At 47.8% G+C, this 71,502-nt stretch overlaps 3 protein-coding genes across 3 annotated transcripts; 2 read left to right on the forward strand and 1 right to left on the reverse strand.

The window, feature by feature from the left end:
* Positions 1-6,743: 6,743 nt before the first annotated feature.
* Positions 6,744-10,116, reverse strand: LOC144129623 (uncharacterized). Its single transcript, XM_077663743.1, has 3 exons — positions 9,630-10,116; positions 7,597-9,279; positions 6,744-6,749 (listed from the first exon to the last, which is right to left on the reverse strand). The coding sequence occupies exons 1-3, from the start codon at positions 9,783-9,785 to the stop codon at positions 6,744-6,746; spliced, it is 1,845 nt and encodes a 614-aa protein (XP_077519869.1). The 5' UTR covers positions 9,786-10,116.
* Positions 10,117-26,816: 16,700 nt separating this feature from the next.
* On the forward strand, positions 26,817-34,540 carry LOC144129624 (uncharacterized). The gene is made up of 5 exons (XM_077663744.1): positions 26,817-27,145; positions 31,301-31,492; positions 31,553-31,678; positions 31,777-31,982; positions 34,413-34,540. Exons 1-5 carry the CDS (start codon positions 26,817-26,819, stop codon positions 34,538-34,540), a joined length of 981 nt encoding a protein of 326 aa, XP_077519870.1.
* A 21,567-nt stretch (positions 34,541-56,107) lies between these two features.
* LOC144129626 (uncharacterized) lies at positions 56,108-57,602 on the forward strand. Its single transcript, XM_077663745.1, has 2 exons — positions 56,108-56,454; positions 57,023-57,602. The coding sequence occupies exons 1-2, from the start codon at positions 56,108-56,110 to the stop codon at positions 57,600-57,602; spliced, it is 927 nt and encodes a 308-aa protein (XP_077519871.1).
* Positions 57,603-71,502: the final 13,900 nt, after the last annotated feature.

The raw sequence follows: 71,502 nt of genomic DNA on the forward strand, positions 1-71,502 counted from the left end.
AAATGTGTCTGAAAGCTGAAAGTAAAAATGAGTGAGTAAATAGAATGAAACACAAAAACATGCAATATACATTTGTACAATGTCTATTTACAAACATGCGGATAGATGTTTACTCCGCAGGAGTCATCCACATGCCATTCAGATGCCGAATAAGCACCTGACGTGGGCTGCCGACAATTATGGGCTCAAGCCCACAATTCTCGACGTCGCGCACCGGGGTGATGAAATTCCCGGCAGCGCCTACCCACAATGCTTCGCGTATGACGTCTTGGCACGGGCAGAAGCTGAAGACGTACAGTATGGAGCCCAGCGAGGTTGCAACCACCTGATGGACTAGACTGCTGTCTAGGTGGCGGTTGGCGTAGAAATCCATTAGCCGGACGAGAGCGCCCAGTCTTTTGATGAACACTTGCCACTTGGCAAGTGAAGTGGAATCCCACTTTCTGTAATCCGCCGAAGATAAATCTTCTGGTTGGATCACATAGTAATGGCCTGTGGCCATACCACTGTCGTTTCCGAGCACTTCAAACGCCTCAAGGATGGCCTGAGGCACTAGTAGCGGAGATGGTATCCGCGTTAGTGCGCATTTGTTGATGTCGCCGTTGTTGCTGGCGCTTCCCAGTGAGCATGCGCGTTGGTACGCGTGGCGCTGGATGCAGAGGACTAACTCTGCAAGGTCCATGTTGATAGTGTGGGGAGCATGGCGAGACACGACGTCATAGAGTGCGTCGCCGATGGTGGAGAACGCATCCATGTTGACGGTGCACGTCGCCACTTCGAAGGCGGCGTCGGTACGGCCGAAGATCATCGAGAGACCTGGCTTCTTTACGAGGTCATGATCACCGTCTAGGTTGCCCACACCTGACGGTGGTGGTAGGGCCGACGATGAAGCAATCTCACAAGCTGCCTTCTGGGCAGCCTTCTTAGCGGTGGCTGTTTCCTCCTCGGTTGGAGGGACGGCTGAGGAAGCTCTATAGGTCTTGGCTACTGTGAGGTGTCCGGTGATGTCGGACATTATCTTCGGGTTGTGAGGAATTAGAGAGGAGAGCCCGAGTTTAGAACTGACTCAAAGGTTCTTGGTCACAAGCGTGTGACGGCTTGCAAGAAACCTAATCATTGGCGTTATAATACTAACACTGCGAACGATAGGCCTCAACGACACATCAGTGTCAACTACCCCAAGGGGATTGCCAAACGTTCTTTCAACAGGTAGTCAGTCTAGACACCTAGGGTACTCGTTCCTGATATGTAATCAAGCGATGTTTAGAGAGAAGCAGAAAGAGCGAAATCTACAAAGCTGAAGCGAAGCGAGCCTAGGATTAAGAATATGGACCTTTAATCCAAGTTACTTAACTTTGGGTCGCACTGTGCGGATGATGACGAAGGCTTCTGCGTACCCTTTGATCGTGGCCTGGATGTCGTCGCTGCTGAGATTCGTTCCCAAATGCAGTATCACGCCGATCACACTTCGAGGCACAAAGTCGAATAGTTTCTTCAGGTTTTTGATCTTGGCACCAGGTTGGGTAATGAAGGCCGGGGAGCACGGACTCGAATCTTCGAATTGGTTGAAGAAGTGTCTAGTCTGCGAATATCTAATTACTGCCCACTTTGGCGGATGAAGAGGAAATTTCCAAAAAAAAACTTTTAGAAATGGTGCTAGCAGCCATCGAAGAAATGAAGTATAGAAAGGTAAACGTATTTCGTTGTTGCAGGTAAAATGGGTAGTTGAGAAACGCTTCAATTAAACAGATTTATTTGGAGTTGACGTTTCGGACAGAGCCTGTCCTTTCTCAAGACTGAAGTTACAGCGATCTTCCTCCTCTTCTTAAAGGGGCTATGCAATGAATTAAAAGTCGCTTGCAAATGATTTCAGTGCTTATAAATGATGCTAAGAAGCATCGACACTAAGTATGAGTGTTCAGAAGTGAGCAGGCAATTTATTATGAATTTATAAAAACAGTGTTTTTTTTTAAATTCGCGGGCAAATGATGTTTTCGTAGTGACCGGTTTTGAAAGTAAAATGTTGAGAATAGACGTCACTAGTTCCGTGACGTCGGCAGGCCACCACACGCTCTCATTCGCTGTGGCCACGGCAGCCACGACGTCACGCGCACACTTCCGGTAGCCGTGGAAGGCCCGTTTCACATGCATGCTATTTTCGTCTGCGACACTGCGACTTCCGGCGGTATGCGACTGGAGAGGGCCGTCGGTCTAATCGCAGACGGTTTGCGATCGAGTTCCGTCCGCTTGGAAATCAGTCGCAGCGTCGGTGTGTTCGCTCTGCGACTGACCTGTGGGGAGCATCTTAACTTGTGGTCACGTGCTTGCGCCGCCGCCGGAAGTACAGTACCGGAAGCGGCGAAGCGTCAAACGCAAACGCTGTTTTGGAGCGCTGCTCGGCCCCGCCGCTGTGGCTCAGTGGTTAGGGCGCTCGACTACTGATCCAGAGTTCCCGGGTTCGAACTCGACCGCGGCGGCTGCGTTTTTATGGAGGAAAAACGCTACGGCGCCCGTGGCTGTGCGATGTCAGTGCACGTTAAAGATCCCCAGGTGGTCGAAATTCCGGAGCCCTCCAATACGGCACCTCTTCCTTTCTTCTTTCACTCCCTCCTTTATCCCTCCCTTACGGCGCGGTTCAGGTGTCCAACGATATATGAGACAGATACTGCGCCGTTTCCTTTCCCATAAAACCAAGTATTATTATTATGAGCGCTACTCGCTCACGTGGCCGCACAGTCGGTGTTGTGGTTTTTCGAGCGCATGCAGGGGCTACTAGTCGATATGGCATTTGCGGTCCGCGCTGGTGAAGCGACTCGCGCTGCATTCAATGAACTGCTTATCGACGAAGTCGCCAAGGGACCGATTTTATGGAATGTATGCTCGAACGAATACCGGAAAAATTGCGACAAGAGCGGTATATGGGAGGAGATTCGAGATGTCCTCCGACACTTCGACCCCACAGGCACGTACCAGTTTTTTTTTGTGTACTGTTTCTTTTTTTTGCACACGGGTGTGGATTGCAGTGCCGAAGCTCTAACCGCGAGCTATTGTGATTTCCCTTTTATGACAGTATACGGCAGTACTTTCGGAAGGCAGACGCATGTGAACACGTGGATTCTCGGCGTTTTGCAGCCGCACGTTCTGCATCGCTCCCTTTTGCGAGGAAATAAACACATCACTAAAGCACTCGTTATTAAGAGAGAAAGCGCGTATGGGCGAAACGATTCCTTTTGACTGTGCGACTGACTCGCTCAGCAGCACGTGCTCTTTAAATACTGTGCTCGGCTTGAGGCGTGCAAACTTTTTTCCCTCCGTTGTTTATCCTCTGCGGCGCCCATGTGGGCTTCTGCTTCACTTGCATTCCGGGGGAAAAAAAGTAAATTTAAACTATCGTGAAGGCAAAACAAAAATCTGACCGCCTTTGATCACGTGCTGAAGAGGCTTGTTTTTTTCTTATTCATTTTTCTGCCTCAATCTATACTGTCTTTGTTCACGGCGGGGGGGGGGGGGGGGGGGGTCACGCCAGTACCCGTTTCGGTACGGCACAATCATGACTTATTTCACCGCTGAGTGCAAGATTAACGTTCCAGTCTGTGCCACAAATTCCGATGGTGGTGGGGCGGAAAAATATCGGCGTGCTGTGCAATGTCAATGCACACTAAAATAACTTAAATTATTATTATGGGTCGTTTTGAGCTGCTGATATTTCTCTGCTGTCAAATGTCGAAATGCACTATCTCGGCACCGATAACATTCGCGAACTGCTTAGTGCATGTTCACTCTTACTGGAGCTTGCAGTCCGGTCCATGCTTTGTTCCTCAGAGATAACTCTGTGAACATACTATACGTTCACGACGACCAACGGTCCGGGCGCCCGTCGACGACGGCTACGGTTGGTAATGCTGATTGTGTCGTCCTGAACGTTTTCACGGCCGCTTGCAAATGCTTTGTGCCGTTGGAACACTCACGATCTGGGCATTGTATCATTCCCACATGCTTTCTTGATCATGTCAAATGCATCGGTAGGCGACTTTCTCAATTTAATGCAAAGCTTCAGAGCGTTACGCTGTTCCAAATATCGCTCCATAATTTCCGCGGCGCACTGACGAAACAGGGGTACACGCTAAAACATCTCCAGTCGCTTTGCCTGATCGAAGCCAACTGAGCTCGTTGCACTGTGAATCCGAATGTTCCCCCTCCTTCCCCCAAAACTTGTTTCCCAATCCAGCGCATGCGCAAGCCGTGACTTGTCTGATTACTTTCAGGGCAGACCCTATAAATGCGGTATGAGTAAATAAAAGTAAGAATCCACAGTCATGCAGATAAAAGCAGTGTGCTAAGTTTTTTGTTTGACCTGTGAAGCACAATACATCAATAAGAAACATTAAATGCCAAAGGACTTGAAGACACCACAAGTGTGCTGTTTATGGGACCACATATTGTTGCGTGGCGACCAGCTGAAGAATGAGGCGAGATGAGCGATGGCAATGAGATGATTTAATGACAGCTGGCCAAGCGCGAGCGCTCCGTCCCGCGCCACGGCCAGCTTCGTTGTTTCTTCTTCGTCACACTTCCCGGGGCCACTGAGCTATCGTCCCGATCGGTGACAATAACACGCGCGAAATGGTGATGGGCTTCAGACTGAAGCATGGTGGGACAGGCGGGAGAAAGTGGTGAGGTGCTGGCCACCACGATGAAGGAGATGGCTGAATGATTCCTGGTTAGTGAAGCTACCGGGCGACAGGTCACCAGGAGCCGATGGCCGAGCCCCCAGGACGCACTGAACGGCATGGGCAGGGGAACGGTGTCGACACGTGTGGGCAGCGTCTCGGGTCGCGTCTCGGGCAGCGTCTGTCGGGTCCGTGCCGGATCCGCGGCCTCGAGCGGGGGAGAAATGCGAGAGCTTTTTTTTCTGGCGGCGGCCCACGGACTTTTTGGAGGGTTTACTGTCACTTCCTCTGGCAACAACACAACGCTGGTCAATTTCTGAAGTCATATCGCTATCGTCGTCATCCAAAGCTCACTGCAGCGCGCCGACGACTTGTTTTTCTGCCGTGTTGCTGCGATCAGCATGGCATCGTGGTCGGACGACGCCACATTTTACTTTTTGGCGTTGGTGCAGCAGTTTCCAACTTTGTGGGACAGCAGCCGTGATGACTTCTTGATGTGTCCCAAAAAAGAACATTTGTGGCACAGCATCTGCAAGCAGATGTCATCCGAGCATCCGGCACACGGACCATACAGCGTGGGTAAGAATTTCTTTGGTACCTCTTTGTGTGCGGTTCGGCTTCTTTTGGTATAATAGTGCTACGTAGAGTGAAAAGAGCTCATGTTCTGTTTCGTGCCGTTTTCATACCCTATTCGATTTGCAATTTTGTAGAAGTAAAATTGCACGACCACGTTTCATCTACCGTGTTTAATATGCCGTATTCATGTACAATTCTATGCAACGAGTGGTATTGTATTTCGTTTTCGTTACAGAGGGACTGAAAAATGTGTTCGCTAATAAGCGGCGGACGTACAGGAAGGAGAAGATTGACGAAAGAAAAAGTGGCCAAACACGAGACGACCGCTATGTGGTTAAGTGGAAATTTTTCCGCTGTTTAAAATTCTTGGACGCTGTGCCACGCCCACGACATCGCTATGCCACAGAAGCATTTGAAGAAGAGGCAGTAGTGGCAAGTATATTGCACAATATACCACCGACACTTGATTATGCACAAAAACGTGGTCAGATTCGTATGTGCTGCAGATGTCTTGCCATGACTTACTTCACATTTATTGCAAAAAGGGTGCTCGGAATTTTTCCTGCAGCCTACCAGCTTTTTAGTCGTAAGAGCTGGAAATCATATTTAATTGCCACATTTGGTTACAACTGCTTTTTGTTAGCAGCTGTGTATTCTCTACAAAGCTATAGCTCTAAACATCATGCATAAGGACATATTGACACCGCCCATTCATCGTCGTCGTTCTACTAGAACCACGAGAGCGCGGAATGCGCGCGCGAGCTGGCCTTAGCAAAAGAAGCCGAAGTGTCTGGCTGCGAATGCTCCGCTTTTGGGACTGCTACTGACGTCCGCTGCAGTCACCTACTTTGACGTATCCAACCGAGCTGTACCAAAGCCACCTAGACTAGGGAGAAGGCCTCCCCACTCGCCCCGTGACGTCACCACACCAGGCCCTGCTCAACTCCGCCGCTGACCCGCGAGCATACGCGGGTCGCTTGCACTTGAAGCAAGTTGTGTGACAATTAGAGGTGCTGATTACAGCTTTCCAATGATGGGCAATTAATAAACCACTGATACTAAGGGGTGAAAATGCATGGAAGTGGAAGTTTTTCTGGCTGCTTACAAATCAGTAGAAATACAGCACAGAAATACACAATTATGACATGAAAAGACAGTTGGTGGTGTTAAATGACAGGTTTATTTCCATGGTCACTCGCAATGAGGCACATCTAATGAGCAAACAACTTGACATTTTATTACAAACATGCGCAACATATAACGATGTGCAAGCCATATGCTTTACTTTTGTATTCTGCCCCATGCAAACATAACCCAACATACAACCAATGTGAAAGCCAGTTGCCTAGCATTACAGGGGTTGTTTTGAAATTCATTTGAGGGTCATCAGTTTTCTCTGTTTAGCATGCACCTGCTTTCTGGTGAGGACATCATTTCTAGCAGCTGCATAGTTTTTTAGCAATGTGTTGATGGCAGGCTTCACTATATTGTGACGAACTAGATCTGGACAGTGACCATTTGCACAAACATCAACATCTTCCCTATCAGCCAGCAGAAACTTCATGATGCTTAGTAGAACCAGCCTCTGGTTACTTTCAGCATGAAATAAATGCTCGCACTCCTTGGCTGTCACTTGCTCCAAAACAATCTTTGTACATAATACCGTATACACAACAAATGGCTGAGGAAATTTCAGACCCCCTCTGCTCATATCATCGATTAGAACATGGTCACTTGGCTGAAGTTCTCTCTCTCTGATTGTGAGCTGCAGTAAACAGTCATCACAAGGCTGACGCCGTAGCGCAGCATGTGCACAGAAACCTGCTATATATACTATAGCTGGCATGTCCTTTCGCGGTTTCTTTATTTCAGCGTCAGATAAACAAACCTTGTATTTTTTAATTAGAGCTTCAGGGCATGGCTCTGGCTCGTTCTCTTCCTTAGATGAATCAGTAAAATCTTTCAACAGTAGTGTGTTTTGGATGCGTATCTTTGTTTCCGCTTCAAACACTTCAGTTATTGAGACATTGTAATGCGAACCACACAATCGTCTGTACTTTCCAAACCTTGCCTCAAGTGCATCAGTTTGAAACTTCCCCAAAAGAACATATTTAAAACCAAGTTCATCCAGGCAGTATCGTGCTACTTCTATTAATGCGTACGTTGACTGTCTCAGAGCGGAATGGGTCTCATTGGTAAGCGTGCCTGTCTGCATGCCTCTCGATTTCCAGTTGTCAAGCCAAGTAGCAAATTTATCTAAGAATTCGATCTGCTTGCAACTCATTGCACTTATTGGTTCTTGCCAAGGATCGCGCAGTCTCCATCCCTTTTGGGGAGTTTTTACGTTTACTATGTTCCACCACCTTAAAACAAGGTCGATAAATTCAGCCGTTTCATCGGGGAGAATTAGCTTCAGCTCAGTTCCTCTAAGCCGTAAAGCTGACGAGACGAAGCTGCTAAAGATTTTCATAGCGAGCTTCACGTTCTGTCGCTCAAGGTTCGTGGGGTTCAGTGATTTATAAGTGAGGCCATACGCAACCTTAACAACACTGTCTTGTTCAGCTTCGTAGAGCTTCTTTAGCGAAGTGAATGAAGCCCCTTGCATTTTTACACCCTGTTCTTGTTCACTTTCAAAAGGTGGAAAATACAGGCACTTGTCACAGGTCTTTTGGTTTAACCAGTTATTGCGAATGCACTTGAGCAAATGAACTGTGTCAATTATATGAAATAAAGGCAGCTGCTGTTGTGCTGGATGGGGGTATACAATTAGTGGCTTATGATTTCGACCAAACAATGACATTACCTTCCTGTTAATAGAGTTGTTGTCGGTAATGACGGCAACTACATGAAGACCAGCATCTTCCAAGTTCATAATTACTCCTCGCAGAACACGATGAAGTTCCTCTGCAGTTATCCTAGACACAGGAAGTATGTGTGCAACATCTTTGTATGATGACAGTAATGACTGTACCATAAAGACGTGAGCTGTTTTTGCTGGCTCGGCACAGTTAGCAGCAGCTCCTGTAAAACGACCCCCTTTATATTCGAAAAACTGCTGGAGGTGTATTTCGTCCATCATCAGTACAATGTTCCTTTCATGAGGATTAAGCAAACCAGCTCGTCTTTTCATGTACCTCAAGAAGCCTTCTTCAGTTTGCTCTTTTGATGGACTCACATCTTGAGCTGCACAAACTCTCTTAATAGTTGTAGCGTGAGGCAACACCACTTTACCACTGCTTCGAAGAAAGTTATACGCATGGGGTGAAATTGTGTGGAACACAGCAGACAAAACTAATAGTTCAGCTGAATACCTGCAACCATTGTTTTTCTTCCCCATGAGTTCAAACTGCTCTTTCAGGAAAAATAATGCGTCTGCCCTTTCATGCTTTGTTATCTCGTCATCAGAAATATCATCAAGGAGAGCAACAATCAGTTTGAGCGCAGCACTCACTCTGTCCTGTTTTTGATGGCTTCGATCAGTGCAGTATCCCTGCACATTGTCTAGAAGTCTCTCCAAGACACGAAAATCGAGAACTTGACCAGGGATTTCAAGCTCTTCATTTGATGCCAGCTGCACATGTTTCCAAAACACGCGAACACACATATCGGCTGACACTGTCACTGATGCCAGGAGCTCTGGCGCTTGTGTTGTTGGCTCAAGGTGAGCAAATATTATGCACTTATCACAACACACATTCGTCCAATAATCTTTTTGATGCAGACGTTGGAGACGTGCAGAAATGTCTTCCAAGCTCTGTATCTTATTCATTGCTTCTTCCATCTCGAAAGCTGCTGCTGATTGTTGAATGGCTTCTTGGAGTTGTGCATTTTCGTTCCGTCTGCGCTTCACCTCAGGTTCTTCTCGTGACTGTCTTGTAGCGGACAGGTAACTTGGGCAGTCAGGAAAGAGAGTCGGAACTGCGTCAGACGTTATCCGAGTTATCTTCATAGGCACTTCTATAGTTCGTTCGTCGACATCCGTGTAAGTTGAAGTTGTGCGCAGGTGCTCAGGCTTGAAATGCCGTTCACAAACCTGTACATATGACAGCAGAAAAGCGCTGTTAGCAAATAATGCATAATAATATGCATGCATGCCAATATCGGCCTGGCATGACCGCTAGTTTTGTAGATTTTGTCTGTAAAACATGACCCTAGTGCTCATTGAGGTGTCCGTACGTACGCAAACTCTACTCGCTCTTAGTGCCGATTCCAAAGTGTGATCACCCCAAACAAAGCAAAGACGGGCATGAGAAAAGTTACCGCAGCAAACATTTAACTCATCGTGCAGTGTAACGCTTGAGTGGCTTCTCGCATATGTCCACACCACTCTTCTGTAAAGAACAGCTCAGCATGAATGAGAATAGAAGAAAAGTCGCTGCTTGCCTTAGGATCCTTCAGGGTCGACACGTCGACATCATCTCTCCGCACGGCACGCTGCCAAAGCGATTTTCGTGTGGGGTCACTCGGAAAAGAAAACAGCCGCACCTTGGGCCCATTATCGTATCCGCCTCTGCAATTTGGCACGCAACAGCGACCCATATTTGCACATGCACGCCAAACGCACGTGGCGCGGAAGACGGACGACTGATGCCTCGCTTGCTCACACAACAACAAAAAAAAAACTCTTTCAGCGCCACCTATCGATAAACGAAAAAACTTCCGGCAAAGCGATGAAACGCGCTGCGCAGAGAATGTGGCGAGGTCGGCTAGGTGGCGCTCGCTTCGCCCGAGTGGCCCTCACTGAGCCGTCCGAGGGAGCAGCGCCTCCGCTGGCTCGAGGGATTTTTGCGCCGGCCAGGTCAGGGCAAGGTGGGGTGACGTCAGAGGGTTTGCCGGAGAGAGTGAACAGGCCTGCTAGTAGTCTAGGTGGCTTTGGCTGTACCACCCGTGACATCTGGTGGAGGGCGCTGGGTAACGCATTCCATGCCTCGGACTCCCCCAGCAAGCAGGGATTCAAGTCCTCGACGGTCATCTGCCATCGAGGTGACGCCTGTACACCACGGCAGCCGCAGGCTCCAAGGCCTTCAACCCGAGTTTGGGCTTCTGGAGTCTCGCTCAACCCAAGCGGTTCGTTCAGCGCCATCGTCGACGACCGTCCAGCCCGAAATAGGCATGCAGACGACGATTAGTTCACCTTCTGTTGTGCTGCAGCAGCCTCGGGAGCCACCGATCTTCCAAGGTTCTCCAGGCGAAGACCCGGAAGACTGGCTGGAGAAATTTGAACGCGTGGCCCGGTACAACAGATGGGCGGAAGACTCCAAGCTTCAACACGTGTTCTTTTCGCTGGAGGGCGCAGCTCGTACGTGGTTCGAAAACCGGGAGTCGTCCTTAACGACGTGGAACGTATTTAAAGACCAGTTCCTGAAGGATTTCACCACGGTGATTCGAAGAGAACGGGCCGATCTGCTCCTTCAGTCACGAACCCAGCTACCAAATAAAAGCATACTGGTATACTTCGAAGAGATGGCAAAGTTATTTCGTCGAGCTGACCCGGACATGACAGAGCAGAAGAAACTCCGGTACCTTATGCGAGGTGTCAAGGAGCAAATCTTTGCCGGACTGGTTCGCAATCCACCGAGCACGGTCGCAGAGTTTCTGTCGGAGGCAACCACCATGGTAAAGACACTCGATATGCGGTTGCGGCAATACGAGCGTCAACCTTTGGCCATGACTGCGGCAACCACGGACATCAGTAACACCCACATGCTTCGCGAAACCGTACGAGCTATCGTTCGCGAGGAGCTCCAGAAGCTGTTCCCGGCTACGCCGCCTGCGCCACCGGTTACTGCTCTATCCGAGGTTATTCGGGAAGAGGTGCAACAGGCGCTTACAACACCGGCTCCCTTTCAGCCGTCCCCAGCCCCACCGCAAATGACATACGCCGCTGTTGCTCGTCGCGCACAACCGCCGCCGACTCGTCTTCAGGAAACCCCGGCCTCTTTTCGGCCGCCACCACCTGCTCGTCCTGCTCCATCGTATCCCCGTAAAAGTGACATCTGGCGCACTCCCAACTACCGTCCTCTCTGCTATCACTGCGGTGAGCCGGGCCACCTGTACCGCAACTGCAGGTATCGTCAGATGGGCCTGCCGGGGTTCCCTGCAGATGCACCACGTCCGCAGCCTAAGCAGCGACCCAGAGAAATCAACGATTATCTGGCCGAATGTGCCGGTGGGACCCGCAGGTCGCCATCCCCACGTCGTCGGTCTTACGGTGACTTTCCTCGGGGAAGGTCGCCAAGCCCCCGCCAGGAAAACTAAAAGCAGCAACCTTTGAGGGGGAGGTTGCTCACCGACGAAATGTAACAGACCCTCCTACGCCGCAACTAGGTGGCCACCCGATGCCACGACCGAATGCCGTCCAACACCGTGAAACGCCGACTCGACGGGAATGCCACCTGACGTATCGAAATGAACACCGCAGCCGTGACCGAACATTGCGCCGTACCGCTCACACGCCGTCTACGACAGCAAACCTGAGCATTTCCCTCGACGGAACAGACGTCACTGCACTCGTCGACACAGGGGCGGATTACTCTATCCTCAGTGGAAATTTCGCCGCCACTCTGAAAAAGGTCACCACTCCGTGGATGGGCCCACAGATTCGTACAGCCGGGGGTCACTTAGTTACACCGACCGGGACTTGCACATCAAGAGTAGCAGTTCAAGGCGCAGCCTACCTGGCAACGTTCGTTATACTCGAACATTGTTCACGTGACGTCATTCTCGGGATGGATTTCTTGACCGAGAATGGAGCGGTCATCGACCTCCAGTCAAAGGCCGTGTGTTTCTCCACAGAGAACGCAATACACAGAGATCCAGACCATCCGACCGCACTTTGCATCCTGGATGACCACGTCACCATCCCACCTCATTCTAGTATTATGGTTTCTGTCGGCGCCAAGACTGTGCGGAATTTCGAAGGCGTCGCGGAAGGCAACCAGATCTTGCTTTTTGCCAGGAGCCTTGCTGTCGCCAGAGGAGTCGTTAATCTCGTCGACGCAGAAACAGAAGTGCTGATAACCAATTTCGGTGGTGCACACCAACATCTGAACGTGGGAACCGTTGTGGCTCACGTTGATGCCATCGCCCATGTCAGCAGCACACCCAGTATTTCCACAATGTCGTTGTCGCAAGAGCAGAGCCCAGTCACTGGTTTCACGTTCGACGTCAATCCAGCACTCTCCCCGACGCAGCAACAACAAGTTAAAGATCTTCTTCTGCGCTACGGCGACATCTTCTCGGTATCATCGTGTGTTGGACGAACTCACCTAGCGAAGCATCGCATTATTACGGACGATAACGTGCACCCTCTCCGACAGTCCCCCTACCGAGTGTCTCCCGCTGAACGCGACGCTATTGGCCGCCAAGTCAAGGGAATGCTCCGCGACGACGTAATTCGTCCTTCCCGGAGTCCCTGGGCAGCGCCAGTCGTCCTTGTGAAGAAGAAAGACGGAACATTGCGGTTCTGTGTAGACTACCGTCGCTTAAACAAAATCACCAAAAAGGATGTCTATCCTCTCCCCCGGATCGACGACGCTCTGGATCGCCCTTGTAGCGCTAAATACTTTTCTTCGATGGACCTCCAGTCAGGTTACTGGCAAATTGAGGTCGATGAGCGGGACCGTTAAAAAACAGCTTTTATTACTCCAGATGGCCTGTATGAATTTACGGCCATGCCCTTTGGACTGTGCTCTGCACCGGCAACTTTCCAACGCCTCATGGATACCGTCCTTGCCGATTTAAAATGGCAGACGTGTCTCGTCTATCTTGACGGTGTTGTCGTCTTCGCCCCGACTTTCCAGGAGCATCTTCACCGCCTCGAATTGGTCCTACAAGCAATAAGGTCTTCTGGACTCGCGCTCAAAACTGAGAAATGCCACTTTGCATATACAGAGCTGAAGTTCTTAGGGCACGTTGTGAATCAAGCCGGTGTTCAGCATGATCCTGAAAAAACAACAGCTATTGCCCATTTTCCGCCGCCGCAAGACCTGAAAGCTGTCCGCCGTTTTCTTGGATTGTGCGCGTATTACCGTCGCTTCGTGAAAGATTTTGCTCGCATTGCCGAGCCGCTGACGCGCCTAACAAGGTCGGACACACCTTTCACATGGGAAGCAGCGCAAGAAAATGCATTCCGCAGCCTTCAAAGCCTCCTGCAGGCGCCTCCCGTTCTGGCTCACTTCGACGTAAACGCCGACACGGAGCTCCATACTGATGCCAGCAACATCGGCTTAGGTGCTGTCCTGGTCCAGATCCAAGCAGGTCAAGAACGGGTCATCGCTTACGCAAGTCGATGTTTGTCACCAGCCGAATCAAACTATTCCGCTACCGAGAAAGAATGCCTTGCCATTGTATGGGCCACTTCGAAATTCCGACCGTACCTTTACGGCAAAAATTTTAAGGTGGTGACCGATCATCATGCCTTATGCTGGCTCGCAAGCCTTAAAGACCCGTCCGCTCGCCTCGTCCGATGGAGTCTGCGGCTCCAGGAATACGACATGACTGTCGTGTACAAATCCGGGCGCAAGCACTCTGACGCCGATTGTCTGTCCCGCGCCCCAGTAGATCCTTCTACCGACGCCTCTAATGATGACGACATCTTACTGACTGCTCTCAGCGCCTCCTGCCTCGCTGACCAACAATGCGCCGACCTCGAACTTCGAGACGTAATGGAATTTCTCAACGGCAGCAACACGACCGCCCCACGCGCGCGTGTTGCCATCTTTATGCATCCGCAATGGTCTTCTGGTCAAGAAAAATTTCGCTCCAAACAATACGCAATACCTAATCGTCGTACCGCCTAGCCTGCGCAATGAAATCCTCCAAGCCTCCCATGACGAACCCACTTCTGGACATTTGGGCATAGCCGTACGCTAGCCCGAATCCAAGAGAATTACTACTGGCCTCGACTCCGTGCTGATGTCACTCACTACGTCAGAACGTGCCGAGCCTGTCAGCGTCGCAAGGTACCGTCAACCAAACAAGCTGGGTTCTTGATTCCCATTAGACCACCCACAAGGCCCTTCCAACGAATAGGAATGGACATGCTGGGTCCGTTCCCACGTTCGAACTCTGGCAACAAATGGATAATTGTCGCGACGGACTACCTTACCCGCTATGCAGAAACGTCAGCTCTACCCAGCGGCACCGCTTTAGAAGTCGCTAAGTTCTTCGTGGATCACATCGTACTCCGCCATGGGGCACCTGAAGTGCTGATCACTGACAGAGGCCCTGCGTTCATGGCTGAGCTGCTGCAGGAGATCTTGGTTTACAGTCATACCGACCACCGCCGAACAACGTCGTACCACCCTCAAACGAACGGGTTGACTGAAAGACTGAACCGAACCCTTTCTGACATGATTTCCATGTATGTCGATATTGAACACAAAACGTGGGACGATGTGCTTCCTTATGTCACCTTCGCCTACAATACGGCCATGCAAGAAACAACGCAGATGTCCCCATTCCAACTCGTCTACGGCCGTGCAGTGACGACGATGCTCGACGCAATGTTACCACATCTGGACGACTCTAGCCTTCACACTGGTACCTACACGTTCCTGGAACGCGCCGAAGCTGCTCGCCAACTGGCCAAAGTTCGAATTCCGGACCAACAACTTCGAGATGCAGATCGCTACAATCGGCGCCGTCACGACGTCCATTATGCGCCTGGCGACCGTGTGTGGGTGTGGTTCCCCATTCGGCGACGAGGACTGAGCGAAAAACTCCTCCATCGCTACTTCGGACCATACCGCGTGGTCAGGTCATTGGGCGACCTCAACTACGAGGTCATTCCCGATGGCTTTCAGAAGTCCCGACGGTCCCCGTGCCCTGAAGTGGTTCACGTGGTCCGCCTGAAGCCTTATCATGATCGGTAGCCTCGCCCACTAACCCCGTTCAGTCCTTCCGACCTCTCCACTCACTCCCAGCATCGGGACGATGCTTCTTTTTGCCGAGGAGTAATGACACCGCCCATTCATCGTCGTCGTTCTACTAGAACCACGAGAGCGCGGAATGCGCTCGCGAGCTGGCCTTAGAAAAAGAAGCCGAAGTGTCTGGCTGCGAATGCTCCGCTTTTGGGACTGCTACTGACGTCCGCTGCGGTCACCTACTTTGACGTATCCAACCGAGCTGTACCACCCGTGACAATATTGTCAATGGCCCCAGTATTGATGCATTCATTGCGAATTTCAGGAAAATGCGTTCATGATGTTCTTGTACTCCTGTGTCTGATTTCATTTGTTTAACTTCATGCCCTGATGTGAAGAAGTTAATGCTTATTGTGTGGTGTGGTGTAACTTTTATTGATGTAATTTTTTGTGCTCACTCCTGCTTGGAGGCATACGACTCTGCAATATTGTTAATAATTAAAAAATAATAATAAGGGTTCTTCTTTGACATGAAACTGATACTTTTGTTTATTCAACATGTGTGCCACTACACAGGTGCAAAAAGGGGAATGGGAGAAAAGAGGAGGCGAGTTTCACTCAGACTGCCATGAGGTTTGTCAATATACAAATAGTCTGTTGTCCAATTTTTGCATTCCCAGTTATTCGATATGTAACCTTGATGCTATTTGCTTGTATTACAGCCTGAGCAATATGTTCTCGAAACATCCAGCCCTACGAGACGCTGTACGCCAGATGCAGCAGGCGCAGAAAATCACGGAAAACTTTCTCAATTGGGAACAGCTGCAAGCAGTGCAAGTGCACATGTGCCCGAGAACAGTGGGCATAGCGCACTAACTCCACCTTCAAAGCGAATGAGGCAATGGAGGTCAAGTAGTACGGCTAATTCAATTCTCAATAAGAGACAAACAGCTCTGGAGACCCTGGCCAATGCTGTACAAAGGCCCCCTGCAGCTGATGATGCAGCTGCACATTTCGAAACTACGCTGCCGCACTGATGAGGTACATGAACCCTGCAAGGCAAATAAAATGCCAGAAAGAAATTGTGGACGTGATCGAAAAGCGCCTTGATATAATTGAATAAAAAATGATCACATCCGGCTGGATGCTTTTTTGTTTAGCACACCCTGTGCGCAAGGTGGTTGACGACAGACGACAGAATGTCACGGCACTGCACTTGTTCTTGACGTGACTGAGAAGCACCTTAACACGTTCATTGCATGTCACCAGTTGGTGACGTCCTTTATTAGTGCTGTGCATCCTCTAAAAATGTGTCTCAGGATGAAGCCGTGGTACAGAGTTTATTGTGAGCTCCTCATTAGACCTCACTTTGAAATCTGACCATTGGCTTCATCATGTGGCCCAGTATTTATGGCCACACAGCATAAATAAAGGACGTCACCAACTGGGGACCGACGATGCAGTGAACGTGTTAGCAATGTTTAATAAAAAAAGAGGACATCAGGAGGAATGTTCTTTCTTCAAGGCACTCTATCTGTTGAGGTGGCTGTTGAGATAAGCAGCGTCTTGCTGCCATGGCACTGCACCTCTGTCCTTGAAGTATCAGGATGTCCGTTCACGCACAGCAGCACCAAATGCACTAGGGCGTCCACGTGATGCCTGTTGCAAGCCAGAAAATGTATGCCCATCAGTGTCCTCCACAGGCTGTTCTGGAGAGACATGCTTGTCGTTGCTCTGGAAATTGTGCAGAGCACATGCAGCGAAGACTACGGGCACAACTCTGTCTGGCCTTGCTTCAATTACGGTGTACAAACACCTAAAACGGTTTGCAAGGATGCCAAAGGCATTCTCGGCAACCCTCCGAGCTCTGGACAACCTGCACAAGGAGAATTGTATAAAGCAGAATGAGGGGATTGAAAGTTTCAAAACTGCAGGTTATCTGGTCAGAACTGTAATAATTTGGAGTGGCTTCGGCAGGCAAACTCCTCTCAGTTCTTAATTTGCAGATTAAACTGCACCCGGTATATATGCCAGTATGCATATGCAGAACGGCAAAGAACAATCCTATCTTCTGTACCTAACACAGAGCATGAGGATGCCAAAATGTGCTTCGTATTAACTTGCCAATGACAACACTTTTTACGTAAATAATCAAGCTTTGTAAAAGAAAAAAATCACACATTTTGTGTAGTTGGCAGTTATGAAAATGAGCATAGAGCACTACAAATGCACACTGCAGCTGATTAGCGATTTCTGATGCACCATTTTCTATGGGCGCAAGAAATACTTTCACTATTCCACCACTGGCTTCATAAAGTATTTAGATGGTCATCTGTACAGTAGTATGTTTACTTCAGTAACGCATGTACTGACTGAATAATGTGTACTGTTGTGGTCCATCATTGCTGTTTGGCATATGTACCAACACCTGCTGTGGCAACACAACGGAGCAGCTAGGACCACAGAGGTACTCACAAATTCTGAGGGCTTACCTGTAGTTTAAGACCCTCTGGTCGGATGACAGCGCAGTGCCTCCGTATGCCTTCATCAGGTTCTCCCCTATTGGGAAGGCATCATCGCCTACGAACGCAGGTGGCAGAATATCTGGCGAACATGCCACCTTTACCACCTGGGGTAAATTGGTCCTGTTATTTTTCAATGCAATTTGCAAAGGCGTCGTCTGCCACACTCCGGCATCCCCTTCTGATCCCGGTGCTCCGACATCGAGGTAAATAAACCTATATGCTGCATCTACTACAGCAAAAAGAATTATGCTGTAAGACTTTTTATAATTGTAGTATATAGACCCAGATTTGGGGGGCTTTTGGATCACGACATGTTTACCGTCCATGGCACCCACACAATTAGTATACTGCCAGTGATCACTAAACCCCTTTATGACTTATCGCCAATCTTGCTCTGTTTTTGGGGTCTTGAGGTAGTTGCCTTTCAGTTCTTCGTAGATTGCATTGCACGTTTCTGGTATGAGGTCATTCACAGTGGAATGACCAAGCCGGAACTGGCGACTCAACGAGTGGTGGCTCTCTCCTAGAAAATGAAAACAAATATATTAGAAAATGCAGCACTGCTATTTAGAACTATGTATGCTAATATACACAACTCTGATCTGCATGAGGGGCCCTACGTGTCGTTACGTCGCGCTTACTATGTAATGAAGCGCATAGCTCAGCTGTCGATGCACGTCAAGCACTTACAGGTTCTAACAGCTAAGAGGTTCGTATTTTGCGTTAGAAAGACTACAGCTGCATGCAGTTTGTGCGCGAGCTAATACAAGCGGGTGAAATTGACGGCGTGGCTTGCGCATAATCTGTTGTCGCTGCAGCTAATGTGAGTGCAAAAAAGGCTGCAGATTCGTTTTTCACTATAAAATCAACGGCATGCAATTTGCTATAACACTTCGTGTGTGACCCTGCACACACGAAAGCGTGGAGAATCGCAGTGTTGATGCTGCACAAGGATAAGTGAGGCCAACAAAGTTACTAACCGGAAGCAAGGTAGCGAAGAGTGATTTGCAGCTTTGTTGTCGGCGGTATGGGCGCGCGCATAACAGTCTGCTGTCGCGAAATTCTTGGTCCGACGCAGGACAGCAGCTGCGAAAATTGCTCCGGGGTGACACGAAGCAGTCGCCGGTACTCCCCCGGGTCAGAGAACAGTAACTCCTGGTAAAGCTGATTTTGTTGTCCTAGATCTTTCTGGTACACCCATTCCTTTTGCCAACATCGCCTTTTTGGAAGACACAAATCTTCTTCATCGTCAATACATATCGCCAAGGCGAATGCAGCAAGCCTTCGCTTCCTGTCGACCTCCATTTTGGAACGTACCCTCAAACCAGAGCGCAGCGAGCAAGCCACTGCGCCAGTGGCGCTATGGGGTTGAGAGTAGCCCTCTTTGTCGTCTGCTGTTTTAGACCGCCGTGTGGATGCTCTCGCGGGCCGGGCCACGCGCGGTCGACCCCACGTGACCGGTCCTCGGGCCAGTCCGAGGCCCGCCGTCTGGATACACCTTTAAGGCTTGGCAGGCTGGGGCACGGCCGGACGGCGCGGATCAGTAACTCACTGCCGACGACCACGGTTGACGGAGGACGCCGAAGCTCCAGAAATAGGATGGGGATGATACTCCGCACCTCACACCAAATGTTACGTGGCGACCAGCTAAAGAATGAGGCGAGATGAGCGATCGCAATGAGATGATTTAATGACAGCTGGCCTAGCTCGAGCGCTCCGTCCCGTGCCACTGCCAGCTTCGTTGTTTCATCTTCGTCGCTGTATAAGTTTTATTCAAACCGTGCCTTACGGCCGCAACCCAGCACTCGCTCGTTGCCATAGCACAGCACCTTGAGGGCTAGAAAAGTATTCACAAATAATGTCTCTGGCTTCCGCTGCAGCTCTTGAGAAGTGGCCCGCAGGAGGTTGGAGTTCAATCATTGCAGAGCCTCCGTCGGCTTCAAGGTTGGCACGACACTGGCCCTTCACAACATTGCCGAAGTTATGTTCCTGATCCACGTACTGTGAATCCACATCAAAAAGTTGTGCAGCACGCACGTGGCAAGTGCCACATAGTCAACATTTTCCGGCTTTAAATTGATAATCCTCCGGAAAATCCTAAATCTTGACGCCATTAGGCCAAATGCGCTTTCCACGCACCTCCAGCAAATCAATGAGTAATACATGTTCTCAGGGAAGCACTTTTTGGTTAGATTACCGTGCTCGGCTTAGGCGGTAATTGAGGATCCTCTTCTATTCGGCCTGACATCTCTTCCCAAGTACGGCCGCAGGAAGTCGGGCCGAAGCTGGAAGGCTTCGTCCCCCTCCAAAAAACGTGGGGTGCGATGGTCCCAGAACCAGGTAGCTCCCTGGGGGATGGCAGACCTACAAGTCCTCTTTAGAGGCACCTGCTAATCCTTGAAGCACTCAAGGTCCCTCCATCGCTCTGCTGTCCATAGCAGCCGACGTCAACCATAACAAACCTCAGGTTGCTGTCGGCGAGAGCCATCAGCACGATAGAGTACGTGCCCTGCAAGTAACCAGCGCCATAGGAATTCCTGCTAAAATTGACAAATCACAATTAGTACCTTATGGTTGTAGCACAGGCTCCCAGAGCGTGATGGGGCCTGTATGTGCACATGTTTCCCATCAACTGCACCCATGCAGTGGGAAAAATTCCGCTTGTGGTGGAAACCTGCCGCCAACTCTAGCCACTTTTCGGTGGTTGGCATCTTAAAAAGAAATTGGCCATGGCATCAGGCGCGCAGTAATACGGGCCATAGTGATGTGCACGCCATTTTCAGTATTAAGTGAAGCAGCTAAGCATAGCAGATATAGCTAGACAAATAGCTAAGATACATGTATGACTAAGAAAGTAAGCACGGCCCTTAAAGGGAACTACAATGCCGCATACCTTTAAGCAGACAGGCTGCAGCACCTTCCATAGCAGTCTGCACGTAGAGTAGATAATCCCTGCCACAGTTGAAATGCCCACCCTAAAATAAAGGGCGATATATTGCATCTGCATGCCTGATGAAAAGTATCTGAAAACAGAAACGGAACAGACTGTTAGTGCAAATGGAACATTTGTGGCTGTGCGCAAAACGAAAAGAAAACTTGTGTACCTCCCATTAAAACTATTGTGGCCTATTCACGTGATTGTCGCGTAAGCGGTTATCTAATACATCCTGACAGCAGTTTCCCCGGATAAAAAAAAAATTATTGAGAAGCAGGCACACAAGAATCCTGCAACCAGCCTACTGACCTCAGAGTGATGGCCAGCCTCATCCGAGAAGGGAGCGGCTCACGAACGCAGTGCTCCTTCGTAAGCACTTCCTCAAGCGGCGCATGTAGCTCCTCAAACCGTTCCTGTGTCATTGTGTAATACTTCCGGAAATAATCCCGGTCTCCGGACATCAGATGTGGCATCTGCAGAGAGCAACGTGTGCTTAGAAGCACATACGTTGAAAGCACGCTGTGCAAAATATAAACGTTATGCCAAATATATATTTCAACTCACGGCAGTATAAGACTCCATCTCCGAATTTCGGTTCTCCCAGAGGGGGCGAACCCATCAACGCCTCGGGCTCCGCAGGTGCTCTAGAAGTTTTTTCTTCTCGAGCAGGAAGTACTCCTCTAGTAGCATCAGCCGCCGATGGTCGGAGTCGAGCGGATAAGTGATCGCTAGGGTGTGGACGTCGTCGTCATTGACGCTGCCTTGCTGAAGAAGTAGCTGCTTCTCCAACAAGTAATACTCTTGCAGAAGAAGCCGAACGCTACCGGGCCAGAGTGTTGAGGTTGAGGTACTTGCGGAGTTGAGTTATCACTTGAGTGCACGCTCCAAGCTCCGCCAGTGGAAAGAGAAAGAGGGAGCAGGCGCGGACTGAGCGTAATATCGACGCTCTGTTGGCCGGCCTTATTTTCACGTCCCTGCAGTTTCAAGCAGCGTTGCAACGTAATTTTTTGATTAATACAAAATCATTTATTCTATTGAAAACATGTGAAATATTTGGTCATAACTAAAAACACGCATAACAATAACAACGTCCACACACACCCTGCTGTGTTAATATTGCAATTAAACAACGGTTGCCTATGCATGAATCCGCCTTTTTCACGACGCGACTGCGCATGCGCCCATCCCCTGGCGGCGGTGTCGCGAAACATATTGGAAGGGTCGCGCGCTCCACTCGAGACCGGCCGTGGAAGTGTTAACAAACCGGCTTCCATCGCAGGGTGCGTTGCTGGAGCCGTCGGGCGTTCAGCGCCACGCATTTCGCGATACCTAAGAAATGTGTTGCATACGGCTGCAATGCCCAATATGTAAAGGGAAGCAAACTCGGATTTTTTCGCTTTCCGAGCGCTTCTCGGGACAGCCTTCGACGCAAAGCGTTGACAAAAGCAGTTCGCCGGCTGGACGATCGTGGCCGCCCTTGGGCACCGTCAAGCACGTCAAGACTGTGCGGGAATCACTTTGTGACAGGTACGGACGAGGTACTGCGGTTAAATGCGTGTGCAGTCTATCACAAAAGGTTTTATTCATGGCCAGGAAGGCTTCGAATGTCACCGCGGCATTTAGACTTCGTTCCGACGCTTTTTGCTTTCTCAAGCAAGAAGGCCGAATGGGCAAGTGCTGTGAGCCGCTTTCAACGCGCGATGGAGCGGGCAACGAAAAAGTAGCTACGAGAGCATTCACGCATGGTGCTAAAATTTTGTCATAATCTGCTACGGAAATTTCCTCGTTTATGCCACTACACCCTGGCTAATCCCCCCGTGTGGGTATGTGCCATGTATTAAGAGGCAGAAGAAGGTGCCTTATGCGTGTGTTCGAATCATATCCATGATGAAGTCCTCTGCGTGGTATCGCCGGAATGGATCAATGTGCGCCTCTCGCGCTCGTCTTTATGGACGCGCATGCTTGTTTAATCTATGCAGCGGTGTGCTGTGGGAAAATACAGTGAAATGCTAGCAGAGCTGCTTTGTTGCGAGTACGCTTATGCTTTTATAGCTCCTGTAGCTATTCTGCAGCGCTTGACACAACGATTGATTGTGAAAACTGTTGTCCTCAGTCGTTTTCTGTACTACGGCGTGCGTGATGTAGTATCCACCTTTCATGAATGGCAGGCATATACAGCGGAAAACGCCAACCTTGCTGATCGGGGATATTTCATTGAACATTATGTTCCGAATGTAGCCTTCATCTCTCAAACGGCGGCCCTTGCTCAGCTGGTGTTCGCATCGCATGCCGGATGATCGGAGATACTGAAGAGTTTGCTCTTCGGTGGGCACTGCAGCCTGCCTCGGACTTCGCACCCAGCCATCAATCAATCCTAGAAGTCCTCCAGGTACCAGGTGCTGCCCAGGACACGCCATCGTCGACAGATTCCAACAAAACGTGCTCCGGAGCGGCACTCAGTCCGGCCGGGCTGGGCGCGCAGTACCCTACCAGTGAGCTTCCATCGTTGTACGTGAGGTGGCAGCACAGGAAAATGAAAAAGGCGGATTAAGCAACCCTGCGTGTCGCTCCAACCGAATTCGCTGTGTCGGTGTTGCATGTGAAAGCAGTGACCGAAAATCGCACTGCGGCGTCACCGACAACACCGAATAAAGTGTGTAGGGCAGTCACACAGTCTGTCCCCCTTGAACACCCTGAGTGAGAAAAGAAAAAAAGGAACACAAACGCAAAGGAGGCACCCCGAGAAGCTGGGCGTGAGGGGAGAACGCACAAAGTGGACAATGCGCGAAGCTTAGCGGCGTCTCTCTCCCAAACCAGAGAAGGAGAATGTAAGAGAATGAGGAGGAGCTCAACTTCATGCGGCGCCTGGTGGCGGTTTTGTGAACTAGCGGCGCATGAACCAGAATCTTGGCCATGTAGCTAGCCAGACGAGCGCTGAAGCCATCATCGACAGAACTAGAAGAAAAAAGAGCAAGAACAATCCTGGTCCGCTGCAATGCCCGCGGATGAATAAGGCGCTCGCCTTTTCTATCCGGTCCACGGTCCCGGCCCGGAAAAGACCGCGCCGCCTGCTCAAGGTCGCTGAGAGCTATGACGTTCACGTCACGTGGCACGCGGACAGCGCTGACGCACTCGGACGGACCATCCGCGATGCTGTCCGCTCGTCTGAACCCATCTTTAAGAATAACGCCAAATAGTTCAAACCAGAGTCTTGTAGATGTACCAATTGAATGAAGAGTATTAAAAACAATCCAGTCGGTACTTAAGGTGGATGGTGGTGAGGAATGTCGCTAGAGGAGACCTCGCCGGAGACTACGGAGCGCAGCCGAAGGGGCGTTTCGACGGTCCGGATCGTTGCCGGGATGTGTCGGCCTAGGAGGGCAGCCTCAGCGCATGTTTCCTACAGCGGCGTCAAAACTCGAGGCCCTTTGTCTCCCCTCGGAAGGGACTGTCAGGATATTGTCGGCGGCTTGATGGTGGGTTGGCGCCGAAGTTATAATTAATCGGGCCAACCTGCCCACCACTGCACTCCCCGTAATTTCGGAGGGGGAGGAGCGACAATCTTTTCCACCCCGCGTGCAAAAGAAGAGATTCAACTGCCGACCGGCGATAGGGGCCACGCTTGATTAGCGGTTGACCGTAGGCACGAAGCTTAGACAAGTTGCGTAACGAAACCCTTTACTTGGGAAAGAACAACAAAATGTTACACAACCGAGCTCAACAAGTTAGCGTCTCTATACAGAGGCGCGACGCAGAGAACGAGCACAAAATTAGCACGCTGGCACAACAATTACCACAAAGAAGGAAACACGGCGATTACTATACAATGCTGCGCGAGAAAGAAATACAATACAAAAGAGGACGAGAAACAGCAGACAACAAGACAAAAAGAAAAGATTTCAAATGAGTAGGAAAACGACGGCGCCGCTGCTGAGTGGCAAGGTCCGGTCGCAGGGAGCGTCAAGCTGCGGTTGCCCGTCGCGGAAGTTCATTGTGGTGTGGGAGTATGTGTAAGTAAGTAAAAAATATGTTGGGGTAGACGACGTTGAAGTGTTCAATAAAATTTATGAGTTCTTGCTCTGTGTCAGTCCGAAGTAAAAGATGTCATCCAAGTAGCGTTTGTATAGGGTGGGCTTAATAGTTCAATCTTGCAAAAATTTAGATTCAATACTGTGCATGACGATGGTGGCGTAGCTGGCGGCCATCCTTGTACCCCTGGCTGGGCCGTTAATTTGTAAATAGTGTTGATTGTTGAACTCGAAGTTGTTATATTCGAGTATGATTTCCGCCAGTATTTCTAGAACACGTGGAGCAGGGGATTCCTCCTTCCTATTTTGTTCATACGCTTCGATCAGAGATTTGATGCCATTGGAATGAGGAATGTTTGCGTAGAGAGAGACTACATATAATTTTGCCAGGAAGGATCCTTCCGAAAGTTTGAGACCTGCTATTTCGCGAAGGATATGGTTTGTGTCACGTATGCAGGATGGGTGTGTTGTTGGAATATGTCTAATTAATGTGTCAATGTAACTGGAAACTGGTTCCGTAATCGTGCCGATGCCGGATACTATAGGGCGGCCAGGATTATTCTTTATAGAGGATTTTTGGTAGCATGTAGAATCGGCCTGGCGACGGGTGTGGTGCGGTGAGGGCTTTAGATAACCGTAGGGATATGTCCCCATTCTTCGCAAGTTCATCCAGAGTATCTGCTACAAATTGTTGGTATTGCGGAGTTAGGTCTGCTTCAAGACGTTGATAGAAACAAATGTTACAGAGTTGTCTCAAGCTTTCTTCAATGTATTTTTCGCTGTCCATGACCAGTTTACCACCTCCGTTATCCTTATGCGATACAGCGCGAACAGAACCAAGGACGAAGAAAGACAAGACACCACAGCGCTGACTTCAACTGGTTTTTATTGCAGAAAGGGGCGCTATTTATACGTAAAGTGGCCGGGAAAGTATAGTGACGCCACTGCTGAAATTGCTACGCGTGATAAGATAACAATGACGAGTAGAAAAGTCTGCACCGGCGCACAAAGGAAACTGATAGGAGCAGAACAACAAGGCAATACAGGGCGGAGGATGAAACATGGGAACGATAAGACAGAGCACCAGCAATTTGCAACAAAACTAACAAAGCAAAAAGGGCGTTAAAACTCAGTACATGGCAATGGATGAAACATAGAAACGATAAGACAAAGCATAGGCATTTTGCAATGAGGATACCACGGCCAAAAAGGGAATTAAAAGATCTAAAATAGTGCGAGGGAGAATTAAAAAGACAGGGCCAAAAGGGGCGAAAAAGAGGCTGCTCATAACATGGCGGCAAACAGACCTGAAAACTATTACGAGACTAGAGGTTCTAAAATCACTAAAGGTGAAAACAGAATGGACAAATTATTCAGATGACATCTGGTCCAAATAATCTAGTTCTCGTTTCGTCAGGGCGATCGAGGGAGCGCTGACATAATCTTCTTCTAGCTTCAATATGGGCACTGCCTCCATAATTTCGCGGGTAGTTTGATGGGCATTTTTATCTAGAACCTATCTCTGTTATCCGCTGGCTTTATGATTATATCTGTCCTTCTGCTAAGAACCTCCATACATCCCGTTCGTTTTTAGACAAGTTCTGACTCCCTGGAGTCTGGGTTTTTAGGCGTAAATTATGTCCTTCTGGACGGCGTTAATATACATGTCCAAATGTTTGTCCTTTCATATACTAGGACTCCAGTGGTGGCTAGTAACGTAGCATTCTATGCTATCCGCGGTAACCGGTGCCCGATCAGAAAAGTACTCCCTGAGTCGCAACATTCGTTCAAAGTTGTCCAAATCTTTTAACACCGACAATTCGTCGTATTTAACGGTGGTATGATAAAATGTAACGCCTCGAGAGAGTGGTAAAGAGGCAGATAGTAGTATACGATTCCAATTGTCCTCCTCTTCACACGGGTCACCCATTGATGCTGTTCGCGAGAGTTGTAAACCGTTTAGTACGATTTTTGATTGAAGATAGGCCTTTAGGATATGAATATGGAGTTCATGAATAATTTGTTTATCCACAATTTTGCTTAATATTGAAACTTTAGAGTTGTTTGAGGGAGGCTGTCGGTAGGATGAGCGAGAGAGAGTCGGCGTACTCGCGCGGCTTAAATGTCATTGTTGACGAACCTGTTGTACCGAACCGCAGCGCTTAAGGAGATCGTAGCGTGACACACAGGTGCTGGGAAGTTCTTTCCGGTTGGATATGGTATCAACATTGTCCTCCACCGTGGAAGGCAGCGGACGCTGCGCTGCACTAGAAGCGCCTGATGCTCTTCCGGGGCTTGCTGGTGTGCTGGTGCTGCTCACTCCAGATTTCGGTGTTGTGCTGGGAGTGGTGGAGGTATACACATGGTTGGCCTTAGATGGAGGTTGCTGCCGGTGGGTTCCAGCGGATAAGCCTGTTGTTGAAGTGGGTAGCTCGGCGGTGCTCTCTCGTGTGGCGTCCCTGGGCGACTTCGGGGTTGCGGGGACAACTGCTCTGCGCTGGGTCACGGGTGATCTTGCACTTGCCATCTCGGACAAGTGCCCTGGGTATTCTCGCGATTTTTTAGTACGGCACCCTTGTAGCAACAGTGTTCTACCCTCCTCAACCTGTCGTTGCGTCTCCGCGATGGTCAGGAACTCTGGGTCTCCGGCTTGTTTGTCTTTTTCATGGTGGTCCATGAGAACTTCAGAGTAGGTGCGAGCTACTCGAGTGTTTTACTGCATGGGGGACCGGGTGTAATACTCTCTTGTCGGCAGGTGGTCTTGCCATTCTGTCAGGATATGTCGCTGGTAGTCGAGGAGGAAGTTATAAATGTGCTATGACAAGATTGAAACTCAACCAAAACTTGGATGAACTCCATCTGATGCGAGGACATTGGATGGCGGAAAGTTCTGCGAATGGTTGAGGAAAAACACATTGGGTTTTCATCGACAAAGTTCGACAAGTTGACAATTGAACCTCTCAGCCCGGCGATTGAATTTATCAACGGATCGCCAGTTACTAGAGCGTCGCCGGCGGTATAGGGCGCGGGGTAGTACCAGCGTTGCATAAGTTACTTGAACTTTGTGTCGCACTGTGCCGATGATGTTGAAGACTTCTGCGCACCTTTAGATCGTGGTCCGGATGTCGTCGCTACTGAGACCATTCGTTCCCAAATGCAGTATCACACCGGTCACACTTGGATTCACAAAGTCCAATAGTTCTTCAGGTCGTTGATCTTGGTACCAGATTGGGTAATGAAGGCCGGGGAGCACCGACTCGAAGCGTCGAAGTGGTTTAAGAAGTGTTTAGTCTACGAATCTCCAATTAGTGCCGACTTTGGCGGAAGAGGAAATTTTCAAAATGTTTTAGAAACGTTGCTAGCAGCCATCGAAGAAATTAAGTATAGAAAGATAAACGTATTTGGTTGCTGCAGGTAAAATGCGAAGTTGAGAAACGCTTCATTTAGACAGAGATTTATTTTGAGTCGACGTTTCGGACAGAGCGTGTCCTTCCTCAAGACTGAAGTTACGGCGATCTTCCTCCTCTTCATAAAGGGACTATGCAATGAATTAAACGTCGCTTGCAAATGTTTTCAATGCTTATAAATGATGCTAAGAAGCATCCACACTAAGTATGAGTGTTCGGAAGAATTAAGAATTTTCAAAAACAGTGTTTTTTTATTTTGCCGGCCGATTGATGTTTTCGTAGTGACCGGTTTTGAAAGTAAAATGTTGAGAATAGACGTCACTAGTTCCGTGACGTCGGCAGCCCACCACACGCTGTCATTCGCTGTGGCCACGGCAGCCACGACGTCATGCGCACACTTCCGGTAGCCGTGAAATTCGTCTGCTCGTACCGCCGCGCGAGCCCTTCGGGCAGTCTTCTTAGGGCCACATTCTCACAGCCGGCCTCCTCTACGGCGCGGCGGCGACGGAGCCGAAAACCGCGGCAGCAACGGAGCGGCGCGGTGTTCTGATCGAAATAGGCGCCGAACAGCGGCAAACCAGTTAGGGCGGGTGCTCGCTCCTCCCACGTTTCTCCCGCGTGGAAAAAAATGGCGCTGGCGGAGTCCGAAGGAGATCCCGAAGGTGCAGTGAAAGTCGTCTGTCGTCTGCTTGAGCGTTGTTCTGCTTGACAATTATCGCAGAACAAACATGCGATCTCGCAAGCGCAATTCCACATTTTTACAGCGAAACACGTACCACGCGTAAAGCACCAAAACATATTTATACGAATATAGCAAACTACTATTAAGGCGCTGCGCGCACTGCAGTCACATTATTCTGGCCAATGGGAACGAAATCGAACATATGTAGGGGATAATAAACTCTGTTTTCAATACAGGAATGGTTTGTCAGGGCTTGCTAGAGATTGTTCTTTATACTAACGTTTGAGAATTAGGCTAGCAAAACAGTTTGGAGAATATTTTACCAGTATCGGCTAATTGAAGCAATGAGGCCCTAAAAGCTAGCAACAAGTAAACGCGGTTTCAACGCAGCTTTCATCGCAGGAAGCGGCTAAAAGCCGTCAGCTCGGCGGGTTGTTGGCGGCCTTCGACATAGCGCTTGTGTCGTCGTGTTTGTTCCGTCCTCGTGTTTTTGCGCGCTGTTTTACCATGGATAGTAGTAACCAACTCGCGTAGCTTTCCGTACTTCTTCCAATGTTATTCCTATGATACACTTTTTTATTACTCCGTTGTTTTCATCTCGCATTTCTTGATCCTCTTTACTGTCTTTGCTTTGTTTTTATTTGAGTTTTTCTGCTCTTTATCTTATCTGCCCCATCACCTCTATCCTCCTTTTTGTCTTCTCCACCTGAATGGTTGTTCTTTTGATCAGCCATCCCCTTCTCTTCGGTTTAAACCTGGTAAAAGGCTTTCCGTCCCCCACCTCGTTACCGTCCCGAACTCCCTATGTTCGCCATAGTCCACGGGCCGTGTTTTTTTTTTAAGGTTTTGTCTAAGTTAAGCTTCGTTCTTCGGGCTCCACAACAGGTGCCCCATCGTCCGAGGCGGTATAACAGACGAGATCAGGCAACACTTGACTGAAGGAAGGGAAACTGAATATTTATACAGGAATTCACATATTTACAACAGAATAAACGGCGAGCGATTACGTGGAGCTGGTTGAGGGAAAATCTTCCCTCCTTGGCATCGCCGAAGATGCAAGGGATCTAAATCTAGCTCAGAACAATTTTCCAGGCTCCGGAGCCCGGTATTGAAACCTGGGAGCCTGTCCCACATTTAGCACCACACAATCACAACAAACTAACACATGATTTGTATACAAACTGCATGGCATGTCTTCCAAGTTTCGCAAGGTTCAAACCCCTCTCCCTAAAATACTCAGCACGATAAGAACATCAAAATTGCTTTTAAAAAATGGCATTCCGGGAACGAGCCCTCGAAATGATTGGCCGACTAGGTTTACGTGCCACGCCCCATACTTTCACAGTATTACTAAAACTCTTACGAAGTAAAAAGAGAAACGCACGAAAATACATCAAAGACACTCTCACGGGTCGCCGGATTCCTGAGAACCCGTGACCTGGCGGCTCCCAGCATTACGGCAATCATCGATCTCAACCGAGCCGCTACAGCCGCAAGTAACAAACTACTCGTCTTCGTGCCGACTGTTGACAGGCGTCCCCCCAAAATGTGGAAAGCGGCGCCAGCGTGTCGTTGCTGCCTCTGAACGTGCGTCAGCATCCCTTTTGTAAGTACACCTACGTTTTGTTAACCCGGCCCTCTTCTCGAGAGCCGTTGGTATGCTCCGCCCTCGGGCTTCGGCGCCGCCGCAGCTCAGCCGCGGCGTCTGCTCGCCGCGCCCGCACCTGACCGTACGCTATGCTTATTTGTTCTCAGCATCGCGCGAGCGTCCAGACCCGTCTCGCCCGGCGGTGAGGACCCCTCATGCCTAGGTGGGGACCTCTGTGGGGCTCCGGGAAAAACGTCCCCCCTCCTTCCCTCCAGCTCTGTCTCTGTCTTGGCCGGTCAACGCTCGCCTGCGCGTTGACCGGTAGCGCGAGAAATCCAAATACACAACAGTGGTGCTACTTGAGCGCAACACATGAAAATTCGCTTATCGCATATCCCGCGCCCAATGCAAACACTAAACTCATCGGAGACTCGTTTACCTGGAACGCCTCCTATATTGCCAAATGAAATAAAACCGTCATCCGCTCTCTGTTCCTTGGCAGCGGGCCGGTCAATGCCCGCTTGCCTCGCCCTGCACTGTCAGTTCTTGCTGACTCGCCGACGGGAATTAATCGCCGCTTCTCGGCACAGGGCCGTTAACCAAAAGACGGATGGTTCTAACAAAGCCGCGTGCATCCACAGATCACTTACAATCTACCTTATGGCTTTTCTCTGAATTTTGAGCCTCATGATGACTGCTTCAACTTCGCAGGGAGCTGTTCCTGGTTTGGAGCGCCTGAGGCTTGCGAGCTTCTTGTAGCATGCAAGCTGAGTACTGCAGTGAGTGCTGTTTGTGAACAAGAACGCTTTCCCGGGCTAAATGTGAAAGAGGGCGTTGACACGAGTTACCTTTTCCTTTCCGGAGGAGTAAACCTCAGTTGTTAGCCACATCTCGTGTTGTGCTATTCACTCTGCCTATTCCGCGCCTTTCTCCCAGTGCGATATCGCACCAGATAGGTCAGCTCTAAACAGTCGTGCGGTGTGCTTATTTCTCTTCATGTGACAATGCCAAGTCACCGAATAGCGGTTCGCCGTTTGTGCTGCTGGGTGGGTTTCTTCCGTTTTATCTCCTTCGGAAGCGCAGACAACAAAATGCAAGACGTACTCGACGGTCGAGAAGTGTGTGGATGCGCAGCATGTGCAGGCATCGGAACTTCGGCCACTCCGGGCTGCTCATCCCGTTGTTGCGACAATCGGACCTGCCATATTTCTTATAGTAAGTGAAGTTTCGGCGCTTGCACTGAGTTAAAGTAATGTATGTTTCACTGTATCTCAGTTACATTAGGATGCTTCCGGGAACTTTCGAGAAAATTTTGGCATTGGTTGGACTCTTAATCGAGCGGCAAGACACGAGCTGGAGGCAGGAAATATCCGCAAGAACCCGCTTGGAAATCACGCTTCGGTACAGTTATCTTTCTTTGAAGCCGCGCTTTCTTCAGTTCATATTGTTGTGGCCACAGAATGAGCGTGCTGTGTTTGCATATTTTGTCTCTTTTTCAGATTTCTTGCCAGCGGTGACAGTCAGCGCAGCCTATCATTTGCATACATGATGGTGAGGTCCACTGTTTGCACCGTAATATCAGAGACCTCGCAAGCAATCTGGGACGCACTGAAACATCAATATGTCAGGTGTCCCTTAACGCCCGAAGAATGGCTCGATGTAGCTCAAGAGTTCATGCAGGGGTGGAACGTTCCAAACTGCATTGGTAAGTCATACTGTAAAATATTTATCTTGGTATCATGCCGCTCACTTCAAACTGCTCCAATCCATGAAGCAATGGTAGAGAGAGAGAGAACAACTTTATTGAAAATGCCTGCAGAATGCAGAATCGGTTAGGCTCCCTCCACTCAGGGAGGACAAGCTTTTACCGCTACGCGGCCACTACCTCAGTCTCGAGCATATGGTAGTGTTCACAGTTGTCATAGCTTAAAAACCTGCTAGTTACAGATTCAAAACTCTTTAGTGAAATGCGGTTCTGCTATCATACATGTTGCAGTGCCATGGGAAAATGCCATTGAAAATCTCTGGGTGTTGAGGAGTGATGTAAGCATGTGCTCACTTATTAAGATGTGACTAATATAATGTGATGAGATTTCGGCAATACAGTTGTTGTCAAGAATCCGAGAAGAAAAGGCTCACTATTGCTTTTTAGATACAGTGGGCAAAGAATAATTAATCTCCATTATTCTTTACAGGTAGCATTGACGGGAAGCTCGTTACCGTGGAGGCTCCCAGTAAAGCCAGGTCAGAATACTTCAATTACAAGGGGACCTTCAGCAAGATTCTTCTAGCAATGTGCGATTCCGCATATAGATTTCTGTACGGTGATGTTGGCTGGTGTGGAGGAAAGAGCGACGGTGGTGTATTTGGGAGGTCACAGCTATCCCGCGCCCTTGAATCCGGGCTCCTGGGTGTTCCCGAGCCTGCCGCGCTTCCGGAGGGGTAGCATTACACCATACGTTATTCTTGGGGACGAGGCGTTCCCTTTGAAGCCTTATCTAATGTAGCCTTATGCAAAACGGTGTTTGAAAACGGACGACGAAAGAATATTTTACTACCGGCTTTCACGAGGAAGACGTGTCATTGAAAATGCTTTTGGCATTCTTACAAGCCGATGGCGCATCTTTCGGAGGAGGTTTAAAGCTAGTGATGAAAATGTGAACAGATACATCCTTGCGAGCATTGTATTACACAATTTTCTAATCGGCCGATAGGAGGATCAGCAGTACTACTGCCCACCAACTCTAGTGGACGCGGAAACTTGGAACGGAAACGTAGTTGAAGGGGACTGGCGCAACAAAGGTAGCGATGTGCCAGCGTTTGCTGAGGCCACAAGGCTGGGTTCCAGCAGGTCCTTCCGTGATGCTGAACGTATCCGCCAAATTTTAAAAACTTATTTCGTGGGAGCAGGGCAAGCAGACTGGCAACTGGACTATATACACAGAGATGCTCCCAAGTGAAACCGCTCTACACATAAGCAGGAATAGAGCTGTTTTGACTGATTTATGTAAACGCCAGCTAATATGACAACACAGAGCTTTCTGTAGGTTGACTGTGTTCTTTACCGAGACATTAGAAATTCGTCACATCAGTTAATTGTGAATGATACTATCTGAGAATTCACTGCCTGGTGTGACGCCTGGCAGGTGCATATCTGATAATTTCTAAAAAAATGGTTTTCGTGCAAATATCACCGAAGAGATAACGCCTTACACTGCGTTATTCGTCTGAAAATGAGGCTCTCTCAAAGGTTTCAAACTAAGGCATTTATTGGACCGAACACACTGATCACGCGAAATAGTGCATTAAAAATCTTCATTCCCCTTGTTTGCATTCCTCGGTAGTCTATTAGTAAACGGTATCATCAAACGGGAGAAAATTAGCCATGATCTTCATATTGCTCCAGAATTGTAAAACAAGTTATCAGTTTTTTTTGCCGTGGTGCTGTTATTATTTCTTCTGAACGTTAGTAACTGTGACCGTTGACACCCCGGCCAGTAACGACTGAGCCGCACTAATTAAAGCCAAACTGCGCGTAAGACTCGTTCGGGAGCCTCACAAAAACGAAGCTCTCTTGGTGGCTTTCACTTTCACGCTGACTTTATTTACACTGGTCGAAGTTTGACACAAAACACATGAATACAAAACACATGAATGCAGTGGTTGGCCTCTGGCAGTCGACAGAAAGAGAGATAGAGAGAGCCACTTGTGACCTTGGTCAGACCCGGTGCGAGGGCGGGTGTCGCGTTGCCCCACGTTGAGCGTCTTCCTCCGTTCCGTCCCTTCGGGGCCGTCTCCTATTTTCCACATCCTCCCCCGCAATTAGTTATTTCGGCTCATTGTGCACTTGAAGTTCTAGAGGGAAAAGGGCTTGCACTGGTCGACGGATCTCCCCTCTGTTTTGGAGCACAATCTTGCAAGCGCGCACATTACCGTCCCTCCCTTGGAAGGTCTCCTTGACTCTCGCCATCTTTCGCATCTGGCGGGGGCGTCCGTTCGTCGCCGAGCAGCACAATAGCGCCTTTCTGTATGCTTCGCTGCTGTGTAGGCTTGGTGAAATGAGTGGACCTCAGTTGGACCACCGTTTCCAAAATAAATCCACAAGTGCGACGTGGTACTTCCATTTTCTTTGCAGCGTTCCACACGTCGACTTCGCAGAAGTGGCCGCAGTCGTGGATGGCAAAGCTGTTAGCCGTCGTCCAACAAGGAAATGAGCGGGTGTTAGAGGAGCTGGCTCCCCCGCATCCGAGTGGACATATGTGAAGGGACGGGAATTTACGACCGCCTCGACCTCTGTGAGAACTGTGTGGAGGCTGTCGAAATCCAGGCTGCTTCTGCCGAGTGTTTTGCGAAGGCACGTTTTCACGGTCCGAACCATTCTGTCCCAGAAGCCGCCCCGCTAGGCCGCTCTTTGCACAATGAGTCTCCAGGACATTCGATGTTCGCTGAGATATGCCTCGACCTCTGTTTCCCTCGATGCCCGAAACATCACTGCAATGTCTGTCTTTTGACGCTCTTTGAAAGGTCAGAGTGTTATCAGAATAGATCAATTTGCACGTCCCGCGTCTAGAAGCAAACCTTCTGAGAGCCTTCAGGAAAGACTTGGATGTGAGCGGAGGTGAGTTGGAAGCGAAAATGAACACTTACCAACTCGCCCAAATTTCCGCCTTGCTGAAAGTTGGATGTGAGGTCTCTCACGAGCACGAAATGGACTGTTCTGGTTGTCGCGCATGTAAAGAGAGCGATGTATGCCTTGCGAGTCACTCGCCATTCTCACCGCAGAATAGCGGCCCCGCAAACTCGACATATGCGATCTGGAAGGGGTCAGCCTTGGTGACGCGTTCAGGTGAAAGAGGGGCTACGGGTTCAGCTGCGAGACGGCAACTTTGTCTCTGGCATGGAACGCAACGCCTAATCACCGACTTTATTGCTTGTCTTCCTCTCAGCACCAAGTAGCGCTCACGGGGGTGGCATAGGGTGTCTCGCACTCCAGCATGCAGCAAATGCATGTGCTCGCGAGCGATGAGCAATAATGCGAACCGGTGTGCGCAAGAAATTACTACTGGATATTTTGTTTCTTCCTCTTCGGCGCTATATTGGAGTCTACCGCCAACCCTGAGTAAACCATCAGCATCGAGGTAGGGGTTGAGAGCTAGGATGGGCGATCTCTTGTCGAGTGGAGTTGACGACTGAAGTGCGCCTATTTCCTTCGAAAAGCTTGTCATTTGCGACAGTCTAAGCCAGTAGTTCTCTGCCTCCGCCAGTTCTGGTGATGTTAACTCTCCTCGTTGCAGTGAAGGGTTCCGAGAGTTATGCAGAAAGCGCTGAATCCAAGCTGTTACGCGAAGGACTCTGGTCAAGGAGCTGCTGTTTTCAATGTCAAGCAAAGGCTCCGATGCACTGCAGCTCACTGTATTGAGCACTTGCACGACTCTTTCCTCCTCTGCGCAAATACTGCTGTCGATCTGTGGCAGAACAGTGGGGTACACTGTTGAAGTCTTCAGCCAATCAGGTCAGGTCCACCAGGTTTTACTGTCAATCAAGCTGGATGGCATTATGCCCCTTGACAACAAGTCCGCGGGGTTTTCCTTTTCAGGGCAATGCCTCCAGACTAAAGGATCCGTCAGAGATTGAATCTCTTGCACTCGGTTGGCAATGAAAGGTTTCCACCTCATAGCAGAGCTGTTTATACAGCTCAGAGCAACAGTCGAGTCACTCCAGCAATGGACTAAAAGAGCTGTCACATTTATCTGCTGAATAAGCGTTTTGGCCAACCGAGCTCCAATTAGAGCCCCCATTTGCTCCAAACGCGACAATGCCAAGCGCTTTAACGGAGCCACCCTTGACTTTGCCATCAAAAGGGACGCAGTGAAGCTCCCGTCTTCATTTTTTGTCTTCACGTAAGCTACGGCACTGTAAGCTTTCGGGCTGGCATAACAGAAAACATGTACCTCCGGCTTGGCATGCTCTCCCCCCAAGGCGATTTTTCGAGGTACCGAAATGCAGCGAAGATCAGTAAGCTGCTGGCACCAACTGTTCCATTTCTCTAATACGTCTGTTGGCAGCTTCTCATCCCAGTCTGTACCGCGCTCCCAAAGGGTTTGAAACAAAATCTTCGCTGTAGTGGAGATCGGGGCGGGAAAACCGAAAGGGTCGAAAATACGCGCTGACGCTTGTAGCAAAGATCTCTTCGTGTCCTGCCGCGTTATCAAGAAGTCTATTAGGGTGTTCATCTCAAGCACTAAGTCGTCAGCATGAGGCCTCCATTCGACGCCGAGGATCTTTGTCGTCGTGAGCTCCGGCAAGCTGCCTCGTGCGTTATCACTTTCGAATACCATCGTTGCAAGCTCTGCCGCATTCGATTGCCACTTGCGCAGATGCATGCCGGCCTTGTTCATAATGCACTGCGATTCTTCACAGATGCGCTCCGCCTCCTCTATGGTGTCAGCGCCCGTCACGATATCGTCCACATACAGGTCATTTCTGAGTACAATCGCAGTGCTCGGATAACTGTCCAGCATGGACCTTATATGGTGTATGAGAGTTGCCGCAAGCAAAAAGGGACTCGATGTTGCTCCGAACGGCACTCTCGTCATACGGTACTCTTTGACAGGGGGCATAGGTTCCGACTGCTTGGGCGCTCGTTCATACCACAGAAAACGCAGGGCGTCGCAGTCACTTTCGGCGAGCTGCACCTGGAGGAATGCCTTTTCTATGTCTGCCATGATAGCGATGCTGTGGGTTCGGAAGCTGATTAGGATGTCTGAGAGATTTGTATTCAAACTTGGTCCCACAAAGCGAACATTCAGCGAGAGCTGACCTTGTGCGCTCGCGGACGCCTGGTTGTCTCGCTTGTCGGTCTGACAACGCCTCGATGCGGGAGGTAATAAATAGGTCCCTTTGGGGACTCACCATTTCTGTTGACCTCCTCAGCGTGTCCGGCAACCAGGTATTCTCGCAGCGCTTGGTCGTAAGCTTGCATGATGTCGTCACTTCTCATCAGTTTGGCTGTTAATGACCGAAGCCTCTGTGCAGCTACCCCTATATTGTCAGCTAAATTTGAAGCATTGTTTCCAGGGCAGGGCCACCTGATAACGACCATCTCTGTAAGTGACAGTTTCTTGGAAGTCTTTAGGAACTTCGTCTTCCTTGTTTGTGGCTTCTCTGTCGACTATCCCAAGGTGTTTCAGCTCCCAAAATGATTTCAGCTGTCTGGATAGGACGTCGTTGTCCTGTTGGGTGGTCACCAAGACGCGCATGACTCCGGTGGTTGTCGTCAAATACGTCATCGCCGTTATTTTCGAAACTATACCTCGTAATGTCCACCCAAAGATGGTCTCCACGGCAACGAGCTTGTCGCCGACACGCTTGACTTTTCTGGTCGTGACGTCCCAGCATCGGTCAGCGCCAATCAAGATACAGACGCCGGTGTTATGTCGATGGTCGCCAGAAGCCAGATCAGCGAGCTGGAGCCCTTGGTCTGCAACCAGGCTGGTAGCGGAGGCGTCCGGTGGTTGTAGAATGTCCCCGGGAATCTCAGGAACCTTGAGGGCCTCGACTCGAATTATGTTGTCGTTATGCCGGCTTCGTAGCCATAACTCGACTCTGTTGCACGGTTTGATGCTTGGCTTCGTGGTCCCAAAGGTGTGAATGGTGAGACGTTCTTAGCCCACCACTCGAAGCTTAAGACGCCGGGAAACTTCTTTTACGAAAGTTCGTTGGCTGCCACCGTCGAGCAGTATTCTAACCAAGGCGCGATTCTGTTTGGCTTCTGCCCAGGCTTGTGCTGTCTGCAGGAGCACGCTCGGAGTGGAGTTAGTCTGCGCCATCTGTAACGATGACTGCACGGTAGTCTCAAGAGGTGCAGGGACGTTTCTTGCTTGAGATGGTGTCGGCCTGTTTAACTCGCAGACGCCTGTAGCGTGCCGGGCGGAGCATTTCGCGCACTTAAGCCACTTGGCTGATCGGCATTCGGTTGCCTGATTGTTCCTTTTCGCGCATATGAAGCACCTCCTCTCTTTGGCCATGATTTCCTTCTTCATTTCTAGCGGAACGCAGACCACACAGTCCTGCGGAAGGTGATCCTCTGCACCACAGAATGAGCAGTGCGACTCTCTGCCTTCTACAGCGAAGACTGCTACGGAAGGCGTCTTTCCCTTTAGGCTTGAATCCCTCGGTTTCAGAACAGTGCTCTGCGACTGGCGGCTGCGGCACTGTGCTCGTTCTCTGCTCTCCACTTCCATTCTTAAGAAATCTAGGAAATCTTGCAGTTCGTCTTGGGGACAGGCTTTAGCGGTAGCTTTCTTCCGGTAGTATTCAGGGCACAGCTGATCAGGAATGCTTTTCCTTAAGACAGTCAGCAACAGCACGCCATACGTACTCGATGTCACTCCCAGTGCCTCGAGGCTTCGGACTCCCGACTGGATTTCATCATAAAGGGTCCTAAGCCTTTCCGTGTCGTGGAGGTTGTGTACCGGGCGAACACCGAGCAACCGTGGCATGTGTTCTTCGATTATGACGTCTTCTCTCCCGAATCTTTCCGTCAGAGTCTTGATCGCTACTGCGTAGTTTTCATTGCTTAGGGATAGCCCTTCGATAGCCGCGGCCGCCTTTCCTGTGAGGTAACTCGTCAAGCACTGGAATTTAGTGATTGCTGAAAGAACTTCATTCTTGTGAATTGTTGATTCGAACTGATTTCAAAATATCTGCCATGATCGCACGTCTCCGCTGAACTTAGCGATTTCCAGCTTCGGAAGTTTGGTAGTTGCTGACGGTAGCTGGCTCGTGGTGATGCCGGTGTTCACTGAAGACTGCCAGTTAGGCTCGGGAAGAGCGCCCGTTACTGACGGAGGTGTCGATCTATCTTCGCTCGAGGTTTGGTTACGTAGGGCTCTTTTGATGAGTCTTTTCGCGACGCTGATTTTCTCACTGAAGACAGATACGGCTGTCAATTCGGCGTCGAGTTCCTGCAGGTCTACCCTCTTCTCGATGCTCTCATTAACTGCTTTAAGCTCTTCTGATGGCTCGACAATGAGGTCAAATTGTTCTTCCAGCTGACCGCTCTGGACTGCAGGCTCTTGTAGGAGTGTGGTGGCTACTGTGATGATCCTGTCGATTGCTTGTCGTAGTGCCGCTTGCTTCTGGAGTCGTTCCATGGTGTTCTCGATCACTGTTAACTAAGTTTCCCGTGTTTCGGCACCAAAAATGTTATTTCTTCTGGACGTTAGTAACTGTGACCGTTGACACCCCGGCAAGTAACGACTGAGCCGCACTAATTAAAGCCAAACTGCGCGTAAGATTTGTTCGGGCGGCGGGGCTGCGCTCGCGGGAGCCTCACAAAAATGACGCTCTCTCGGTGGCTTTCACTTTCACACTGACTTTATTTACACTGGTCGAAGTTTGACACAAAAGACATGAATACAAAAGGGAACAGTAGGAAAAGGAGAAAAGAAGGCATCCTGAGCGGTTGGCCTCTCGTAGTCGATAGAAAGAGAGATAGAGCCACTTGTGACCTTGGTCAGACCCGGCGCGAGGGCGGGTGTCGCGTTGCCCCACGTTGAGCGTCTTCCTCCGTTCCGTCCCTGCGGGGCCGTCTCCTATTTTCCACAGCTGTCTTCTGGTAGCGTACTGTTGCATTAAAGTGTTCCATCCTGCTACATTTACTGCAGTCTACGCTGGGGTTCGTCATGCTGTTTTGAGAAGCTTTCTAATTTCCCCCTCAACCTTGTGTATCCTTGTTTATGGAAATAAAGCAAAGAAAATCACATAAATCTATCAGTGACGTTATTTGCCGCAGCTCTCATCGTTTGTTTATTAGCTCTGTGATGTTCTGCATTTTGGATTTCAATATTTTCTTGAACTTATTATATTACCGACCTGATGCCTTGCATATTTTACTGCAAATTTTACATGTGTCCTTGTTTGTTGTACTGCCTTTGCGGAGTCCGTTCTCGTGCGTCTGTGCGCTTGGCCGTATTCACATAGAGATAACGCTATACAGAGTAACTTTCGTCTAAGCGGCTCACGAGCGTGACACACAGCAAAGCCTCTCCTGGAAGAAATGGACCTCTTAGCCTAAACGCCGGCCAAGCGTTGATGGCCGCACCAATTCGTTTGCCCTAAAGAGAACATTCAATATTCCGCAAGTGCGCTTTTCCGCATAACAATGTTTCCCAATACAAGATGGCTGATCATGCGTTTCGAGTTGAAACAAAGAAAGAAGGAGTAGTTTTTTTGTTTGATTCTTCCAAAATACGTTTCTTGCATTCTATCCATAGCCTTAGCGCCTTTCCTGTAGCCCGCGCAACTGTTTATAGAGAATTCGACCATCTTGTCTTCGGCAACAAACCGCACTTGCGCAACTTTGTATGTTCCCTATTGCCACATTTTCAATGGTGGCAGTGCAGGCATTTCAGGATATTTGCCTGCACATTGTATGAACAATGAGACTGTGTTCGCATTCTCTATTTTATTCAGCACTGGATTGCTGTATCTCAACCAGAGCGTCATGACATTTCTTCATTAGGATGTCCTGCAGCATGCTGATGGGTCGTCATGGTTTTTGCAGTTTCCGACATGAATTTTAAAAAAAAGATAGCAGCGGTGAGGCCTTTCCTTTTGGGTCATTGTGTGTGCTGCGTTCATAAATGCACCAGTGACCCTTGTGAGCGATTGTCCGGACCCGTAGAGTATCTGTTACGGGTCCAAGTTGGACTTATTTTTGGAAATGTGGCGGACAGTTTGAAGGATGCTTCGCTCCCACCACCGGTAGGCCTGGTAGTATTGCACTACTTCCGGGATCGGCCATGTCTTTAGCGCGTCTTTACTATCCTGTCTTTCTATCCCATCTTTCAACTCTCCTTCTATCTGCACGGGGTAGCGATTGTGGATCGGCTTGAGCCAGTGAACAGGCCTGTGCACTTTCCTTAATTTTTTCCTGGCAGCAACAGACAGACAGACAGACCCTTGTGATGTCGTCCTCAGGCGTATCGGGAACTTTCCGTCTAAAAAAAGATAAATTAATGCGCTTTTTAAATGTGTCATGATCACATCTTTTTAAAGGAAATGCAGCTGCTTGGGGTGCTTTGTAGGCATTGGAAGCTAACTCACAATCAAGAATGAAATGCTAGCACATTGCAGCGGGAAGCTGGGAATAAACGCCAGTGAGACTATAAACGCCAATAAGTGACTCTTCGGTACTAGAAAATAAACTGCAGACTGGCCACACGACTCTCAACAGCACTCAGTTGGTTTCACCAGCCTAGGACACTCGATTTTTTTAGCATTTAGGTGAAACACCTGTATATAGCTACTTTGGCGGCCATTATTACTTCATAACATTTAGCAAATACATATATGAGGCAACTGTGACTTACTTGTTCGGCTTCCGAGGGCATCCCGAAGATTTGTTGTGCGTCCGCGGTGTCTGGGGCGCAGCTTTTTCGCAGCATTCGTTTTGGCTGCCATTAGCATCCACAGGCGTGCTGCAGAAAATAAAGCATCGAATTCATTAAATTCACAGAACCCCCAAATAAGACTATTTGCCCATACCTTGTGCAACCTTCCTGGCTGTCTTGATAGGAAGTCCTTAAAAATAAGTTGAAAACAGCTATTGAAATTTCAGATGCACTCACAATTTTGTAAGCGCATGCAGAGACTTGGTAGGTAGAGTTCATTGCACTTTATAGCTACTCTACCGTGACGAACATGCGCAGGAATATCGCAGGCCGAGACGTACCACGAGGCGTTGCCAGGCATCGCGCAGCTTCCAGAGGCTCGAGCATTCCGTCTGCAAATTAATTTACCACCGTTTACGTCATATTATTTGTACTAACTGCTTCAAATGTGATCCCAATGCCATTGGTTCTATGAAATTTAACGCGGATACATACTCTTCTATGTGGTCGCAGCGCAGTTCCGGCAGCAGCAAATTCGATTCAAACCTGAAAGAAAAAGTTACACTTATCTGCATCAAAGCTGCGAATAATGTATGTACATGCAGTGCACCTGTCGTGGCGCCCCCGCCGTCCCCCGTTTCACTTACGTGCCAAGACACCCCTTCGCAATCAAGCTTTCCATAATGTCGAAGTACCTCCATGTAATAGTGGGGACGTCGGACGCCCCAGCACCAGACTTTTTGGCGGCATCTTTAAGATTCTTGAGCCGCCGCCAGCGGTCCTTGATGTCCATGAATTTTTTCGTCGCGGCTTCGCCTGAAAATATTTCATGATCACTTAGTGTGTCGAATGAAAATACACAAGGAAGTGGACTCACCTGTTATGCCGATCTCTTTTGCTATCAACGCCCATCTATTTTCTTTCATCTGCGTATCTTTAAAAAGCGGCTGCCGATTGTCATACAGGAAGCGATGGGGCGTCAGGAGCTCGATCAAAAGTTCGCGGTCGAGGCGTGGTTCCATCACATGTCCTGCAGCCATGCTATCGGAGGTCGGAGGAGGTGCACGAACTACGCCGGAACTCGGTTTTTGGAGGTGGCTTGGTTATGGTCACGTGATAGCAGTAGTGACGTCTTGTCACGTGGCATATGCCTTTTCTTGCATTCGTGCATTTTTGCCATTTTTTCTGTACTTTTTTACTCCGACGCGCACTTGACGCTTTTCTCCGAATGTGCACCCGCGGCTAGAGTGGAGTGTTCATTTATGCCGTAATGAGATTTTCAAACACTTTGCTTAAACCTTTCTTCTTTCCCTGTTTTTTTCCCCCGAATTTCCCCGGCTCTCCTGTTTCTCGCCCTACCTTGCTTTCAGTCACGTCAATGTCGCGCGAATTTCTCAACATACTCTTTCCGGTAACTCCTCTCCAGGTTTTTCTGCCTTTTCTTCTCCTACCTTGCTCTTTCCCTTTTATGTCGCGGACACGCATCCCCTTTGGTGCTCTGTTGTCTGGTTCTCTACCTGCCATGACCCCCACCTTCAATCCTGCCCCATGCTTTCACCTGGTTGCCTATGCGTTGTTAGTAGCCTTGTTTACATGAGCCCGACAGCGGCGGGTCGAGTAGGGCCGCGCCAGATGTCGGGCTGACCACCCGACGCGACAGCGTTTATATGAACCCATTTTCTGTCGGGCAGAGATCGCCGCTACCCCTAGCGTCGAGCAAGCAAACCACGCGCGGATGCTAGAAGAGGAGGAGCTCCCAGGCTTGCGCAGCGCCGCCATACCAGAGAGGAGGCAGGAGAGGAGGCGCTAAGCCGATGCATGGTCCTTTCAACCGGTTCTGGCCAACGCCGGGACGAGTCAACCCACCCCCTGCAGCCGGGCTGGCCCAGCTCGACTCGACGACCACTTATCTCGACCTCGTAGCGTATACATGAGCCCGACAACCGGTTTTCTACCCGACAGCCGACTTAACCCGACTTTTGTCGGGTTCATGTAAACCCCCAGAGTGGTTAGCCTCATTTATAACCATTAAGACTTCCTTACCGCAGGACGCAGCCGGACTCTTCCAAACACAGCCGGTGGATCGCTTCCTTCTGGTAGACGTGCTCGACAAGCGAGCAAGGCCTGCGGACTGGCAGCAAACCCCAGCTATTGTTATTGACCTTAGTATTCATTTTTCTTACCGCCGGCGGTGTTCCGGCAGAAAAAAAAACACGATACGTACGGCCATTTCGCGTCTGAAAAAAAGATTGCTTTTCGAAAAAAAAAGAAAACTTGGACGTCAGGCAGTTCGCACGCAGTTCAGCTGCGATACCGTTGCGGAACCATCGTCGGATGATAAGCACGATAATCAGATAGTTTTTAAGTGGGTTTTATAGAAGAATAAGAGTAATTCAGCGTTTTAAATGGGTTTTATAGAAGAATAAGAGTAATTCAGCGAGCGTGGAAATGTGCGGCGTGCGTGCATTCCCGAAGATTTTGAACCAGTCATGTTATTATTTTTTTGTGTGTGTGTTAAAGTGGGGGTTTTGGAAATACACATGCAAATTTCCAGATTTTTCTCGATGGCAGAACTCAATAAGTGTCTGAAAGTGATAAATCCGTCATGCTAGTAACATTCCATGCCGGATCGTTTTGCTGACATTCCTGTCTGTTTTAATGCCTTTCATTCTGATATGCATCTGTGTGTGCGACCATGTCTATCGCAAATGCTTGTATTTTACAGTTATGTATTTACCGTAAATGCTCCAACTAGCCAATGTTTTGTTGAGGAAGGGTATGGATTTTTGCCCTACGTTTCTCTCTCTCTCTCCATGTAAATAGTACAGGTGTCTAGCTAAATGCAACCACATTTTTAACAATTTAAGGAATGTCGTAGGCGCGTAAAATGGGTTCATTACTGCTGAGGGTCGTGTGGCCTACTCTGCAGTATCTATTCAAGGCAAAACATGAGTTTCAGTCCGGTGTGCGTATATGACATTGAAGTGACCTTCGCACTCGGCGATCTCATAGCAACAGACTGAAGTTGGCGCGGAAAAACGAGGACAAGCGAGACAAAAAAAGACGCTTGTATGCATATCCACCAACTAGCCCAATTTTCTGCTCTCATAGCAGCAGCTTTAAGTCAGATGACACGCATATTTTGACTATGGCCAATGCGATGGTATCTCCAAATTAGATCCGGGTCGTTTCCGAAATGTTGCCCATCCCACACCCGAAATTTGACCTTCACTGATTTGGACCAAAATCTATTTTTCAGGCTAATTTCAGTGTGCTCGATACGATGGCAGTCTCTAAATTTGACCCGGGCCAGCCCCGAAATTTGACCTCGGCCGACTTGGACCAACCATAACTGAGCTTCCAACCATATTGAGCGTGCAACCATAAGTGAGCGTGCCTGACACGATGACGACCTCCAAATCTGGTCCGGGCCATTGCCAAAATGCTTTCGCTTGACCTTTGGTATAACCATGATTAAACCCTGCGCCTAACTTCTTTTTCGCACTGCACAGTCCATTAATTAGCTTAGACTGACTTGCTAGCTTTTTAAATATTAACTTCTTGTTCGCAGCAAGGTACCGTCCGAGTAATTTTTTTCTTCAAGCTCTAAAAGATAGCGCGAGAAATCCAAATACACAACAGCGGTGCTACTTGAGCGCAGCAGATGCAAATTCGCTTATCGTATATCCCGCGCCCAATGCAAACACTAAACTCATCGGAGGCGCGTTTACCTGGAACGCCTCGTATATTGCCAAATGAAATAAAACCGTCATCCGCTCTCTGTTCCTTGGCAGCGGGCGCTTTTCGAGACACGTGCATCAAACGACAGAGAAAAAAAGGGGGGGGGGCGGGGGGGCTTTTTTTTTGCTCCCGGTGGTGGTGGTGGAAACTAACTTTATTAGACAAAGGGGAGTTTAGGACGCGCAGGTCGGTCGGCACCCGCACGGCTCCACTGCACTCAAACGTTCATGTCCCGGAGGCTCATGACGCTGGCAGCCCGGCCTGTGGCGATGGCTTGCTTGGCCGGGTACTGGGAGCCCGCCGACCCAAGCAGCGACGCTCGCCAGCGCCATCTCTCGCTCGCAGCAAGCAAGCCATGGGTCACGTGAGGCGAGCTCGCGCTGTGACTGGCACGTTTTTTGTGCGGCGGGGCTCCGTCGCCGCCGCTCGACGGAAACGTAGGGCAGAGCCCAGCGACACCGACCGCCCGATTTGGGGGAGAAACCGGTCCAAATTCATCCCCCTCCATCGCCTCCGGCGGCGACTGAGGAAGCGAAAAACCGGCTGTGAGAATGTGGCCTAGTGCGACATGGGTGGTGACCGGCGACGGAGAGAAAAACCAGTCTGCCGACCAGCTCTTCGCGAGATCGGCCGCTGAGCAAAAACATTCACCAAACATGAACTCGATTTACGTTCAAAGAAGCTATGGGATGTACTCAGCGCGTTGTGTGATTGAGCTTTGGCGCGCCGTGGAGCGCGCGCCCGAATGATTTTTTTTTTTTGCATTTTCTGCCCCTGATTCGGCCGCATGGCATGGGATACAAAAATTGCTTACCCGAATAATTGTCCCGACTCAGGTTGCACTGCTTGATTCGAAATTTTCGTACTGCGATCGCTTTGATCGCGGTGCACACGGTGGAAGTGGAGTGAGCGAGCGAGCTCGTGGCACCATAGTGAATCTCTTGGAGTCGTGTTTTTCAACCGGCGTCTTTTTGCCCAATCTTATTAAAAATTTAACTCTGCAAACAGGAAGTGGACCAACAAGCGACTAGATGTGAAGCTTGGGCTTTATTTAAACGGATGGTGAAAAATCAAAACTCGAATTTACTCTGTTTTCTCTGAAGCAAACACGTTGGTTGGTTTAGGAAGTTCCCTTGGCAAGTCACCTCGATCCACTAAAAAGCGCAAAGCAGCTGCAGTGTTATGGTTGAGTAAAGAAAATGCCAATACCACCTTCATTTTTGCGAAGTGTCCTGGATCCAAACAAGCTGGCTTAAGGTGTGGGGCAACGTTTTGCTGAAGTTTTTAGTCAAGCTCTAATAGTTTCTTTACACGCTCAAGGTACACACTTCGTTGTATGGTATGGGGGTTATTCTTGTAATAACGCTCAATGGGGCTAGAAGCAGTAGTCGCTCTCTAGCACCAGCGTGCCAGCCCTAGCAGTCAGAGCTGTGACTCCCAACCTGCGATGCGTTAAGTCGCAACCACGGCGGGTTCGGGCCAGAGGGGACAAACAGGAGTATGCTACTCGGATGAGCGTTTATTGCTCCCGAGCAATACAATTAGCAGCAAGCAACAAAACAACCGCCGCAACGAGGGAGTGTTCCGTTCGCGTACGGGGGTGAAATGCACAAAAAGGGTGGAGCGCACACAAAACGGTGGGGGAGAAATGTTCCGCTCACCTCGCGTGGCTCCTCGCTCGCGGCTGTCAGTTCACACACAGTGGCCGGGCGATAATGGCAGCGGTCTCCGTGGCAGATCTGCGTCCGCGCGTGTGCGCGCCTCCCGCCAGAAGACAAGCGGGTCCCAGGAGAACCGCGCGACCGCGCCTTCAACAGGGATGTGGAGAGGAGGTCTTTCCTTGAAAGAGGGGAAAGTCTCCGCGGCGGTGTCGCGAAAGGAAGCGGGGGCGGCGTGAGTGCCCTCCCGAACAGCGCGCGCATAACATCGCGTGATAATTACGCGCGGCCGTTACCATGGGACAAGGGATTCGCGTGTATCCCCACAATGGCAACTGGTTCTTTTGGACCATATTTTCGAACAAGGACTGCCCACGAGTCAGATGATTTCGCAAATTCTTATGCAAATGCGCAGTGTCTGCCATGAAATAGAAACTCAGTTTGGGGGAAACAAGGTTGTTTACAAGAAACTCTACGTCTAGAATGCTTGCCAACAACAATCCCAAACTGCTTCCAGACGCCTTGGTTGCCGCCTCCCATATGGCCAACAACGCCACCGACAATTATTCCAATTTGCTCACAAGCGCGAACGATATCAACATTAATACTTTTGAAACTAGCACGTACTGCAAAAGGAATTTCCCGAAAAGTGGTACGCCACTGTTTGCTTTAACCGGGCGGTGAGGCCTCCCAGCATAAAAACAAGGGCGTGCGTAGCAATCGTGTCCGGTGGAAGCGACCCATCACTCAAAGGAACAGTGGGCTTTCGGGTCACGGTGCCTGTAGTTTGGTCAAAAGCAAGGCCAGGTGTATTTCATCGACCATCAGGAATGCGTGGCGCTCATGATTCGGCATAATGTCCACCTGAGAAAAATTAGGAGACACACCGGAACTAAGTTTGGTTATTCGTGATTGAAAACCGTCAAAAATAAGCCGCTGTTGCGTTTGTGGGAAAAGCGTATAAATATTGGCGCGCACCCCCGAGCATTTGACGATTGATCTCAATACACACTTACTACCGCTGAAAACAGCGTGAGATTTTAAATTTCGCCTTCCACATAACAACCTTCTAATCTTCGAAAACATTATTATTTACATTACGCTTCCACTGTCTATCACCAAGAGCACTTGGAAAAAGCTAGTCATGCATGGTTCGTGAACATACCTTGGCTGGAAGTGCACGGAGGATGTCATGAAGTATTCCGGGTTATAGCTTGAACCCTTCAAGATGCATCTCCGCCCGCCGGAAGGGGTGCACCTATTTCCTTGACAACATTGTAGCCTCTTGACCTGCTGGAAAGCCGTATCTTTAGGCCTTTTACAATAGTCTCCTCTGTCCACCGTGTTCCCTTCATGGTCTCCTGTTCCATAGACCTCAGCTGGTTAGGGGCAAGGAACCGCTTCAATCGATTCTCAGTGCGGCCTTCTGCTTCAACTTTTTGTTTTTTCTTTCTCGTCGTGAGAGGAACATCTGCCGTTTTGTGCTTTGTAGCCTTGCTTTCAGGTCCCTGATCTCAGTTTGAAGACCAATGATGGTTTGTGCATAAACGAGACAGAGCAATGCCCTGGTGATGAAATGGGGAACAGCAGTATTTAAAAAAAAATGTCCTAAGGAACGTGAATACAGATTACCGCCATTGTGATAGCTAGCATCTTGTTAATTGGCAGATGGGACACTACACAAGGAGAAATATCTTAAGCGTACAGAGTACAGCCGCAGCCTATGAAAGACGCACATTGAAATTTAAAAAAACTGTTGCTTAAAAGTAAAATCTTTAGAACCACCGTCCTTTACCTGGCTGACAGCGGGATTGTACGACTACGTTGGCGGCTGCAAAGAATAGAAACACAACTAAAGGCATGAATTAGAAGAAAGTAAGTGACACAGAAATAGAACTCGCGGCTTGAGCTCCATACGGCTGCTGGTTGAAAATGGTCCACCTGAGGTCCACGGAGTGCAGCTATGCAACGGCACACAATATGCGGGCTACATGCAGGGCATACGCCATGAAACAAGGCACAGCCAGCACATAGAACTATGGCAGAACTCACCATCGGCGTGTTCAGCTTGTGCGCAATGCACTGCGAAACCGGAAAAGGCTGCTTTTGATTCGGGGTCTCTGCTTAGTCGACATGTCGAAGAGAGCGAGTAAGAGTAAGAAAAAAAAACTGCTCCGAACTGAAATATGTGGTTCTTTTGACCATTACAATCCTGAGGGCTGTTCTGCGTGTAGACAAGAGCAGCTGCAAGAAATCGAGACGTAAGGTAGCGGCCTGACGTCGTCTTGTGGCGCCAGGGGCAGTTACATGGAGTTACATGGAAAGTTAGACGGGTCCTGGCCAAGCTGAGGTTCACAGGGCACGCTTGACAAAATATACGGCGGCATTCCATCTGTATGTCCCACAAAAGTTGCGCGTCAATGAGCGCGGTAGTATGTAGCAATTAGATCGCAGCGAAAGTCACCTTCGGAGTATTCCGCTGCGCTAGAAGCATTGCGCAGCCGGAGGAAATAGCGCTTTAATCGGGGCTTGCGTAGAGAACACCTGTCGATGGTGGGCAGTAACAGTAAGGCATACCGCTAGACGATAAACGGCGCTTCAAATATAAATGTGTGGTTTCGCGGTGTCCTACCCTGCTGAGAGCCCGACGTCATGCCATGAGTGGCAGCTGCAAAAAATGAGGCGAGACACTAAGCTATGGCGTCCATTCACAAAAGTATGTACAGTCACGGGTAAAAAAAGATTAGCACACAGGACGGAACAACGGAGCGCCGGAATGACAACGCGTGGCGCTGCGGGTTACCAAGAGGCTGATAACGAGAGTGCTGGACCGTTCCCATTCTACAGTATTAGGGGGGTTCAGCGGAGTGTGACGGCCCAGCAAGATATATTTTTCTGCCACGCCCTCTCTTTTTTTTTTGATACAGCCTTGCTCCCGCAGGCGAATGGTGAAGAATAGGATAGTTGTTTGTTTTTTTTGCTTGTTTGGCAGTTATTTTTGCGAGCAGCCTCAGCCGCGCTGCGGAAGGATGACTATGCAAGAAGAGGAAACAATTGCCTGAAATAGGATGGTTTATTGGATGTTGCCTAAGCGATAGGCCAAGCGAAGAAAAACGGTGATACCGCTCAGCCTGTTCGCGATGGGCGATAACAGGTGTTATAAATTAGACCCACGCCCTAAGAATCTCGCCAGAAGGAAAAAAGACATGCCGCGCGTCAACCTCGCTACAAGAGCGGAAATCCTGACGTTAGTTCAGGAAGGCAGGGCCCAGAGAAGCATTGCTGCCGAAGTAGGGTGCGCAGTAGGGACTGTGACCCGCATTGTGCGTGCCTTCCTAGAAGAAGAGGACTGGCGACGCGGAGCGTAGCGGACGTCCGAGAGCCCTGAGGAGCAAGATAGGCTGATCATTGACGCCGCCTTCCGCAGCCCTCATATTACCGCTGCCGAGATACAGCAGGAACTGGGCCTCCAGGGAGTCTCTTTGTGGACGATTAGGAGACGCCTTCGGTCAGCCGGGCTGTATAGTCGCGTCGCTTGTGGGAGGCCACTTCTCACTGCACATCACCAACGACTCCATCTCGGCTTTGCCACAAGCCCCCTCACTTGGACTGCAGAAGATTGGGGGCTAGTCATATTCTCAGATGAATCGACTTTCTCCACGAAGTGGGACCAGCAGCGGCGCGTCTGGAGGCCGGTTGGCGCGCGGTAGGTGCACAAAAATCCTTGTTATCTTAGGAGGGTAGATGTGTAGGCCAGTTGCTGAGACATGAAGGAACTAGACGGGACTGGAGCTCCATGGGGCTGGCGACAGGTCTTGGTCCAGGCGAGGTGCGCACGGTCGACTTAGTAGTGGAATTTCATCTGCAAACCACAGTGAAATGGGCTGGCCATGATACGAGGTATATCTAGCATTTAAGAGTGCCAGAGCTTAGCAGAACTTACCATCAGCATGTTCTCCTGGCGCAATACCTGCTCCGGGGTCGGACTGAATTGGAGCTTGTTCGGTAACTGCTGCTGAGTCCACCTGGCAAAGGTGGGCAGTCGCAGAGAAGAGAACGGAAGTCTGCTACTCCAAACTGAAGCTCTTAACATTTTGTGCGAAGGTTCCCAAACGAGAACAGTAGTGCTGAGAGTATAGTTCAAGATTTACACGCGATCTACCACAGTATTACATATCACCGCGTTTTACAATGATGACTAAACGACACAAAAGCTACAATGCTGGGGAACACACTTTTTTTTCTGCTGGCATGTACAGCTGGCAATTCTCCTCCGAAGCACGTTGTTAGCATATGTTTTTAGATGAGGAATAAATAACTAAGCCATGATCATCTTCCGCTTAGCTGGAGGCTTCCTGGGTGTCGGCCGGTTTCGATGCACAAAACGGCTTGGTACTGCACCTGGCCTTAATTTCTTTATACCGTAATTTCGAAGGATATGGCTCTCAAACTGGTCTTCGGTGAAGTTTTCTTAATGGTTTGTTCACCTTTATGAACATTCTTTCCTGTTCCTTATCGCTCTGTGTGTGTTTTTTAATGTTAATTCAAGTGCGCATTTTGTTCCAAGCCATTCTTTATTAGTGTTTGTTTCATTTATTTTATTTTTTAAATGTTTGCTCATTGCGGCTGTCTGGTGTATTTATTTTATTTTTGTACTGGACGTTTTCACAAGCCTCACGGCTATCGGTCCAAGTATTTTTTTTATGTAATGCCTTGCACTTGCAAAAGAAAATGCTTTGACTTGACTTTGAATTGAAGACAAATAAAGTAAGATTTTGTATGACACACCCTCACGAGGAACAATACAAAGCACGAAAAATATATAGAGAACGTGAGCTTTCATAACTTGAAAAACATGCACAAGTGTTAACACGTCAGCAGGCCCCACAAAAGGCCATAAGAGCTTTGCCTAAGTCGGACGTTAAAAATCGTCAGTATCCTTGCGCGCACCTCTGCGTTGTTGATTCATTCGACACCACCTATCCCCGTTGCAAAGTTGCACGCAGCTTGATTTTTGCACGAATTCGCGGCAGCGACGATGGCCTTGAACCCAAAATGTCTACAGCTATGTTTAACGGAGGTCCTCGCTTGCATTCTCAATTATTATCCACGCAGATATGGAGTATTCAAGCGATAGCTGCGTTACTGTGCGTAGGTACAGTAACGCCCGATTTTGGTATGAACCCTGCCTGACAAATACGTTCAGCAATGTGCGCAACATGAAAGCTGGACATGAATCGCGAGCAGCATGAACATCGATAACCGCCCCTTGGGCGTCGAGTTCGTGAGCGACGGACTGCAACAAAATAAATACGTCCAGGGATGCGCCCAACATGAAAGATAGCCCTGCACCGCGAACAGCATGAACAGCGTAGTATCAGACAGCGAGAACCGCCCTTTTACTATCGAATTCGTGAGCGAAGGAGTCCATCCGTAACGACACAAATACGGCAAGCAATGCGCGCAACATTAAAGCTAGACCTATAGATGCCTTAAAGCGCGGGAGCATAGGCGCCGCCATATTTGGTCACGTGAACTAAACACACGACGCTTGCCGCTACGGCGGCGTCCGCGGCGGCAAGCATTCGCGCGTCAACGCTCGTCCTGTTCGTCTTAACTACGTTACACACAGCTCGGGCTTTCCCGCCATTTTTTGAGATGCGAGCTCTTTGCCCATGCGTTAACATTTCGCTACAGTAATCCACCTCCATCGCACGCAACATCTACAGTGCAGTTTAGAGGCCATCTCAGGTGGTACAAAGTAAATAATACTGTTTGTATCAAGCGGCAGAGAGGTTGTTTTTTCACTCACTTGTCCGAATAAAGCGAAACAATCGACGCTGCAAGAAATCCACCGCTATTCATGCGGCAACCATCTTTCGAAGTGCAGCTCCTCATCAAAAGCAGCACCACAGAGTACAAGTTGTGCGGAAAATTTAGCGCTACACTTTAATTTACTGCAGTCTAGTCTTTAAAAAAATAAACGGAAGCTTTGACAGTTTTCAGGTCCATCATTCGTTGCTTATTTCTTACTAGAAAGGCGCATGACTAGGCCACGGCATTCAAAATCAGAGCATACCTGTTTTTACGCACTTTTTTTACCGTGCACTTCGTGCCATAAAAAGTGTGTTCTCCGACGCTGCGCCTCTCTCCTTGAAATTAACGCTCAAATCTCTCATCGTATTCTGCGCAAATTCTTCGGAACCTATATACCCTTGCTGACCTCGACCTAGTGAAATAGGTCCTTTTTTTTTCTCGCTTTCTCTCTCTTTTTACTTCCTATCCAGTCGGACCACTCCCGAAATTCGCAGATTAAACGTACAGAATTTCTTTACACTAATTGCAATTGCGGTATGGAAAACATATCTCGCAGTCAGGGCGCGGCCTTTCTCCTCGGCGACCGAGTAGTCTCTCTCGAGTCTCCTTTGAGCTTGCTATGCCGAAGCGTCCTCTCCACCGATGTCCTTACCCGGTCTCCCCTCCCAGCGAGCCCTTGGTCGCCGCAGCTCCCGCAACGCTCCTCTACGCAAGAACAACGGGTCTGGCAAGAATGTGGCGAGTTCCCGTCGAGTTCTTGGTAGGGCGCTGCCGTCGCAGACTTCCCTTACTTCAGAACCGTGAAGGCTTCTCCGGTATTAACGGGAGAGAATCAGATGTCGCTTTTGAAAGCAACGCGTATTGCTGCGGCTGGCTTTTCGCCCTTTCTGCAAACCGTCTGTCCGGTGCCATCTTGCCGGGTCCTCGAACTGTACGCAGACAGTTCTCCAGCACAAAGCGTCTCACTACTTGGGTTCCTATACGCGCGTGCGCCAAAAAACGCACACGAGTGGTGCTTTTCCCGTGTGGGCACGGCGGCGATTGAACCGCGCACACGACAGACATGATTCCTGCTTCGCGCACCACTGCTCCTATACCTGTCTGTGCTACTACGACTGCGACGTTATGCGAGTCAGCTTCACACGTACATTACGATAGCATACGTTTGGAGAGTGCTCTGCTGTACTCAATCTACCAATTTAACACTGCCCACATCCTTGGCCACAGTGGTATCGCAGGTAATCGGCGCGTTCATGCGCAGCCCGCGGACGTTACACCCGGGCTCCTGATGATACCCAGTCAAGGTCAACCATTTGCTTGGAAAATTATGAACAGATCAAATGACGAGGATTTTGGACAACAGCAAGGCCCAGCGACTTTAATCTCTCCACACCTCGGAGTCAGCACCAAGTTTAGCATTTTTCATGAATTCCCAACCAGCGAGCCTCTTTATTTCTTTTCGTTACCGCCGTTTTCATTTTGCTTCAAAAAACCTACATCATAGCACCCCACTTTCCGAGTGTCTCTGTCTGCCCCAATACTACCGTCATCCTTAATCGCAAAGCATCATCGAAAGTATGGTTAACCGACACCAGCGCAGGAGAACATCTGGCGGTTAGCACACCAAGGTGGTTGTTTCTGCTTATTGGTGCCTTGCTTTGGAGGCTACTTTGCTTCCTCTGGAGGTGGCGAGAATGAAAGTAACGCGGAACATATATTCGGTTTGTGCGTTTTTACCAGAGCAGTTATGGCTGACACGGATTATTCCCCTGCCTCATATCTCTGGCGGCCAGGCAAAGCTGTGTATACTGGATCTTGTGAAGAACCTTGAGTTATTGACAAACTGATACCCCTCTCACACGGGCACGGGTATAGTCTCTTCAACTCCTTTGAACCAAGTTATTCTTTATGTCGAGAGAGATGCGCGCTATGTCAGACGGCAGTTCTTAAGGGAAGGAAGTTTCAAGAAGTTCGTTGCGAAAGGTGGTCGATCATTTCATTCGAAGGGTGAAGGGATTACTCTCGTTTCTAATGTACTTTACTTCTGAGTAAGTAAATTATGACTTATTTATATAATTTCACCTTTACGGCTAAATGAATTAGTTTATAATGCACAAAACAAGCATTCCAGCTTGGAGTATTCCTCTAAGCCGTGTAGCGCTATGATGGTCGACGCACTGGCGAAACCCGCAGAGCCTCCTCTGGCGAAGCGTCACAGCAGATAATTCGCAGCGTTTTACTCCATTGCGCAGGCAGTGTGCATAGCCCTACATGCCGAGCAGAGCGGATAAAGGCGCTCTGCTGAGAACATGCTCGTTTTCTTTTGCAAAAATGTTTTAAAGAAATTAATGGCATTTTTGAGGAAAAAGGTATAAGATATCATTGTCTTTGAGTGTTATTCTTTTTTGTGTTTGTACTCAATGAACAGCGCCTAAAGAGCCCTTGGCTTATACCCCTGTCACACGGGACTTCTTCTCGGCCTTTGCCGTAAAGTTGTCTTATTGCACTGAAGGAGGAAAACCGAAAAGGAGCAGCGACGCTGCTACACGGCAAATCCAAAGGAGCTAGAACGCGGCCTCCGTGAATGCCAAAAGTCACCGCTGTGTGTGAAGCGGCGCTAGTAACATTATGAAATTAAAGCAGACGGTAGCACTTCAGCTAAGAGTGCATTCGTTTATATTGGAAAAAGTAGCTATCACGATAATAAACGAGCGTTCTGACGGTGAGAAACGGATATTTTGAAACAGTTTTTTTTTTTTTCATCGTTCTCGGTCCGACCACGGTAGGCGCCCTTTTCCGTTCGGCTCCTCGTTGTGTGCGAGAAGCGTGCTTTGTTGCTTGTGTCTTTGTGCGTATTTCAAAGAAATTAGGTTGTGCCTGGTTAGCGTGCTGCCGTAATCATGAGCGACGAATCGCAAGACGTTAGAAAGAAGTGTGAAATTGCCATGAAGATTGCCGCTGTGGCATCATTACGCGCGGCGGCGGATGCGGCTAAGGCGCACGGTGACGCACTGCAAGAACAACTTCTCGCAAACATTGCCCATTGCAAAGCCGTCGCGTTCCTTCCGCGAACTGTGCACCGCAGTAGGTGGGTGTATCCCCGCAACGAGCGATGGTTTGAGGATACTTTGCCGAACCTCGGAGACCAGCATTTTCGACAGGCGTTCCGCGTTGGCCCGGCTGCTTTTCGGTACCTTGTGGAACGGTGCCGACCTGCAATGCAGCGTGAACATACAAATATGCGGGAGGCCATCAGTGTGGAAAAGAGAATCGGCATCGGCCTTTTCAAGCTCTGCTCAGCTGCCGAAGACCGGGTGGTAGCTATAGTCTTTGGTGTTGGGCGGTCAACTATGAACACTATATATAGGGAGTTTGCCGAGACTGTGGTGGATGTGCTCGAACCGGAGTGGGTCCGAATGATGGCACCAAACGAGAAGGATGAACATGTTAGCGAGATTTACGCTATGACAGGATTCCCGCAAGCAGGGGGGGCCTTGGATGGCTGCCATTTCCCGTTGTCTCCACCCCACTTGAATGCGGTGGACTATAGGAACTACAAAGGCTGGCAAGTGTTTTTTTCTTGGTTTTCCCTTGGTTTTTTCTTAGTGCATTACGTAGTTGGCATAACTGATGTGAAACAAGGTAGTTTTTACAATATGTGAATTTACCTTCATGGCTACTTACAATGCTGCAGCATTCTTTCAATGTGTATTTAATTTCCATGGATCTAAAAAAATCCTTCGCAATCTATTATCACCTTTACAGCCTGTCACCTCTATTTATAATCTTATTTTCAGTAATCATATGTATACAAGTTCGGCTTCATCCACACACAGCCATGTATACTGTTCCACATCTAAGGTGAATATGTGTGCTAATTCTATTAGATGCTCACAAACTATTGAGCAGCTGCAGGCAGGGCATGGAGCTGTCACTGCTCTCATGCGTCTTGCACAGCCACAAGGATGTGAACATTACTCGCGTTCGATGTCCTGAAGCGCTTCTGTTTTCACCTTAGAAGTAGACGACCCGCTACAGCATTAGGCTTCTTCTGATCTACTGTTTTTAAATACACATTAAATAGTTCCATCATGTAACCTTGTGCATACAAAATGTTTTTTTCTTTTCTGCAGGTACAGTGTCATCCTTCTGGCCCTTGTGGACCATAAATACCGGTTTCGGTATGTTTCTGCAGGCAGCCCAGGACGATGCCACGACTCCCATGTGTACAGTCAGTCGGATCTGGCTGAAACAGTTGAAGGGCCGCTATTCAAGACGCCGGTCACAGTGATTAATGGCACTGCTGTGCCCCCGATTATCCTTTGCGACCAGGCGTTTGCCCTGACAGGGCATCTCATGAAACCCTTCCCTCATAATGGCCCTTTACAGGAGGAAAAAAGACTGTTCAATTACCATCTGTCCAAAACACGAAAGATTGTTAAAAATGCCTTTGGGAGAATGAAAGCCCGCTTTCGATACACCATGAAAAGGATGGAGTGCGAGATCAGGCATGTGCCTGTGATTATTAGAGCCTGCTGTACACTTAACAACATGTGTCAACATTTTGGTGCCCGGCTACAGCAGCAATGGTTGGATGAGGTTTCTCAGCATGACAGAGCTTTTGAACAACCTGCTCATACTACGCAGATAGAAGTTGATAGTGGGGCTAGTGTTCGGGCAGCTCTTGTGCATTACTTTCAGCAGCTGCAGTAGAAGGCCGCTTAACATGACGAAGAGCGCTGCCCATGTTTTGTACCTCTAAGCAGCATACCTAATCCTAGGAAGCATTTGGTGCCAATGTGGGACTGCAGCAGGTCTAGTTTGGTGTCTTGCTATCTTCCACTGCAAACCTTCCTGAAGGAGTGGTTTTCTTGCACAAACAAAATCAGAAGAATGCGTTACCCCAATCACCACGTCAACTTCTTAACCTATATGTCTAACAGCCAGGTTAATTAACTGACTTCAGCGGGGTTTCCCAACCAATTTCGTTGGTGTGAGAAGCACACCTTCAGGGCAATTTCTGACGTGGCATGATCTGGACATGGTTAACCTTGTGCAAGACATACAAGCACTGATATGGATATATGTGTCAATATGCGTCTTGTGTGAACAACTGTCTTTGTATACAGTGTCAGTACTTTCACAATTAGTTATTGCTAGTGCAAGACAGTGCACATCAATTTTGCCTTGTTCTTTCGCCCTTGCCTTTTTTGAGGTACTTTTTGTCGCTTTGTTGTTAAACTTGCACAGCTGTCAGTACTGTATCGCAACACTGCCTTGTGCCTTTCACGCAGCCTGTGGCCCAATAGTAGCATGTACATGAATGCAAGCTGAGATTTATACATTTTATTTCTTCAGGAAGTCCTTCAGCACCTGAACGAGGTCTTCTTCGGCTTTTACTGGTCGCTCACGAAGCCGAAGCTCTTTTTCTCTATACTCCTTGAGATCCTGCCGCAGGAGATCCTCCAGCAGACATTGCTGGGTTTCTTGGGCTGACGAAAGTGGTCGCTTCCGCTTCCGCTGCTGGCGGCTGGTAGTAGCCACAACTGTGGTAGTGCTTGCTGTGGCCCGCAGGTGTGGTGGAGGATCTTGCGCAGGGTCTTCTGCAGCAGCAGATGTGTCAGCTGCCTCAGTCGTTGGTTCAAGCTCAAATGAGCTTTCATGAATGTCGCCAGTCTCCATGGTGGAGATAATCTGCATGAAGAGCGTTTGAAACAATGATGAAACAATAACGGGAGGTCAAGCACATGCTCGCAAAGAAATTGAACAAATAACCCTCAAGCTATGCTTTCTTTCAGGGCTCTGATAAGTGTCCATGATAAGTGTCCATGATAAGTGTCCATTTATGTTTACAGTGGTGAATCATTTTTTGCCTGCCGTCGCAAGAGTGTTACAACTGAAATGAGCCTCTGTCCGTTACACCTCAGTAACAAACAGAGCTGTGATCACCTGCTGATATGTTTTAAATTAGCATTTAGCATGATTTACCAGTCTTGCATTCATTGTTTGATACACCTTCATGTCATAACGTATGTAAAGGTGTTATCTTTTTGTCCGTCATTACAAGAGTGTTACAACCGAAATGAGCCTCTGTCCGTTACACCTCAGTAACAAACAGAGCTGTGATCACCTGCTGATATGTTTTGACTTGCCACTTAGCGTGATTTACAAATCGTGTATTATTCATATGTTTGATACACCTTCATGTCATAACATATATAAAGGTGTTGTCATCCAAAATAAACGATACAAAGCCTTCGATCAGCAACTTATGAACAGTGGTTTGTTGTGCAGTGCGGCTTCAGACTCCAACCAATAAAAATTTACAAATCTGGTATTATTCATATGTTTGATACACCTTCATGTCATAACATATGTAAAGGTGTTGTCATCCAAAATAAATGATACAAAGCCTTCGATGAGCAACTTATGAACAGTGGTTTGTTGTTGTGCAGTGCGGCTTCAGACTCCAACCAATAAAAATTTACAAATCTTGTATCATTCATATGTTTGATACACCTTCATCTCATAACATATGTAAAGGTGTTGTCATCCAAAATAAACGATACAAAGTCTTCGATGTTGAGAAGTCATCCTTGCAGATGGAGATTCATATTCTTCCAAGAAAATTACCTCTTCGACTGTGCTGACAGGTTGGCAGCTGCTCTCTTCCACCAGAGAGTGGTCGTTTACTGGCAGGCTTCCCAAAAATCTGTGCAGCTCCCAGTAAATTGTCCAGGGTATGGCACCCTGGCCAGTGTGCTTTCGTGACCACCTCCTGCGAAAATTCCCATGAGCACTACGATCCCAACACTCAGGTAGTCAAAAGAGAATCTCGTACAAATGCCCAATTTAACTGCTGCTACTGAATAAACAAGGCTACTGCGGCAAGTACGCATTTTCGCACACTGCACGTTGTGTGAAAAGCAAGCTGCCCCAAACCCAATGCAGCAGCCGCTCGCGCATAATGTGAGAAAACTATGCCTCACCTGTCGCATGTTTTGAAAGCTGCCGCGCGGTTATCATAGCACAAAATTTCGCAACACTTAGGGGTCTAATATAAATCCCCGGTATATATAAAAGTAGCACTTGGCTAAGTTCACTACTCACCGATATTCTGTTGTCAGGTTTTCTATTTTTGAGTGCACCTGCTCCTTTGTCTTTGCGATGCCTCGTTCGGCCAGTGAAGTAGCAATGGCCTCGTAAACGGGCCCGTTCCGTTTCTCGCCGCGCAGTTCTGAGAGGTGGTCTTCCCAGAGACTGACAAGTGCCCGGGTTTCGCGCTCCGGCCAGTGGGTGCGCGGTCCTCTCGTTTTTTTTTCTGCACACTTCGCGCCCAACTCGGCTGTTGTCTGAGAGGCCTCAATACTACCTGCCTCCATTAAAATTTTGTACAAAATTAAAATTAAATACGGTTAAAAACAAATCACTTTAAATATATAAAGGAGTTTAACTACATGCGAGCGGGAAAACAGAAAACACAAGCAAACGAAAAACACGCACACAACAAAGAGCAAACGAAGAAAAAAAAGCAAAGCGAGATGCGCAAGCACGCCTGTGTCGATGCGGCTGCTGAAAAGCGTTCAAGTCCTTTCTTAGCAGTGTGGATGTCTTTAGTCATAGCCTCCTCTACGGTTAAGTGCACTGTAACGCAAAATTAACCATTAAATAAGATAAATTAGATATTTTTTTACGGTTTCAAAACTAAAAATTGCGTCAGTTTTTTTATTCTTTGAGCTCGCTAGCTGGCGCTGCCGTCTGGGTTGCTCCTTTAAGCAACTTTAAGGCCGCTGACGGCCGCCTTTATTGCTACGGACCTTTATCGCAAAGGTCTCGACGCTTTGCCGTGTAGATGCGCGTCACGCGCCTTTGGGGCAAAGGACCTTAATTTCTAAGGCCTTACAAGTGCCTGTGTGACAGGGGTATTATACTCAGCGAAGATCGCTAGAGGCCGTGTGGCACCGTGACAACTCCCCTGAGGCGAAACTCCTTTGCGTGCATTACGTTCAAGAGAATTCCGGATCGGAGGTGGGACAGCGGTATGAAACATCAGCATTTGTGCAAGCTTTCAGCAGATGAGGGTTTTCAAGATGCAAAATTTCCACATCCAGAAAGTCCGACTTTCAAGTGCTTTCCTAGACTAACGTGCGTAACGGCACAGTCAAGGGCGAACGCATGCCAGACGGCCAAGCAAAGGGTCACATCGCGAGCGACACAACACGAGGGATGACGGGGAATGTACGGAGCACATCTTGACGACGAACAATGGTGCGGCGAGATTTGGCGTGGTCGCGCCAGGTGTTTTTCCGGACGCCATCGCCCCAGCAGCAACAGCAGCAGCAGCAGGCTGGAGGAGGACTACATGTGGTTCTTGCGAAAGAGTCAGACTTCCCGGAAGAGGGCACCATGTCGCCGCTGGCAGCCGGGTCGTGCCAACACCCTCTAGAGAACTTGAGAATGCCGGAGTACTCCTCCCGTGACGTCACGAAAAGAGGCCCACAGTCACCGCCACTAAGGTGGAGTTCGTGGAATCGCGGCTGGGATCACCTAGCAGAAATAAGCTTCCATTGAACAACCCACACTTTTTCTTTTGCTAAACGCTATAATAACAGCAGGCGCTTTACAAGGCATTTATTTAGAGGCAATAGCCTTAACCAGCTTTGCAAATGTTGTTTATAGGGACTAATGTTAGCAACTCTGTCAAGTTCTCGTCTTCCTCAACAAACGTTTATCTTTGTACATTCCTTTAAATAAATTTATCTCTGTTGTAAAACCTTTACCTTCCTAATTTCTACACCTACGATTTTATGGAGCGCAGCTATAATGAGAAATGAAACACACTCGATTAGCTTCACAGCTGCGCATCTAGTTTTGTTGGGGACACGTGTATTTATTATAATTTTGCTCTCAAGACGAATATATACACTTCCACCGTCCACCTAATTACAACATACCAAGCAGTTGCCTTCGTTTGCGGATTTGGGACTTCGACTGAGGTCGACGCAGCTCTTCTCAGTGCTCAAAAGTAGCTCCACTGCCGATTTCTTGCTGTTTTGCTACAAATGAAATGGAGAAATTGGTGCCCATTTTCATTATTGGCGTCATTACAAAGTAAACTGTCATGATAAAGTCAGCTTTTATTGCAACTGGGTATCTGATGCCAGGAGCTTGGGCATTCTGGAAACTTTGTTGGGATTGTGGCGGTGCGAAAGCGGCGCATTTATGGTGCTGTCTGTAAACTTGTCGATGTGGAAGGCCTCTCGCACGATGTCGGCCTCAATGAAATGAAGTTCGCAAACCTAGAGGGAAGTTCAGTTTTGTTTAAATAGCTGCTGTAAGTTGGCAACAGAGCTATCCCTTATAAAAATGGTTGTCAACATTCTTTAGAATTTCTATCAACATTCTATTGAATGTATCAACACTGTACCAATTTTGACATTCTATGAACGATTGCTAATACAAAGTTGGTAAAAAGTTACTTCTCTGTATGTACTTTTGTTGATAGAAAGTTACTAGAAGCGAACCCTTACATTCTATGCATACTTGTTAATACAAGGTTGGTAGAAGTTACTTCCTTGTACTACTTTTGTTGATAGAAAGTTACTAGAAACGAACACTTACATTCTATGCACACTTGTTAATACAAGGTTGGTAGAAGTTACTTCCTTGTATATAATTTCGTTGATAGAAAGTTACTGGAAATGAACCCTTACATTCTATGCACACTTGTTAATGCAAGGTTGGTAGAAGTTACTTCCTTCTATACACTTTTGTTGATAGAAACTTACTAGAAACGAAACCTTACATTCTATGCAACCTTGTTAATACAAGGTTGGTAGAATTTACTTCCTTGTATATACTTCTGTTAATAAAAAGTTGCTAGAAAATATTGAAGCATTTTGTCATATCAAGAGAAATGAATGACCAAAGCGCATTCTGTTGAATATGATTAAACCTGCCTTGTTCATGTAACAAAGATGACCTTACCCGAGTGCATGGTGAAATTCGTTGCAGCTTGCTGTAAATATATTACCCAAGTGCAAGAACAATTTCAAAAACCTCCAATTTAAGTCATATAGCAGGCATTCAACAAATTGGCATATAAACAAATTAACAAAACTATAACAGCAGAAGTTTATTATTGGCATTTGTTGATACAAAGTTGGTAAATATTTCTCTACTTGGTATTTACTTTTATTAATAAAAGGTTACTAGAAAGCAATAAAGCATTTCAAAGCAACACAAAGAGGTGCCAAAATGCTTAAAAATTATAAGTTTACACTTCAAAACTATGACACTGTATGTATTACAGCAGTGGAATCAAAATTGATATACCATCGATATTAATTATTTCAAGCATTGTCATATGCGTTGGCGGGTATAAAACCAAACAGCATTAGCAATTATGTACTTTGTCTCTTGCAGCTAATTAACCATTGATTAAGCTGCTTAAAGATTGAATCCCCAGTGGTGGCCTATTTTAATATGATAAAAAAAACACTCGTTAGCATAACAGTGATAACCTATTTCCTGAGTGCAAATAGTGAAGTTAAAAACCTCCAACTGTAATCATACGGTAGGCATTAATCTAATTAAGGAATACAAAAAATAACCAAATTAGAGTTTAGCAGCTGAATTTTTTATCGACATCTGTGTATACAAAGTTGGTAAATCTTTCCTTACTTCGTGGTATCAACTTTTGTTAATAGACAGTTGTTAGAAAGCAATGAAGCATCTCGACACAGAAAAAAGAGGTGCCAAAATGGTAAAAACTGTTAATATGCATCTGAAAACAATTCAAGCAGCACTGTTTAGAATAAATTTCAGTGACAACAATGTGTTACCACAGTGGAATCAAATTTTTATACCATTTGATTTCAGTGATGCCAATCCTATCCCATATTCACTGGCAAGCATATAAAAACAGCATTAACAAATGTGCATCTTGTACTGTTACACTTAATTATTGATTAAGCTAGTGCATAATAAATAAAGTGGCAGTCTTTTATATCATCCAACCACAATTTACTGTAGGGCATCTAATTAAGGCATACAAATGATGACCACGCTATAACAGCAGATTTTTTAATGAACACTTGTTGACACTAAGTTGGAAACCTTTCTTACTTCCTGGTATTTACTTTTGCTAACAAAGTTACTAGAAAGCAGCAAAGCATATCAATGCACAGCGAGGAGGTATCAAAGTGCTCAGATTATTAGTTTGATTTCAGAAAAAAAAAGCAGCCCTGCTTGAAAAACAAAGTTTAGCACGGTCATTCTATTAGCAGAAGGCAAGGTAGTTCGTTACAGCAATCTCATTTAATGCTTTGTGTCCATGCATATAGCTTGCATTTGTAGTTATGTTTAAGAACAATCAAAGTGTTAATTGGCCATATTGGCCCTTTACACCAAATTAATCATTGAATAAGTGGCTGTTATGAAGGACCAAGGAGCCTATAGTTGGTATTGCATTGCTATATGTAGCTTGAATGTGCTAAGCGCATGGTTACAAAAATGACACGAGACTGTTTTGTGTTTCATACAGTATACAATCGTACAGTTGTTCCTTCGTCATGTCCTTGTAACTATATCCAGTCAATTCACTAAAGCTACAAGTGTGCAGAATGAAAACAAAAGCAGTTGGAAAGTGCAGCTCCAGCTAAAAGTAAGGTTCGATTTACTACATGACACCAAGGAATGGTTGTTTCATTTTCACTTGATCAGTTGAATCAGCACATATACAACTTTTTTTACGATATCCTCTTTCCGACAGTAGAAGGCTGGCCATAAGTGCTATTGCTCATGTCTATTAAAATATTCTAGCCTAAATAATTTTAGCTCTTATTAATCAGTTGTGTTAAGCTGTAAATTATGACAAAAGAAAAAAAAACTTCCATGGAACAATTCAATTTCTGTTCCGATTAAGCTGACTGAAGTTCGACATTATTCAACATTCAGTTGGCAGTATACACACTTATGGCTGTGTTCGCATATGGAAGGAAAGATAACTGTGCAAGTTGGTGGATATTCATAGTAGAATTTTGAAATGCAACATGCAGGGTTAGAGAAAAATGACATTGGTACAAGTGCTTACTACAAATAAGTTTTATCTTGAAAAGTGTATACTTCTATAAGAGGAAAGAACTGCAACAAAAACATATTTCCAGAAACCGCAAGAAACTAAAAAAACTACATATGCGCAGACATAGATAAGCACCGCAGTGGTAGCCTAGTCGTTTGAGCATCCGCCTTGCATGCGGTAGGCGCTAGGTTCGATCACCAGTGCCGCCAGGCACCCACCAGTGAAAAAATATGTACCAGCTTTCCCTGCCTGGTGCTCGGCTTATTTAGGGTGAAATGCTTGGGAAGTGGGTGTTTGACCCCACCTTGAGTAGAAAAACAGCCTTGTGCAATGGCGCTCTTCGGCCACCGATGCCTTTGTGCCAGAAAAATGCATCATCATCGGAATCTAGATAAGCAATTTTCTGCTTAAGGAGATTGTGGACATTGTATTAATGTAGAATGCCTCCATGATCTCCCGTATCAACATATTTGTGCACCTAAATAAAACATGTTTTGTCAAACGTGGGCTTGCATTTGCAGGAGTGGCAGTGAATGGCCACCCCTAATCTTAACAAGCCCTGTTATTATCGACACATGCTTTAGGTACATATTAACAGACCTGCTGGTTTGTCTGATGGAGGCATCACTACAAGATAAAACCAGAAAGTAAACAACAGTGGTGTTATAACCTACATAGCAATTCACGTTTCACTGCAATCACTGCTCATCAGTTGCATTGTCTCAGCGCTACCTTTTGCAGCACGCAACACACACTCATTTATTTTTGTTGCAAAAGACACCGCTTTCATGGCAGATGGTCCCATAACACTCGACAGAAAGTGAAACTGTGTGCACGTATGAATCACTAGTCTTCTTCGCTAACTGGCATCTAGCTGGTGGTGTTCTCAACCCAGACTGCGGTTTCGACCAAGCAGCTTTTCACATGCCCAAGAAACAACCTGATGTGGGTAACTGGACCTTTCATCCGCACTACTTGCCCAGAAAAGCTTTCTTTCACTCCAAAACAATATCATTTCAAAAGCCCAGGACGGAAGCTCGACACACCGACATTCCGGACTTCTTTTTAGGAAGCCAGAGTTAACTTCAGTTAGCTTTTTAGAATGAGGCCAGTATAACCCTGGTTTGAAAGGACATCTTTAAATCTGAGCATAGATTTTGATCATCTACAGTAAACGCTTGTACCCTTGTTGTACTTCAAAATCCTGCTAGGAATTCCCCCATGTGACTTACGCAAGAATAATGGCCATGCTACTGATCAGAGAATGCACATGTACAGTACACATATATATGAATGACAGCTGCACATGCAAACATGTAATTTTTCAGGGCATATATGAAAATATAAAAAAACGCATAATTCATGAGGTGCAAAGAGTAGTTCTTGAGCACGTTCACAAAGAAGGAAGCATGTTTGTATGAAACCTGCGCACGCTCATTGGGAAGAATCAAAATAAGCTATCTGGCTAAACAATGTAAACAATATGTACAGGTATGCAGTTATGTGCAACAAAGTGAGCCTCATATAAGTCATGACAAGTCATGATGTAATTATGGGTACCAGTTCTATAATCTGGCTGACAGTTTTCTTATCTTTCAATGGACATGCGCAACACAAATAAAATACATACATAATTCATAAGGTTCAAATTGTGGCTGCTGAATGCATTTACAAACAACGAAAGATACTAGTATATACAGGTAGGTGATCATATATGCCGTATTGCATACATACGTATCATAAGCCAATAGCAAAATGTCTTCTTTTTTGGCATATAATATGCTCACAAATTAATCTTAGTAGCATCATTAGATTACACAATGGTGTGCTCCAAGAATGTAGAAAGACGTGACACTTTGGCTGTATTTAATGGTGCCAAATGCCTCATGCTACCTATGAGACTGTGTGGAAAGCACGAAACTTGAACTGTTTCATAAACTTAATAATCGTGATAAACACACTTGTCACATGGAAACAAAAATAAATCCCTGACATTAAGTATATGCTGTACTTACACTCTAAATGAGCTGTGAAAATTCCCTTCACATCTTTGCAACCTGCATCTGGTTGCGCCGTATATATAGATACATACAAAAGACAAATTAGGTGGATACAGCGCTACACGGCTGGAAGATGCGATGGGCTCCCTTTGCTTTAAAATAAAATATAATCTATGTTTCTTAGACAGATTCGAAAACATATTATTCAGGGATAGGGCGCAAGATTGTTCTTCCCGAGCAACAGAGACCTATGGATTTCCTCACTTCCATGGCTCTCACTGTGGAGTGTTGACTTGTTTCTTGAACAGTTAAAAACGAACGGAGCTGCAGCCAACTCCACAGCCTAGAAAGGCATTCACAATATGCAGCTTTCGGACTTTGAACAGCACATTATCTCTTAAAGTTTCAGTGTCCGCATTGTTGGCGGTTAGAATGTCAGTCACTCGACCAAATTCATTGTCATGAAAAAGAACAAAGGAATTTCTTCGGCGTGCCTTGTCCAGTGAACTAACACACTAAGTGAATGCACCAACTGTTTGTTACCTTCTTCTACCGTATGCTGTCCTGTTCTACCTTTTCCTTTCCTTAAAGAACTATTTTCACCGTGCAATTTGGCCTCCCTCAAATTGTAGCTCTTCGGTAGGGAACGAACAAATAGCTTAAGTTCAATGTTTTGCCAATTTGTGGCCGTAGTCAATATTCGTGGTAGACCTAATCGTATAAGCTTGCCATTGACAGCCTCAAATGGAAATACTGAGAATACCCACAGCGGTCCTCACAGCTTGACATGGTCAACCATGAGAAGGAGAATGTGGGCATTGTATGCCATGCTCTGGATTCCGTAAAGTTCTTGATATTACTTCAAGAAATCGGTTAAAAGTTTCTTGATTTCTCTTATCCTGTCAACAGGTATAGAAGACTGCAAACAGAAGTGCATGACCTGCACAAACTTTGTCCAATTTTTGTAATATCTTCTAGGCAAAAAATATTTTAAAACAACTGAGAAAAATTGTAAACAATCTCTCCTCCACTCAGAAGCTTTCCAGTACTTAATTTCAGAAAGTGATCGTGGTAGACGTGTCATTTCCCAAATGGTAGTCAGCTGATGCAATCTTTCATCTATTTCACGAATGTGGCTTCCAAGTTGATACTGTAAATTGCGTTTTCTGCTTAACCACATGGATTATGTGGTCCTCACAAACCCATTCCATACAGCGTGCATGTAGTCGACAACAAATGAACCTGGAAAGCTGAAAAACATCATGAACAATAGAACGCTAGGGCCCCTGATACCCCGATGAGGTCCCCCCTTTTCTGTGCCGGTTCTGCTTCACTTACAAAACTCTCTTGAGTCCTTGGTCTTGGTCCAGACTCCACTACTCTATAAAGACGGCTATGCCCCTTGCCTTTATCGACCACTTCACCCATTTGCTCGCGCCACGCACATCCATATGCTGCATTAAACTGGCTAATGTTCATTCCCTTGCACCGCGCGACGGTGTCCATCGTACATGGCCCTGGGTAAACTTTGCACACCTTGATCAGCCCATCATCAGTTGTCAATGCAATGCCTTCCGTTGAGAGGGTGTTCATTGTTTTTGCAAATGTCCTGAGATATGTGTTCACGTTCGGTTTGTCTACACCAAACCACAAACCAAACAGCAGTTGCATCTTTACTCTATCTTTACATGCAAGCTAATTCACTTGTAGTAACAATGGCCACACACTATGGCCTGAAGACTCGAACAGTGGAACGCCATCCGTATTCCACGTAACAGCGACATCATCTTTCAATGGCAGGCTACAATATGTAGGACTTTGTGTGATGTCACCAACATCATAAACAGGACCACTGCATTTCTGCATCAGCTTGCCACTTAAAAGCACTTCCTTGATCTGAGCTTCAATATCTAGAGTTAAAATGGCCCAGTCTTCAAGAGCTCAGAAACCTTGTCCAGCAAAGTGCACTGAGCACAACGCATTTCAGCACTTGCACAGGAACGTATATCCAAGTACTCAGAACATCTTGGGCACTACATGCGTGTTACGCACCTGGACTCAAATAGGGATGAAAAATTCTTGTAGAACAAATATTTCGTCTTTGGGAAGTCAGCACCTTGTGGCATGTGGGCTTCAAGCCGTGTAAGCAGGCTTTCCAGTTCTTCTTTCGAGGTATGGTGCCTCAGTGAATGTGCCAGGACCATCACAGTGCTTTGGCCTCTTGATAGATTTGCTGTGGGGTACAGTGGCTCCTCCTGAAAGAGTGATCAAACTGCTCACATAAAATGTGACTTAATTTACTGCTCACAGGTCTGTCCCGCAACCTTAATCTTTGGAAACTACGGCACATTGAATGACAATACGATTTTGTCAGGGCATTATTCAGGCGTTGCTTAGCAAGTGCTCTCTTAACAACTGTAGAATGGGATGAGTGAAAAGGTAAGAGAGGTTTGTTAGCCCTTGGATGGTACTTCCAACACATCGACTTTTCTGGGAGTTAGCCTTAAATCTAAAAACTGTGAAACACCGTCTTTTGGAAAATCACGCGTCAATTCTATAAGATTAAAACATTCGCCAAAAAGGGCTAAAAGCTGGTTGACAGTGGCTGGAAAATCCCTGCACCCTTGTAACAAAATAAAAAAATCAACATATCTAAAAAGCCACATTATTAAAAGCTTTCAGGCCGTCAGAGACGGATCTGTCACAGTGAGCTATAACTATATCACTAAGAACAGGGGCAATACAGCCAAAGAAATTAATTTTCGTAGTGTGGCCATTTCAGGTCGGCAGCGCGGTCGGATGACGTCATGCAACAAGGTGGATTTAATGTGTGTTTCTGTCAATAAAGTGTCTCAGTCTCTTTCTTCGTGTGTTTGTGCCTTTGTGCGCTTGTACGTGCTTGCAATGCACCAACTCGCCCAACACTCCGTGCTCCGGAGTTCAAAAGCCCAGCGCGTAAGCTTTGCACTTTAAGGCACGCTGCTTGCAAGAAAGGAGAGCGGATGGTGGTGGTGCACTCTAAGAAAAAAGGGTGTGAGAAGGGTGTAAAAAAGACCTTTACACCCTTTAGAGGACCCTAGGAATAACTTTGCACCCGTCAGTAGCATGATCACTTACCCCCTTTTAGAAAACTTACTCTCTACTTACCCTCCCTACCAGTGTTGATAACTGCGCGTCCGTTCCTGCCCCTAAAACAGCGGGAAGATTAGTTTGCTCGTATGTCACGACGGGGCGCTCGTAGAGCATTTTGTGTAGGGTGCCTGGACGCCCGCTTACCTCCGCTTTCAGGGTGAGGACGCCCTTTGTACCACCCCGCACCGCCGTTTCCCCCTCGCCGTGGCATGTTTCCCACGCGCCGGTCGCGTACTGCGCGCTATGCGTATGGCGACTTAAATAATGCGACTTAACTGGAAATAGACAGCACACAATTGTTTCACTCGTGGTAGTGTTTCAGCACTTTTGAGTATTTTATGCATGTTGCACTCGCTCCGACTACATGACAATCGACAAGTTATGACGCATTGCTGTGTTTCCTAGTCACCGGCTGCACTGAAAAGGGACGGCAGTTATTTGATGTTCATTGATAGTGATAAAATAGACTATATTAGTGTCACCAAATTCCATTGAATTATGTGGCTTTGTTGTTTGGAACGTACGGACTTTTCGTAAGGCCCCATGTTTCTCGTTTATACAAGCAACGCGGAGAATGGCCTGCCAAATGCAATACTTTTATGTAGTTAACACCTACTTTTCCAGCATTATCTGAAGTGCATTTGTCTTATTACTGCACTGTATGTGAAAAGTATTCCACGTAACAATGTCAAATTTCTCTTCCAAGTGGTCCGTCGTGGCACTGCTCTGGAGTGAATTCAAGCTGACGACGCGTCTCAAACCAAATGACCATATCTTCTGAACTGCTTCTCTTAGCGGCTTGTACCGCAACAAAATAATTCATATTGTTGCGTTTCCCCTTGGATGGTGTTGACTACAAGTAGACTCATGATGCGATGCGACGTCTTCGTAATTCGAAGCGACTAAGTCGCTTTATTCGAGGCAAATATAACTAAAAATTTTTTTTCATTCCAAAACATGGAGAAAACTCATTAAAATCGACTGATTCACAAAGACACCTTCAAAAATCTCCTTCTGATAGCTACTTATTTTGAATACCGTTGTCCACGCCAGGCTAAACTAACAAAGAGGAGCCGACGCAACACAGGCCGCCTTACTCGCTTCCGCGGAGCCGTCTGCACCAGTTGCTAAAAGACGCTGGCTTGCTGCCGCACTCGATTAGTCGTCGGGCAGGGCTGTAGATGGGCCTAGGCTAGTAGGAAAACCATGTTTGATGTAAAGCGCGCAGGAAGACGCGGGCTAGTGAACACGACTGACAAGCTCTCTTCCCCACTGCATCGAAAGAGGGGAAGAAAAAAAGTAATCTATAGGACGTCGTTCCCCAGAAACAAGTGTGACGAATTTTAATGATGTGACTTCATGGCGGAAATGAAAAGAGCCTTTTTCTCCGGATGTAGTT

Source organism: Amblyomma americanum, chromosome 4 (assembly GCF_052857255.1).
Source record: "Amblyomma americanum isolate KBUSLIRL-KWMA chromosome 4, ASM5285725v1, whole genome shotgun sequence".
NCBI lineage: Eukaryota > Metazoa > Arthropoda > Arachnida > Ixodida > Ixodidae > Amblyomma > Amblyomma americanum.

Excerpts from the sequence above, each read along its gene's own strand:
- LOC144129623 (XM_077663743.1), bottom strand. The coding sequence starts at position 9,785 with ATGGGTCGCTGTTGCGTGCCAAATTGCAGAGGCGGATACGATAATGGG. Across the intron at positions 9,280-9,629 it reads CGACCCTGAAGGATCCTAAG|GTTTGTGAACGGCATTTCAA; the intron begins GCAAGCAGCGAC and ends TCATATGTACAG.
- LOC144129624 (XM_077663744.1), top strand. The coding sequence starts at position 26,817 with ATGGTATCAACATTGTCCTCCACCGTGGAAGGCAGCGGACGCTGCGCT. Across the intron at positions 31,493-31,552 it reads GACCTGCCATATTTCTTATA|TTACATTAGGATGCTTCCGG; the intron begins GTAAGTGAAGTT and ends ACTGTATCTCAG. Across the intron at positions 31,679-31,776 it reads CGCTTGGAAATCACGCTTCG|ATTTCTTGCCAGCGGTGACA; the intron begins GTACAGTTATCT and ends TCTCTTTTTCAG.
- LOC144129626 (XM_077663745.1), top strand. The coding sequence starts at position 56,108 with ATGCAGCGTGAACATACAAATATGCGGGAGGCCATCAGTGTGGAAAAG. Across the intron at positions 56,455-57,022 it reads TATAGGAACTACAAAGGCTG|GTACAGTGTCATCCTTCTGG; the intron begins GCAAGTGTTTTT and ends TCTTTTCTGCAG.